At 41.7% G+C, this 72,089-nt stretch overlaps 3 protein-coding genes and 1 long non-coding RNA gene across 4 annotated transcripts; 1 reads left to right on the top strand and 3 right to left on the bottom strand.

The window, feature by feature from the left end:
* Positions 1-31,923: 31,923 nt before the first annotated feature.
* Positions 31,924-34,270, bottom strand: LOC106583538 (green-sensitive opsin-2). Its single transcript, XM_014167841.1, has 5 exons — positions 33,832-34,270; positions 33,489-33,657; positions 33,188-33,353; positions 32,848-33,087; positions 31,924-32,620 (listed from the first exon to the last, which is right to left on the bottom strand). Exons 1-5 carry the CDS (start codon positions 34,193-34,195, stop codon positions 32,519-32,521), a joined length of 1,041 nt encoding a protein of 346 aa, XP_014023316.1. The 5' UTR covers positions 34,196-34,270; the 3' UTR covers positions 31,924-32,518.
* A 19,699-nt stretch (positions 34,271-53,969) lies between these two features.
* On the bottom strand, positions 53,970-55,560 carry LOC100136942 (RH2 opsin). The gene is given in 5 exon segments (NM_001123707.1): positions 53,970-54,071; positions 54,196-54,435; positions 54,543-54,708; positions 54,844-55,012; positions 55,197-55,560. Coding segments are annotated over 5 exon segments (1,041 nt in total).
* A 4,670-nt stretch (positions 55,561-60,230) lies between these two features.
* On the top strand, positions 60,231-61,598 carry LOC106583393 (uncharacterized). The gene is made up of 2 exons (XR_001323501.3): positions 60,231-60,697; positions 61,132-61,598. It is a non-coding gene; the product is annotated as an uncharacterized LOC106583393 (long non-coding RNA).
* Positions 61,599-65,596: 3,998 nt separating this feature from the next.
* On the bottom strand, positions 65,597-71,839 carry LOC106583539 (green-sensitive opsin-3). The gene is made up of 5 exons (XM_014167842.3): positions 71,412-71,839; positions 68,644-68,812; positions 67,309-67,474; positions 66,940-67,179; positions 65,597-66,763 (listed from the first exon to the last, which is right to left on the bottom strand). The coding sequence occupies exons 1-5, from the start codon at positions 71,770-71,772 to the stop codon at positions 66,662-66,664; spliced, it is 1,038 nt and encodes a 345-aa protein (XP_014023317.1). The 5' UTR covers positions 71,773-71,839; the 3' UTR covers positions 65,597-66,661.
* Between the last annotated feature and the right edge of the window lie 250 nt (positions 71,840-72,089).

The raw sequence follows: 72,089 nt of genomic DNA, 5'->3' as shown, positions 1-72,089 counted from the left end.
CCAATAAGGTGGACGCTTAGATCTGACATTCCAAAGACATCAACACTTACTGCTCAAATGTAACTCTGTGCTCTGACTACACTTTATATCACACAGGTGAAAGGTGCTCTGATATTCTGCTAAGTCCTGTCACAGTGATCAGATCAGATCTACATGAGAGCTGTTACTATGGTGATGCAGATATGGTAGGTGAGAGCTGTTATCCTCTCCTGCTTCAGAGGGAGTTGAGGTACTGTACTAGCCCCCCTAGTCTGTAACAAGACAAATAAGATTCAGCAATGCCTCTTTTCCATGGCAGACTCATGTGGGCAATTTGGGATGGAACAGGGGAAGGAGAGAGAGAGAAAGAGAGAAATAGAAAGAGAGAGGGAGCATATGAACTGAGATAGAAGTAACAGAAAAAGGAGTGGGAGAAGATGGCAGAAAAAACATTGATAAGAAAAATTAAGTGTGTGAGTAAGTGTGAATGTCTAGTTTGTATTGAGCAGAATGCTAACTGCACCTGCCCAGGTCCCCTAGATAACATTCATGCTTAACCCATTTAGTTCTGTGGCTAGTCAAGTGTGTAGAAAGGCTGTCAGAGTAATGGCTCAAACAGGCACAGACACAAGGGCCCATGGGGCCTACCTCACTGGCTCAGGGACTCTATTCTAATCCTTTGAATGCAGGTATTTTAATGGCATCGAAGCCTGCTCACATCACAAAACATGGATCATCTTCCGTTCTGTCTCTCACTGAGGTCCATGCTAATACATGAGAGCATCTTGGCTGAGTGTTCTAGGTTTTTTCTATTCACCTACTGAAGCTAATGCGCTGCAGCTAGTGCTGCAATATCATATCTCTGTAATATCAGTGATAAAATGTTCTTCAAAAAGCCATAAAGATGATGACAAGACAAACAAATTAAAAACATTTCCAGATGAAGTGCTAATGCTGGAATTTAACACCTTCTGTAAAATGTTTTCATCAGTTCTGTCCCTATAATTTAGACCAATTGGGAAACAAGCTTTTATATTTTTTTACCTCAGCATAATTCAATTCAGCAGGCTCCATAGGAGCAAGCTAATAGAATGAGGAATACAACTAAGACAACACCATGATAAAATGCCAAACGCGGATGAATAGCTGGGGTGTAAAAGACATGAGAAGAGACAAGAACAGAAGAAAAGAGAAGAGAGTGGATGGACGGACAGACATTGCTCAAGGAAAGCCTGTTTAATAACAAGGCACAGGGGGTGTAATTAAGTTTCTGTGGGTTGCATGGCCCTCTTCTGTGTGTGATCAGCCATTAAACACAGAGTAGAGAGAGGCAGTGTTTCTCTGGATGAGTCCCAATGGCACCCTATTCCCTATATAGTGCACTACTTTTGACCACGGCCGTATAGGAAATAGAGTGCCATTTGGGATGTATCCTCTGTGTGTTTGGCCAACCCTCCACAGAGATGCTAGCTAAACGTTAGCAGCAGGAGTCCAGGACACAGAAAGACACAAGGATGGAAATTGCAGTGTAGGTACAGTATAAGAATGAAGATCAGGTTATCAGCAGGAAATCAAGGGTTACATTGAGTATGCACATGCCAAGGCTGTGTGGAGGGCAGGAGATGGGGAGGGGGTTGGAGAGATGGAGATGGAGGATCAGTCAGCGTCTTGATCACAACACATTATTTATTTTGCAACGATGTATTTCAACATGGACTTGGAATGTGCTTGTTTTTGCAGTAATTTACTAATAGTCTCATCTCACTATGCATTTAAAACACATCTCTAAGCACATCATAAATATACAAAACACCTCCAAACACAATTGTAAAAGCTTAGAACTTCATTAAATGAAGGGCTCTATTTTAACAAACTAACGCAATGGTTAATCTTAGCGCTGGCGGTAGCGCTATAGGTTGGAGGTTGTGTAAGAAATATATTTGCTATTTACACAGTGGGAATTATGAGCACAATAGCTGGCGGTGGCGTGAAAGGGCTGGTTTTTGATGAAGTTGTAGGTGTGACAAAGGCTTGACAATTCACTGGCCAATCAATGTGTTCCATGGCTACTGCGTGCAGTTGTCTCAAGTTGTCTAGGTTATTGACAGTCTTTGCATTGTCATCAACTCCAATTCAGCTGGGGGGCACGGAATACTCTCGTCCTAGTCCATTGTATAATAATACCGTTTATTAAACAGCATAGACTACAGTAACAAATAATAAGAATGATAAAATACCTCCAGTTTTTGCTAAATATGTTTGGAGTGCTGGCATTCAACATTATTGTAATTGGCTTCCACAAGCATACTGTATAAGCTTTACACATTGCACTTCTCCTGAAATAAAAACTACTAGGCTCACCTTAAAATGTATTGTCGGCCTATGTGTGAGGCTCACTCCCAATAAGCAAGATATAGGCCTATCCAGGCACGTGCACAGATAGGGGTCTACCTGTGCCCGAGCACCTGTCCCTTTGCCCGAGCACCTGTCCCTTTGCCCTACCACTCGCCAAGATAACTTTTTTGTTGTTGTTGTTCCGAACCCACTGCCCCCAAGTCGTGGTGATGTCGTCAAGTTTACCAACTCCCCCCCCCCACCACCACCCTTACCCCGTCCGTTGGTCTGCCCTGTACGGAACTCATGTGCCCCTGGTTGTGCATTTTTCCCATTCTGTCATGTATGGAGATTGCGCATGCCCGGTATTCATGCATGCATGGCTTGAAATGCGATCAACAATCGTGTGTGTGTAGCGTCAATAGCGTCAATATTTGGACTGGTTGGCCCATATCCTACGCGCAGCAGCACTTCATAATTTATTCAATCACTTTGAGCACCTTCCCCTTGCAAGGTCTGTGCACAGCCCTGGGCCTGTCCACTGTTGATAATGTAGCAACCCTAACGCAACACCTAACAACCTCTTGCCTGAACGATTAAGGTGTTGGCTTGACAGTCACTGGACCCGGGTTTGAGTCCCAGTCTGGGACACCCCCTGAATATGCTGCAATATGGCATTATAAGGCTGAATTAATTAAATACGTTTGGAGGAGCGCGTCTTTGGTAACTGGATGAATGGGGATGGATACAAGTCAAATTAAGTATGCAGGTCAGCCTATGTGAATTGTGAATCATGCATGACTAAAAAACCCTCACTAGTGGACCATTTAGAAACCTTTTACGCATAGGCTACTTGACTAATAAAAAAGACACCCAACACCAGCCTTCATTGTAAAAGGGTAAGAGTAGCCTACGGAGGGCTTGGTTTTTAATGAAATGGAACAGAAAACAAGCAATTGTTACAAAAATAACTTAATTAAATGTTTCTAAATTCAAAGGTCACCGACATCTTCTCATCTCTCCTTCCATAATGGACACATGATGTAGCCTTCATGTTCTGTTTTTTTAATGACCCCAAAATAATTACAGGAGCTAGTTAAAACAATGTACAATACATAGACAAATAGAGGATGTCCGCTCACTGAATTGCCGCTCCCAAACTTGATCTTTTAAACAAAGCTTTGGCGATTAAGATTTATTTCAAAACATTCTCTCACGCGCAAAACCCTTTATTGATTGGCTTGGAAACTTGGCGAATGGATTGGGCACTTAGCACCAGCTGAAAATAGAGCCCTAAATGTTCCAGAAAAAATGTATTGAGACAGCCCAAATCCACAGTGTTACTCCAGCCTACAGGGAGAGCCAGACACCTTAAGAAGACTTTCCATGACTATACTCCTTCAGTGGCTTTCAAGATCCCTCATCCCTGAGAACTGTTCCCTCAACCAACATACAGTAGAGGGTTCTTATTAGTGGCACATTCAGGGTTATGCTGTAGCCTGTAGATGGTACAAGCCACCTTTAAAAAACGTGTGCTGCTTTCAAGATCCCTCATCCCTCACACCTTTCCCACAACCTACAGAGACGGTTCCTATCAGTAGCCACCAGGGGGTACAAGCAGTCTTTAAAAATGTTTTGCTGCTTTAAATATCACTCATCCCTTACACCAGTGGTTCTCAATCCTGGTCCTGGGGACCCAAAAGGGTCCACATTTTTGTTTTTGCCCTAGCACTACACACCTGATTCAAATCATCAAAGCCTTTTGATGAGTTGATCATTTGAATCAGCTGTGTAGTGCTAGGGCAAAAACAAAAATGTTTCTGTTTTCAAGACCCCTCATCCCTCACACATTTCCCACAACCTACATAGATGGTTCCTATCAGTAGCCAGCAGGGAGTGCAAGCCACATTTAAAAAACAAGTGCTGCTTTCAAGAGCCATACAACATTTCAACCCACAACAGTATATAGGCAGGTTGGTTTTACCTGTAGCAGCCTGTAGGGGTATTAACCACCTCTCAGAGACATAAATACCCTTCAGAAAGTATTAATACCCCTTGACTTATTCCACATTTTTTTTGTGTTACAGCCTGAATTCAAAATTGATGAAATATATTTTTTCTCACCCATCTACACACAATACCCTATAATGACTCAGGCTCCCGAGTGGCGCAGTGGTCTAAGGCACTGCATCTCAGTGCTAGAGGTGTCACTACAGACACCCTGGTTTGAATCCAGGCTGTATCACTACTGGCTGTGATTTGGAGTCCCATTATGTGGTGCACAATTGGCCCAGCATCGTCTGGGTTTGGCTGGCGTAGGCCATCATTGTAAATAAGAATTAGTTCTTAGCTGACTTTCCTAGTTAAATAAAGATACACATTTATTGGAAATGATATACAGATATATGAAATTTACATAAGTATTCACACCCCTGGCTCAATGCATGTTAGAATTATTTTTATTATTTTTTATTTCACCTTTATTTAACCAGGTAGGCTAGTTGAAAACAAGTTCTCATTTACAACACCTTTGGCAGTGATTAAAGCTGTGAGTCTTTCTGGGTAAGTCTCTAAGAGATTTGCACACCTGGATTGTACAATATTTGCACATCATTTTTAACATTGTTACTTCAACACAGTCTGCATTTGGGTCTTACCTGAAACGTGATAGGCAACACATTCAAGTGTTGCCTATCACGTTTCAGGTAAGACCCAAATGCAGACTGTGTTGAAGTAACAATGTTTATTACAGCAACAGGGGCAGGCAAACAACAGGTCAAGGCAGGCAGAGGTCGATAATCCAGAGTAGTGGGGCAAAGGTACAGGACGGCAGGCAGGCTCAGGTTCAGGTCAGGCAGAGGTCGGTAATCCAGAGTAGGGGCAAAGGTACAGGACGTCAGGCAGGCTCAGGGTCAGGGGCAGGCAAAGTGGTCAGGCAGGCGGGCCCAGAGTCAGGACAGGCAAGGGTCAAAACCAGGAGGGCGAGAAAAAGAGAGACTGGAGAAAAGCAGGAGCTGAGACAAAACGCTGGTTGACTTGACAAACAAGACAAACTGGCAACAGACAAACAGAGAACACAGGTATAAGTACGCAGGGGATAATGGGGAAGATGGGTGACACCTGGAGGGGGGTGGAGACAAGCACAAAGACAGGTAAAACAGATCAGGGCGTGACAGTTGCCATAGATTTTCAAGACGATTTATGTAAAAACTGTAACTAGGCTACTCGGGAACATTCAATGTCATCTTGGTAAGCAACTCCAGTGTATATTTGGCCTTGTGTGTAGGGTATTGTCCTGCTGAAAGGTGAATTTGTCTTCCAGTGTCTGTTGGAAACCAGACTGAACTAGGTTTTCCTCTAGGATTTTGCCTGTGCTTAGCGCTATTCCATTTATTTCTACCCGAACAAACTCCCTAGTCTTTGCTGATGACAAGCATATACATAACATGATGCAGCCACCACCATGTTTGAAAATTTAAAGTGTGGTACTCAGTGATGTGCTGTGTTGGATATGTCCCAAACAGAACACTTTTGTATTCAGGATATGAAGTTAATTTCTTTGCCACATTTTTTGCAATTTTATTTTAGTGCCTTATTGCAAACAGAATGCATGTTTTGGAATGTTTTTCTTCTGTACAGGCTTCCTTCTTTTCACTCTGTCATTTAGGTTAGCATTGTGGAGTAACTATCCTCAGTGTTCTCCATTAAATTCTGTAACAGTTTTTTTTTTACATATCTTTGCGAGGCATTGAAAAACATATCTGGTCTTTGTGGTTGAATCTGTGGTTTAAAATCACTGCTCGACTGAAGGACCTTACAGATAATTGTGTGGGGTACAGACGTGAGGTAGTCATTCAAAAATTATATTAAACACTATTATTGCACATTGAGTGAGTCCATGCAACTAATTATGTGACTTGTTAAGCAAATTTGTATGCCTGAACTTATACTGCTCAAAAAAATAAAGGGAACACTTAAACAACACAATGTAACTCCAAGTCAATCACACTTCTGGGAAATCAAACTGTCCACTTAGGAAGCAACATTGATTGACAATAAATTTCACATGCTGTTGTGCAAATGGAATAGACAACAGGTGGAAATTATAGGCAATTAGCAAGACACCCCCAATAAAGGAGTGGTTCTGCACAGACCACTTCTCAGTTCCTATGCTTCCTGGCTGATGTTTTGGTCACTTTTGAATGCTGGCGGTGCTTTCACTCTAGTGGTAGCATGAGACGGAGTCTACAACCCACACAAGTGGCTCAGGTAGTGCAGCTCATCCAGGATGGCACATCAATGCGAGCTGTGGCAAGAAGGTTTGCTGTGTCTGTCAGCGTAGTGTCCAGAGCATGGAGGCGCTATCAGGAGACAGGCCAGTACATCAGGAGACGTGGAGGAGGCCGTAGGAGGGCAACAACCCAGCAGCAGGACCGCTACCTCCGCCTTTGTGCAAGGAGGAGCAGGAGGAGCACTGCCAGAGCCCTGCAAAATGACCTCCAGCAGGCCACAAATGTGCATGTGCCTGCTCAAACGGTCAGAAACAGACTCCATGAGGGTGGTATGAGGGCCCGACGTCCACAGGTGGGGGTTGTGCTTACAGCCCAACACCGTGCAGGACGTTTGGCATTTGCCAGAGAACACCAAGATTGGCAAATTCGCCACTGGCGCCCTGTGCTCTTCACAGATGAAAGCAGGTTCACACTGAGCACATGTGACAGATGTGACAGAGTCTGGAGACGCCGTGGAGAACATTCTGCTGCCTGCAACATCCTCCAGCATGACCGGTTTGGCAGTGGGTGAGTCATGGTGTGGGATGGCATTTCTTTGGGGGGCCGCACAGCCTTCCATGTGCTCGCCAGAGGTAGCCTGACTACCATTAGGTACCGAGATGAGATCCTCAGACCCCTTGTGAGACCATATGCTGGTGCGGTTGGCCCTGGGTTCCTCCTAATGCAAGACAATGCTAGACCTCATGTGGCTGGAGTGTGTCAGCAGTTCCTGCAAGAGGAAGGCATTGATGCTATGGACTGGCCCACCCGTGCCCCAGACCTGAATCCAATTGAGCACATCTGGGACATCATGTCTCGCTCCATCCACCAACGCCACGTTGCACCACAGACTGTCCAGGAGTTGGCGGGTGCTTTAGTCCAGGTCTGGGAGGAGATCCCTCAGGAGACCATCCGCCGCCTCATCAGGAGCATGCCCAGGCGTTGAAGGGAGGTCATACAGGCACGTGGAGGCCACACACACTACTGAGCCTCATTTTGATTTGTTTTAAAGACATTACATCAAAGTTGGATCAGCCTGTAGTGTGGTTTTCCACTTTAATTTTGAGTGTGACTCCAAATCCAGACCTCCATGGGTTGATAAATTGGATTTCCATTGATTATTTTTGTGTGATTTTGTTGTCAGCACATTCAACTATGTAAAGAAAAAAGTATTTAATAAGATTATTTCATTCATTCAGATCTAGGATGTGTTATTTTAGTGTTCCCTTTATTTTTTGAGCAGTGTATATCCTGTTGGGGCTCGGGGGCAGTATTGAGACATTTTGAAAAAAACATGTGCCCATTTTTAACTGCCTCCTACACCAACTCAGAAGCTAGGATATGCATATTATTAACACATTCGGATAGAAAACACTCTGAATTTTCTAAAACAGTTTGAATGGTGTCTGTAAGTATAACAAAACTCATATTGCAGGCAAAAACCTGTGAAAAATAGATCCAAAAAAATGTGAATTTTGTGACTGTACTATTTAGTGTCATTGTTTTATAGATACCATAGTGAGAAAGGATTCATTTCGCAACACCTACGGCTTCCACTAGATGTCAACGATCTTTATAAAGTTGTTTGAAGCGTCTATGATAAACAGAGAGCAAATTAGAATCCAAGGAAGTTGACATGTCATCACTTCATTTTTTTGCGCCTGCGCATAAATCTGAGAAACGTGAGTTTTGTCTTCATTGTTTATCTCGACATAGGATAGGTTGTGTGAAAATATTACTGATGTTTAACGTTAAAAATGGACCAAAAGATTAATGCTAAACAACATTTGACATGTTTGAACGAACATAAATAGATTATTTACTAGTTTTTTTTAGCTTTTCGGCGTGATTTTACAGTCCCCCACCACGTTTTGTGGGAGCATAATGAACGCTAAGTACTTGGTGTTATTTGGACATAAATTATGAACTTTGTCAAAAGAAACCACATTTGTTCCGGACCTGGGATGCCTTCCGGACCTGGGATGCCTGTCTTCTGATGGAGATAATCAAAGGTAAGGGGATATTTACAATGTTATTATCGATTTTAGATGATGCTAACAGTATAGCATAGCCTGTTGTTCTTAGCATAGCACCCCGTTTATTGCAAAATGTGATTTCCCAGTAAAGTTATTTTGAGATCTGGCCATTCGGTAGCAATTACGAGATGATAATATATTATTCTTTGAATGACAATATTATAATTTACCAATGTTTTCGAATAGTAATTTTGTTATGTTCACCGGAAGCATTTCAGAGAAGAAAAAAATCTGAATTTCACGCTACTGTAAAATGCTGTTTTTGGATATAAATATGAACTTGATGGAACAAAAAATGCATGTATTGTATAACATAATGTCCTAGGAGTGTCATCTGATGGAGATTGACAAAAGTTAGTGCATAATTCAAGCTGGTTTCTGCTTTTGGTGACGCCTGACCTTGAATTGAAAATGGATGTTTGTACTTTTGTGGCTATGTACTGTCCTAACATAATCTAACTTTATGCTTTTGCCGTAAAGCCTCTTTGAAAATCGAACAATGTGGTTAGATTAAGGAGATGTTTATCATTTAAATTGTGTAAAATAGTTGATTGTTTGAGAAATTGAAATTATTAGATTTTTGATGTTTTGAATTTCCAGCCTTGTTAGCAATCCCGGCTCGGGGTTCATTGCTAACCTGTAGCCCCAACAGGTTGCCATAACAAAGGGGTTGAATACTTATTGACTCAAGACATTTCAGCGTTTCATTTTGAATTACATTGAAAAAATGTCTAAAAACTTAATTCCACTTTGACATTATGGGGTATTGTATGTAGGCCTGTGACACGGAATGTATATTTAATCTATTTTAAATTCAGGCTGTAACACAACAAAATGTGGAAAAAGTCTGAAGGCACTGTACATGTTGTACATCAGCCTGGGAAGAGGTTGGCTGGCTGCCCGGTGTCGTGTCTTTGGGGTACCATTAAACTGAAGACATGTTTATCAATTAACTCCCTGTAATTATTATCACGAGATTAAACTGATTAATCGTTTAACCTGTTAGGGCTAGGGGGCAGCATTGACACGGCTGGATAAAAAACATACCCGATTTAATCTGGTTACCACTCCTACCCAGTAACTAGAATATGCATATACTTATTACATATGGATAGAAAACACCCTAAATTTTCTAAAACTGTTTGAATGGTGTCTGTGAGTATAACAGAACTCAAATGGCAGGTCAAAACCTGAGAGATTCCTTTACAGGAAGTGGCCTGTCTGACCATTTGTTGAACTTCTTTTCCATCTCAATCATTTACTAAGGATCTCTGCTCTAACGTGCCACTTCCCACGTCGTCCATAGGCGCTCAGAGCCCGGGAAAAAACAGAATGTCGTCATTCCAGCCCCAAGCTGAAACACATTATCGCCTTTCTCAAGTGGCCGATCAAGAGACACTAGCTTATGCGCGTGACCCCGACCGCCCCCGCCTTTGGGATTTTTTCCTCTGTTTGCCGAAAAGGAGATTCCCTGTCGGAATATTATCGCTTTTCTACGAGAAAAATGTCGTAAAAATTGATTTTAAACAGCGGTTGACATGCTTCGAAGTACGGTAATGGAATACTTAGAATTTTATTGTCACGAATTGCGCCATGCGCGTGACACTTCTTTACTATTTCGGATAGTGTCTGGAACGCACGAACAAAACGCCGCTATTCGGATATAACAATGGATTATTTTGGACCAAACCAACATTTGTTATTGAAGTAGCAGTCCTGGGTGTGTATTCTGACGAAGACAACAAAAGGTAATGAAACTTTTATAATAGTAAATATGATTATGGTGAGTGCTAAACTTGCCGGGTGTCTAAATAGCGAGCCCGTGATGCCTGGGCTATGTACATAGAATATTGCAAAATGTGCTTTCACCAAAAAGCTATTTTAAAATCGGACATATCGAGTGCATAGAGGAGGTCTGTATCTATAATTCTTAAAATAATTGTTATGCTTTTTGTGAACGTTTATCGTGAGTAATTTAGTAAAATGTTAGCGAATTCCCCGGAAGTTTGCGGGGGGTATGCTAGTTCTGAACGTCACATGCTAATGTAAAAAGCTGGTTTTTGATATAAATATGAACTTGATTGAACAAAACATGCATGTATTGTATAACATAATGTCCTAGGGTTGTCATCTGATGAAGATCATCAAAGGTGAGTGCTGCATTTAGCTGTCTTCTGGGTTTTGGTGACATTATATGTTGGCTTGAAAAATGGGTGTCTGATCATTTCTGGCTTGGTACTCTGCTGACATAATCTAATGTTTTGCTTTCGTTGTAAAGCCTTTTTGAAATCGGACAGTGTGGTTAGATTAACGAGAGTCTTGTCTTTAAATGGCTGTAAAATAGTCATATGTTTGAGAAATTGAAGTAATAGGATTTTTAAGGTTTTGAAAATCGCGCCACAGGATAGCAGTGGCTGTTACGTAGGTGGGACGAATTCGTCCCGCCTAGCCTAGAGAGGTTAATTGTAGTTAACTAGGAGATCGGGGCACCAAGGAAAATATTCAGATTACAAAGCTATAATTTTCCTAATATAACTTTCCTATATTATAACATTATATATTATATTCTATTATAGTATAGGCCGATTATCTTCTGGTTTAAATGGTGTATTTTACCTCGCGTCCAGTCTCATTCCAAACGTCGTATATTGTTGTATCTGCACGAACCCAGTCTTTACTAAGAGTCATCCATACATCAATTGTCTTAAAATCATTTATTTACTAAACTAATTAATTCACAGAAAGTATACAAACAGTAATTATCATCACAAAGAATTGGTAGAGTAATGTGCCCTAGTGGGCTAAAACAGGCATGGCTGGTGTCTTGTTAACAATGGGTCATAAAGGGCAGCTGAGAAGACCCTACAGTTCATTAATATTAACAATTGACATGCTAATCCTTTGCCCATGAACGCTCACTCATTTGAGAACAATTGCAATCAATATATATTTACGCTCAGTGTGTCGTCGGGATCCTTGTTGGAGCGTCGTTCGGTTGGAGAGTTCTGTCCGCGTTCTCTCTCTCTCTCTCTCTCTCTCTCTCTCTCTCTCTCTCTCTCGGTTAGAATGGATCTTTCAAAGCGACATTCATTAATGTCGTCATAGAATGGATGTTTCGATAGTCTTCGCGTTCAATGATATAATTTACTTAGCTGCAGACTAATAATTAATATCAAAGACTTGTTCTTATTCTGTCGGTATCAATAGTCTAAAAGTTAACCACGTGGTATAGTTCACTTTCAGTAGAGTACTTGGATGGTCAAACCTATTGGCCAACTCGCAATGGAGTGGAGGCCGGGTCTGAAGAAAGTAGATCAGGCTATGGTTTTATAGTAAACATGTCACATGACACCTGGTCCTGTCTGTGTCCCTGGGGGCGTGCCGATGACTGAGTTAAGCTTGGTACAGAAATATAATTCTATCACATTAACATCAGTACATAGCATCTCAATGTATTACAAATAGCTTTATCCTTATTAATACATTCTATAGAACCATGTGAATGCAAGTCTCAAGGCTGAGGCTATTATATAAACCGTTTTATGGTAATATGGCTATATTGTCTCTTCTGAGTATCACAAAATTGTACCAAGCGGACCAGTTCGTAGCTGGATTCTTCACCAATCTTTCATACCTTCTCCAGAACACAAATGTCGCTTGGCTCCCCAATTCTGTGTGTTGGAAGAATTTCCTGTGTCTCTCTATGGGCCATGTGGCAAGAGATTCTCCTCTTAGAGTTTTTACAACCCTTTCACACAGGGCCTGGGTGGGGGAAGGTAGGTTGGGGGATGGTGCAAGGGGGGAGGGGGTCAACTGTCCTCCCTGTACTCAAAGAGGCCAACGTCATGACACCGGCCACTGCCAGATTCATACGTCTCAGTATCTGACTTTGAACCAAATGGTCTGGACAGCCAGGCAGGTTTCATTTAGTTGAGGCCATTGAGTAGTTACATGATTTAACAATTTATTGTATACATTTTTGATATTGATGATAATTGCCACATTCAGTTTGTAGAAAAACTTAGACAATATTATTTTCAACTAGCTGCAAGCATTTTTTGTTTACTTATTTGATGCCTTGTAACATACCATTTTTACCAGTTTTATATCTGTAATGTTTTGTCTTTCACTTATTTTCTTTGGTGCGAATCAATAAAACCTACAACCTTGTAACTGACGCTAATCACATATAGTTTGCAGATAGAAGCTTATTATTTGTAAACAAGCACTATTTATTTTTCAATTCAAACTGGTTAAACCATTTCCTGAGTGAACAAGTTGCTAACAATGTTAAACTTCCTGGCTTCAATTCCTGCAGGGAGCTTCACGTATGCCAAAACAATGCTTGCACTCACTGTACTGTAAGTGCTTGTGGTGGCACGTACGGTAGGGTACACGTACCTTACTTGAACAGGCTTTGGTATTCCTGGTAATGGAAAATTGAATTAAGGCCCAACAGGTTTTGCAGGGGCTTGAGCAAATTAGAGACTTGTTAGAGCATTGCAGGTGCCACTCTCTATGAGAGGGATTACACGAGGTGACTTCAGCCTAACAATGTTACGGTAAGCCTTCCACAGTGGGAGACTGTGAGAAAGGTTGTGCATTCTCACCTGCCACACTTACCCCTTGTTTGCACAACATGGGCCTCGGAGGCTTTAACATCTGTTAATGTATGTAATAACACTTTTTAACGTAATAACTTCTCTAAAAGTAATAACTTTTTTATTCAATATTTAATAAAACTGGTGAAAGTAATAACATGCAGGATAATGTCATCAACATGTTGAACAGATAACGTAATATATTTGTCTGCATAAGTTCTTATGTTATTCGGTGGCCATTACATTATCAGGTGAGTAACAGCCTTTTTTAAACATTTTATTCAGTATTATTTCCCTGATTTTGATGCACCTACCGTCCTTCAACAATTACAAACACACATACCATCCTGAAACAAGGCGAGACACAGATGCAGACACAGGAGGCAGATGTTTGGAGTTGAAGATGTTTAATAATCCAAAAAGGAGTAGGCAAAAGAATGGTGATGGAAAGGCAAAAGGTCAAAACCAGTTCAGAGTCCAGGAGGTACAGAGTGGCAAACAGGCTCGAGGTGTCAAGACAGGCAGAATGGTCAGGCAGGTGGGTACAGAGTCCAGAACAGGCAAGGGTCAAAACCGGGAGGACTAGAAAAAGAAGAACATCAAAGGCAGGAGCATGGGAAAAAACACTGGTGAACTTGGAAGGTGAAACAGGTGAAACAGTTCCGGGTGTGACACACACACCTATACACATACATTGATACTCATACTCAAATACCTAGGTGTCTGGTTAGACTGTAAGCTCTCCTTCCAGACTCACATCAAACATCTCCAATCCAAAGTTAAATCTAGAAGTGGCTTCCTATTTCGCAACAAAGCATCCTTCACTCATGCTGACAAACATACCCTCGTAAAACTGACCATCCTACCGATCCTCGACTTCGGCGATGTCATTTACAAAATAGCCTCCAATAACCTACTCAATAAACTGGATGCAGTCTATCACAGTGCCATCCGTTTTGTCACCAAAGCCCCATATACTACCCACCACTGCGACCTGTACGCTCTCGTTGGCTGGCCCTTGCTTCATACTCGTCGCCAAACCCACTGGCTCCAGGTCATCTACAAGACCCTGCTAGGTAAAGTCCCCCCTTATCTCAGCTCACTGGTCACCGTAGCAGCACCCACCGGAAGCACGCGCTCCAGCAGGTATATCTCTCTAGTCACCCCCAAAGCCAATTCCTCCTTTGGCCGTCTCTCCTTCCAGTTCTCTGCTGCCAATGACTGGAACGAACTACAAAAATCTCTGAAACTGGAAACACTTATCTCCCTCACTAGCTTTAAGCACCAACTGTCAGAGCAGCTCACAGATCACTGCACCTGTACATAGCCCATCTATAATTTAGCCCAAACAACTACCTCTTCCCCTACTGTATTTATTTATTCATTTATTTTGCTCCTTTGCACCCCATTATTTCTACTTTGCACTTTCTTCCACTACAAATCTACCATTCCAGTGTTTTACTTGCTATATTGTATTTACTTTGCCACCATGTCCTTTTTTGCTTTTACCTCCCTTATCTCACCTCATTTGCTCATCTTGTATATAGACTTATTTTTCTACTGTATTATTGACTGTATGTTTGTTTTACTCCATGTGTAACTCTGTGTTGTTGCTTTGCTTTATTTTGGCCAGGTCGCAATTGTAAATGAGAACTTGTTCTCAACTTGCCAACCTGGTTAAATAAAGGTGAAATAAATAAAATAAATAAATAAATACTCAGAGACACACTCACAAGCACACATTGAAATTTACACACGTGCATGCTCATAGACAAACACACATGCACACACAGAAACACACCTACTGATATATATGTACCCACATATACAGAGACTCAAGTAGTACAAACACGCACATGCACACGCACTTACAGGCACACATTGGCACATGATAAAATTACACACACACACATAATCGGGTAACAGATTTTTTTTTTTTACAGTTCCAAACCCCATGGGAAACCAGACACACAACATGATGGGAGCAGCACAGTGTTAGCATTGCCCTTGTAGCAGTTTAGGGGCAAAGTACTTGCTCATGGACACAAAGGCAGTTGGGGATGGCACCTGAAAAATATATGTAGGTGATGAGTAACCTTGTCTGAAACCTAAAGACCTGAGCTAATGCCTACGCTTAAGCTCAGCAGGGTATCACGGTCATATGGCCTGCAGGAGACCTTTGTTAGAAACTGGTCTGTCCCATTGATGCCGTGACCTAGATAGGTCTATGTGAGGAGGAGGTGAAATGGGTGGTGGAGTATAATGAAGGTAGTTCTGTAAACCATGCTAGTGTATTGAGTAACCTTTCTTTATACCTTAACCCCCTATAGTCGATGTCCGCTCCCCGGCGGAAATCTACTGGAATTAGCATAATAAAAAAATGCCCATGAAAATGTGTCAATTTAAGAGATTAGAGTGGCAGTCCAGTAACTGCCAGGTTGCCAGTTTGAATCCAAGGGCTGAAAAAAGCTGGCGGGTCTGAACCAGACATCTGCTGGTGTAATCGACTGTGTTCAAACCTGAGCCACAAGACAGTGTTACCTTGCTGAACTAAGGGGCGTTATGAAGACTAGAGGTTAGACGGGCAGGACAGCAAACAGAGGGTTGCTCGTTGGATTGCTGGGTCTGATGGGAAAAATCAGGAGGATGTGATCCAGCAACTGAAGGGTTTCTGGTACTGTACATAATTCTAGATATCATCTGCTGTCACTGTGCCCATGAGCAAAGCACAACCACAAAAACAGTTCCAAGGTGAAACCTTGGGAGGGCAAACGGAAGTCTTAAGGTCTCAAACAAAACAAAAAAAAATATATATATATTTCACCTTTATTTAACCAGGTAGGCAAGTTGAGAACAAGTTCTCATTTACAATTGCGACCTGGCCAAGATAAAGCAAAGCAGTTCGACAACATACAAAAACACAGAGTTACACATGGAGTAAAACAACATACAATCAATGATGCAGTAGAAAAAAATAAGACTATATACAATGTGAGCAAATGATGTGAGATAAGGGAGGTAAAGGCAAAAAAGGCCATGGTGGCAAAGTAAATACAGTATAGCAAGTAAAACACTGGAATGGTAGATTTGTAGTTTGAAGAAAGTTCAAAGTTAAAATATAAATAATATGGTGCAAAGGAGCAAAATAAATAAAATAAATAAATACAGTAGGGGAAGAGGTAGTAGTTTGGGCTAAATTATAGATGGGCTATGTACAGGTGCAGTGATCTGGGAGCTGCTCTGATAGCTGGTGCAAACTACCAAACCTCCTCAGTTACACTTCACAACCCTTTTGACCGTCCCCTCCTAGCAGAAACCAATCTGGGCACAGATCGAGGTCTATCCCGGTCTCCTGTGCACTACAAAGTCTCAAGCAAGGTTACTCATTATGATACACAGCCTGCTGTGTGTATGGTATCTCAGAGGCTGTGATAGCAAAAATACACGTTTTTACTTGTGCAATGGCTAAAGTGAAGATGTGTTCAATTGGAACTTTTCAAAACTCCTTCCACTGATGTCATGACTGTAATGAATGCCTGTCTATAATCAAGTGAAATGTTACCGTAGTGAGCGTGTGCGTGTGTGTTCATGCATTTAAGTGAGCACAGTTTGCAAACATTTTGGTATACAGTGTATGCAGAACATTAGCCACTCATTCTGACCATTTCAAATAATGCATACCCCTTCATAAAAAAAATTACATGGTAACTTGTAAATAGATTAATGAGATTAGTCTCCTGTGTGGCTTAATTGGTAGAGCATGGCACTTGCTTGATAGAGCAAGTTGACTTTATTAAGTTTCCATTAGATGTAGCAGTAGAGGAAGAGTGGTCTGAGGGTAACTATGTATGTTTTTTGTTATGTGGTAGACAGATGTATATGAGTTGTGTTGGTTGAATGAAAGGTAAAAATCATGCCAAAAGACTACAACAGCCTCAATTGTCAGGGCATGGACTCTACAAGGTGTCAAAAGCGTTACATAAGAATGCTGGCCCATGTTGACTCCAATGCTTCCCCCTTCCTTTACACTAATTGAAGTGGATTTAACAAGTGACATGAACAATCAACAACACTTTCACCTGGATACAACTGGTCAGTCTATGTCATGGTAAGAGCCGGTGTCACTTAATGTTTTGTATACTCAGTGTAGATGTCATTGAATAAAACTGCATAAAACACACCAAGACAGTTGTGAAGAGGGCATGACAAAGCCTATACAGCTTTGTCGAGAGCATCCCGCCTGGTTGCATCGCCGCCTGGTATGGCAACTGCTCGGCCTCCAACCGCAAAGAACTACAGAGGGTAGTGTATACGTTCCAATACATCACTGGGATCAAGCTTTCTGGCATCCAGGACCTCTATACTGTTCTCTCTGCTACCGCACAGCAAGCGGTACCGGAGCGGCAATTATAGGTCCAAATGGCTTCTTAACAGCTTCTACCCCCAAGCCATGAGACTCCTGAACAGCTAACCAAACGGTTACCCGGACAACAGTATTTGCATTGATCCCTCCCCATTTCTACGTTGCTGCTACTCTCTGTTTATTATCTATGCTATTTATGTCCCTAATCTATTTACACGTCTGTCCTTAATCAGTATAAAGGAGAAAATGTTGCTTACTTGTTGAGCAAAATCAAAGCTGTAATGCATGCTGATGTCTTTGCTTGCTGGTTCAGTAGGGGCCCCCAGAGACAACTGCAGGTCTTGACAGGTGGTCTTGCAGTCAGCAACCATCTTCTGGTAGACAGACAACTCACTCTGAACAAGCAGGAGATGCTGCTCTTGCTTCTTCAGCTTGGTTTTGATGTCTTCACTATATTCTACAATGTAGAAAATGGTACAAATAAAGAAAAACCCTTGAATTAGTAGGTGTGTCCAAAAACTTGACTGGTACTGTATTTTTCATGCATACATTTATTTTCTAGAGCGACATCTCAAATAATATGTAAAACATATACAGCAAATTATTACATATTCAGTCAACAAAATAATTGAAAGCCTTAAATTGTCAAACCTAAATGATAACTAATGTCACGTTCTGACCAGTAAAGGGGTTATTTGTTATTGTAGTTTGGTCAGGATGTGGCAGGGGGGTATTTGTTTTATGTGGTTGCATAGCTGTGTTTAGCCTGTAATCCTGTTCGTGCGTTTTCTTGTTTTGTTTTCTTAAGTGTTCTAAATAAATATATAATGAGCACTCAACCCGCTGCGCTTTGGTCCACTTAATACGACGACCGTTGCAGAACTTCCCACCACAAACGGACCAAGCAGCGGGGAAAGAAGCAGCAGGTGGACTATCGGGAGTTTTGGACTTGGGAGGAGATATTAGCCGGAGAGGGACCATGGAGAGAGGCTGAAGAGGACCGGGAACGCTACAGGGGAACACGGCTGGCAAGGAAGCCGGAGAGGCAGCCCCAATAAAAAAAATTGGGGGGGCACACGGGTAGTTTGGCTGGGCCAAGGGTGAACCCTAAGCCAACTCCCCGTGCTTATTATGGGGAGCGTGTGGTGAAGAGAGCGCCGGTGTATGCGGAAGTGCGCACGATCTCGCCCATGCGCATGCACTGTCCGGTGCAATTGATCCCAGCCCATCACAAGTGCCGTGCTAGAGTGGGCATCCAGCCTGGAAGGAGGATGCCTGCGCAGCGCATCTGGCCACCAGTGTACCTCCTAGGCCCAGGCTATCCTACGCCTGCTCTACGCGCGGCAACCATCAGGCCTCTGCACAGGCCAGATCGCCCTGTGCCAGCACTCTGCTCGTACAGGGCTACTATGACCATCCAGCCCGGACGGGTTGTGCAGGAGGTGCGCTCCAGACCTCCAGTGCTTACCCATGGTCCAGTGTATCCTGTTCCCACTCCACGCACTAGTCCTGAGGTGCGTGTTTCCAGTCTGGCACATCCACAGCCAGCACCACGCACCAGGCTTCCAGTGTGTCAGCCCAGTCCAACTCGTCCTGTTCCCGCTCCTCGCACTAGCCTTGAGGTGCGTGTATCCAGTCTGGCATCTCCAGTACCAGCTCCACGCACCAGGCCTCCAGTGCGTCAGCCCAGTCCAACTCGTCCTGTTCCTGCTCCTCGCACTAGCCTTGGAGTGTGTGTCTCCAGTCTGGTACCTCCACTACTAGCCCCGCGCATCAGGCTTTCAGTGCGCAGTCCCCGTCCAGATCTTCTGACGACAGTACCCCGTCCAGAGCTTCCGACGACAGTACCCCGTCCAGAGCTTCCGGCAACAGTATCCCATCCAGAGTGTCCGGAAACAGTGCCTCGTCCAGAGTGTCCGGCGACTGTGCCCCGTCTAGAGATGGCCCAAAGTCCGGAACCAAGAGAGACGGCCCACAGTCCGGAACCGAGAGAGACGGCCCACAGTCCGGAACCGAGTGAGACGGCCTACAGTCCGGAACCGAGTGAGACGGAATCGGCGCAGCCAGTCGCCCTACAGTCCAGAGCTCCCAGAGTCGCCCTACAGTCCGGAGCTCCCAGAATCGTCCGTCTGCCCGAGGTCTACAGCGAAGTGCTTCAGCCCGAGGTCTACAGCGATGTGCTTCTGCCAGAGGCATTCAGCGGCGGTGGACAGGTTACGTGGGGAACTAAGGCCAGACCCTGAGCCACCTCCACAGTAGGAGAATTGGGGAGGGGGGGTGTAGCACGGGAACCGTTATTCTTTTTGTGTGAGGTGCATCCGGGGTCTGCACCTTTGGGGGGGGGGGGGTACTGTCACGTTCTGACCAGTAAAGGGGTTATTTGTTATTGTAGTTTGGTCAGGATGTGGCAGGGGGATATTTGTTTTATGTGGTTGCACAGCTGTGTTTAGCCTGTAATCCAATTTGTGCGTTTTCTTGTTTTGTTTTCTTAAGTGTTCTAAATAAATATATAATGAGCACTCAACCCGCTGCGCTTTGGTCCACTTACTACGACGACCATTACAACTAACGTCCATCCTGACAACATGAGTGGAATTCATTAGAGCTTGAATTGTAGTCATTCAATTAATTTAAATGATCTAAATGGGTAAAGATTCCACCGTGAACTTCATGTTAAGTGACACAGCTTCACTTCCGCAGAGAGTGTGACGGACCAGGTTTACCTCATACTCTGGCCTCCATCCTGATAATTGGCTTTAGAGCCTGCCTGCCGTATTGTGTGTCAGGTAAGTCCTCCTGAATTCGCTTAGCAGTGTCACTGCTGCTATCAGCCAATAAAGACATAATCCTGTGCAAAGATATGTCTGCCCCAACAAAGGAATCAAACAATAGCAGAGGAATAAGGGAGACATAGGACGAAGTCAAGCCATTTTAACAATCTCCAGGCGTTTACATTTGTTGGATGACATGAAAATAGAGCTCTTTGGCCACACACATCAGTGGTGGGTTTGATGTCGAACTAAGGATGAATATGCAGAAAATAACCCCATACCTACTGTAAGGGGTAAATATTAAATGTTATCGGGCTATTTTGCTTCCACTGGTTCTGGGGCACTTGTTAATGTCAACGGCATCATGAATTTTACCCAGTGCCAGAACCTTTTAACCAAAAATATGGTTGCCTTTGCAAGGAGGCTGAGACTTTGCCGCAAGTGGATCTTACAGCAAGACAAAAACCCAGAGCACACATCAAAATAACCTGTGGTTTGAATTGAAGAGGGCAGTCTAAGCCCTTAGATCGCAATATCTACTAAGCTGACATGTGGAATTGTTTTAAGATGGTCATAAAATATATCTTTTTGCCATTTGATTTTGAAATGTAGGACCCCTGAAGGCCAACTTTTGGTAAAAAAAAATGTTGGGGTGCTGAAAAATTGAATTTGGCCTTTACTGCAATAGCCCATAGAAACACATTAAATAACACATTCATAAATGGCAAAACACATAGAAAGTCAAAAAAATGATCATAAAAAATAAGGTTTTGAAGTGTTTTTTGGCAGATTTTACCCACTATGCACTTTTTGCAATTTTTACAGCATGGTACTTGGTTACATTCAGCCCACTCCCCTGAAGTTTTTGTTCGTCATACAGCAGAACAACTGAAACCTTTGTGAGAGTCTCCCCTTTCGGTATTGTTGACATATTAGTTTGTAGCTATAACGGTTTGGTCTGGACAGTTGAGAATTCAGATGACTGCTATAAAGCTTGTGGATGTCATAGAGCCAAACAACTGACACTCATGTTCGCGAGAGTCTCCTTTGAAATTGGTAAAATAATGTTTGTAGCTCAAAGGTTCGGGTTTCACAGAAGATTTCGTGATGATTTTCTGGTCCATTTGTAGAAAAAGGCACCTTTCACAAACACCATGTTATGGAATAGGCGAAAACTTTATATAGGCGGAAAAAGGGGAGCTATTCTATATTCAAAATGATGTCACGTGTGACGCATGGGTGCGTCAATTGACTCTAGGGGTTTTTAAACAAATCAAAATATATTTTTTATTTGAGATTCTTTAAAGTAGCCACCCTTTGCCTTTTGCCTCAAAGTAGCCACTCTTTCTCAACCAGCTTCATCTGGAATACTTTTTCAACAGTCTTGAAGGAGTACCCACATATGCTGAGCACTGCTTTCCTTCATTCTGCGGTTCACCTCATCGCAAACCATCTCAATTGGGTTGAGGTCGGGTGATTGTGGAGGCTAGGTCATCTGATGCTGCGCTCCATAACTCTCCTTCTTTGTCAAGTAGCCCTGTTAGGTCATTGTCCTGTTGAAAAACAAATGATAGTCCCACTAAGCGCAAACCAGATGGGATGGCTCATCGCTGCAGAATGCTTTGGTAGGCATGCTGGTTAAGTGTCACCAGCAATGCAACCCCACACCATCACACCTCCTCCTCCATGCTTCATCGTGGAAACCACACATGCGGAGATCATCCGTTCATCTACTCTGCATCTCACAAAAACACGGTGGTTGGAACCAAAAATCTAAAATTTGGACTCATCAGACCAAAGGACAGATTTCCACCGCTCTAATGTCCATCGTTCGTCTTTCTTGGCCCAAGCAAGTCACTTCTTGTTATTTGTGTCCTTAAGTAGTGGTTTATTTGCAGCAATTCTCGACCATGAAGGCCTAATTAACGCAGTTTGTACAGCTTGCTTGGCCCGTTGTGTCAAGTCACTCTTGTTCACACTGACCATGTGCAATGCCATAAGAATCATCAGATCTTTCCTCCTCTCTGTCACGGATGCCATGGTTGCCTTTAGTTTGAAGATGTAATCCGGAGACAGGTGCTTTATACAACAGACTTCTGTGTTCTCTTTTCCACTCCCTCTGCATTTCAATCAAATACCAGAATTCTATTAATCTCCTTATCATACTCTGCTTCTACCAGACATTCCACTGATTTCAAAACTCGGTCAACTTCTTCCGTGATAACAACACTGTTGATCGTTGTTTCTTCCCCATCACTGTCATCAGAAGACTGCAATGTCTTCTTCAATGAAAATGTTTTTACCTAAATCTGAGATTTCCTCATCGTCTGATTCATTTTCAGTCACCATGACATGATCGTCCACCAGAATGTAGTCCATTTGATAAATTCAGGGCAGCAATGTAATTGAGAGCAGTAGCAACCCATTTGCAGTTCTCCATGGCTAACGTTATATCTTTAAAAAAAACTGCAGTAGAAAGGATTATCTATGCATACCGAGCAGCTCATTTCATAGACAGAAGATGCTACATGACAGAACAATCTGAAACTCATCTCTCGGCATGTCCAGCCCACTCATTATATCAGCCAATCATGGCTAGTGGGAAGGTTCCCAACTTTTTCTGTGGTTAAACCAACTAGGCTCGTAATTTAACAACTTTATTCGTATTTACAGATGGCATACAAGTTTGTTATTAAGGCACATGAAAGTTCAAATGTTTCAGAAGGCATTTCTGCCCAAACAACGCATTTTAATAAAAAAAATAAAAAATAAACGTTCAACTGACTCTCCGGTGAAGTCGTGACTTGCAACATACACCAAGTTTCCTGAAACGGGTCAAATATGGAACGCCCTGAAGCCCAAGACTCCCCCTCCCCCACAAAAAAAAGTTGACTCTTGGAATTATCTTGTTTGAACGACTTAGTATCTCGTTCAAATGACTTAGTATCTCATTTGATTGACTTAATATATAATTTGAATGATTTACTGAAATGTTTTTTCTAAGTCGTTCAAACAAGATACTAAGTCGTTCAAACGAGATAATTGCTATTTTGTCTAATAATGCCTAATTTGTTATGCACCTTGTCAGACAATGTAATGTTTGCTGCAGCCATTCATTCACTGATTCCATCCATTGATATGACTGCCAGTTCTTTGATAGCCTAAAGCAGGGCTGCTTTTGAATGTCAGAGCATGTAAGTGGGGGAGTGTGGAGAGAGAAGCAGAGCATAATTGAGCACATTAAAAAAAAATTGTTGGCCTTCTCTCCAGCTCCAATTTCACTCTGGTACTACTCAGCCACAAGCTCTGGGCATGCTCTGCCTCAAATGTTGTTTCCTTTATCAACATTATTTTAATTAGGCCTATTCAGTTGTAATTATTTAGCCTATCACACCCACAGTAGCCTATTTCTAGTTTATATTTTAACATTAGGATATGTGGTTTCTACTTTGAAGGACTTAACATGTATTAATGGATATTTTAGGTAGGCAATACATAGGCTACTGTTCTTGGAATAGAAACACCCTAATATAAATCTATTTAATTATGCTAAAATATCAGAAATAAATCGTAAATAATAAAGGGCAGTATCAGCTCATTGTCATGAATATTGGGGAATAAATCATTTTAAAATGTTTTGGGTACATAAGGAAGCACCAACAAGCTTCATATGTGCATTTAGCGTGGGAAATCCATACGACAAACTAAATACTATTAGAATTATTAGAAAGACAAAATTACACAAATCTAAAATGGAAAAATACATTGAGATGAAGTTGCCCCCATGTGGGGATGCTAATTCTCAAAAATGTGGATATTTCTTACAGTCTATTGTGCCATTTTTTTTATTGGAGAATGCAAAAAAGTAGGCGGCCAGTATGGTGCAGTAAACTTTAGTGAACTATTTACAGAAAATATATACAAAATAATAAATATAGGAGCAAATCAGCCTGAATATCAGGACACACAACTGCAACGCGTTTCGACTACTAATATCAGGAATCAAGGTAAGACCCAGATGCAGACTGTCGAAGTAACACTGTTTATTGTAGCAACAGGGGCTGGCAAAGACAGGTCAAGACAGGCAGAAGTTGATAAACCAGGGTAAGGAAAAGGTACAGGACGGCAGGCGGACTCAGGGACATGCAGGGTTCAGTAATCCAGAGGTGGAGCAAAGGTACAGGATGGCAGGCAGGCTCAGGGTCAAGCAGAGAGGTCAGGCGGGAGGGTACAGGGTCAGGACAGGCAAAGGTCAAAACCGGGAGGACTAGCAAAGAGAGGCTGGGAAACGATAGGAGCTGACAGGAAAAAGGCTGGTAAGCTTGAACAAAAAAGAGGAACTGGCAGAAAACAGACAGAGAACACAGGTATAAATACACAGGGGATAATAGGGAAGATGGGTGACACCTGGAGGGGGGTAGAGACAAGCACAAGGACAGGTGAAACAGATCAGGGCGTGACAACTAATTCATACTCACGTTGCATCTGAAACTGTTCTTTAGAGTTTGCAACCCCTTTGTCCCCACAAAAAGTGTGTTTCAAGCTCCAGCTATGTTCATTCCACCAGGTCCTATTGATCCAGCTGTGGATACGTAATACAGACTGGTGCGTAAAGACATATCCAAGCTAAAGGCAAAAGGAAATGTCAGAAATAACTTGACCCACTCTGAGAGACAAGCCCTTAAATCTCCAGAATGACACATACAGTATATAGTCATCCGCCCAGTGGACAAGGGAGGCGCTGTTACTGTACAAGACTACGCTGTCGATAAAAAGTACTCAGGCAACTGAATGATTACACGATCTATGAGACACGCACTACAATCCCCAAAAAACACTTTTGGCTATAATCTATCAGACACTCACCAAGGGCATGCACAGTGGTGATATCGCCAAAAGATAACACAGATACCTGGTGGTAAATACAGCTCCACGTTGGTAATCTGCAGTCTCAAAAATACTGTTTAATTATTGAAATCTCCAAAGGGACTGGACGAATCTTCTTTGTGATTCAGACATGGTCCAAAAAGGCCCAAAAGCATCTTAATAAGGCTAAGTTCATTGTTAGAACCTTCGTAGGAGCGTTGTTAAATCGCTGAGCTTAATGCAAAACAATCGTTATTAACATTGCACCTTCGTAATCTAATGCCTGCCTCAGACCACTCGGAGAACCTTCCTGCAAAGCAGGACATGTAAAATTTGTAGTGTATTTGAGGTTTAAAAAGGCTTCTGAAGTTTGTATATCCAAAACAAAATGTATCAACCGAAGCAAAAATCTCCATTAACCTCTCTGCGAGTAAGGCTAGTTTCCTGAATTTCCGCCTGTCTGACGTGCCCAAAGTAAACTGCCTGTTACTCAGGCCCAGAAGCTAGGATATGCATATAATAGAATTGGATAGAAAACACTCTGAAGTTTCTAAAACTGTTAAAATAATGTCTGTGAGTATAACAGAACTGATATAGCAGGCGAAAACCCGAGGAGAATCCATTCGGAAATAAAAAAAATTGAGCTCAGAATTTCTTCCAATGCAATGCTATTATAAGATCAAATTTACGCCTCCCAGATTGCAGTTCCTATGGCTTCCAGTAGATGTCAACAGTTTTTATACAAGGTTTCAGGCTTGTTTTTTTGAAAAATTAAGAAGTATTTGTTGTCGTTCTAAGTTGAGCGCCAGGGCAAAAGTAGTATTTTTGCGCGCATGAATGTGTCACGACTCCCGCCGAAGTCGGCCCCTCTCCTTGTTCGGGCGGTGTTCGGCGGTCGACGTCACCGGCTTACTAGTTACCACCGATCGATGTTTCACTGTTCGTTTGGTTTTGTCTTTATTGTTTACACCTGTTTTTGATTTCCCTAAATATTTTCATTATTTAACCCTCTGCCTTTCCTGTTTGTCTTGTCCGTGATTGTTTCCTGTTTTGTGGTTGTTGGTGGTTTTTTAAAACCATGTTATTTTCTGTGAGAAGTTTATTGATAAATTTGAGTAAACACGTTTTGTTTACACTTATTCCTGTGTCCTGCGCTTGACTCCTCTACTTCTCAATAGAAACCATTACAGAATGTGTGCGCGCTCTTCGTTCTTTTCCTTTGCTATTGAACATAGTAATCTCCATCTGAAATATTATCATTTATGTAGCTATTAGACAATCTGAGGATTAATAAAAAACATCGTTTGACTCGTTCGGACCAACTTTGCTGGTAACTTTTTGGAATCCTTTGTATGCATGTTGAAGGACTGGATTATTGAATTCAATGGCGCCAACTAAACTGCGTTTTTGGGATATAAAGAAGGACTTTATCGAACAAAAGGACCATTCATTGTGTAGCTGGGACCCTTGGGATTGCAAACAGAGGAAGATCTTCAAAAGTAAGTGATTTATTTTATCGCTATTTGTTATTTCATGACGCCTGTGCTGGTTTGGAAAATATGCTAATGTGAGGAGCAGTCCTCAGACACTTGAATGCTATGCTTTCGACGTAAAGCCTTTTTGAAATCTGACAATGCAGTTCGATTACCAAGATTCTAAGCTAAAAAATCATGTATGACACTTGTATTTTCATGAATGTTTAATATTACGATTTTGTATTTTGAATTTAGCGCGCTCCGATTTCACCAGATGTTGTCGAATTTGATCCCGCTAGCGAGATCTCCGCTCTAAGAGGTTTTAATTATAATCCACAAAATAATTCAAATTTCCTGTTGCTGAAGGAATATTTTCCTGATGTAGCAAACTAGCTAAAATTAAGATCCTACATCTGTAAGTGAGTCATTAGATGCTTTTTCTGCACACCTGCGTCACTTTATACAGGTTACAGGCATTCAGAAAGTATTCAGACCCCTTTACTTTTTCCACATATTGTTACATTACAGCCTTATTCTAAAATGGATTAAATAAAAAATTATCCTCATCAATCTACACACAATACCCCATAATGACAAAGCAAAAACTGTTTTTTAAAGAAATGTTTGCACATTTATTAAATATAAAAAAACATACCTTATTTACATAAGTATTCAGACCCTTTGCTATGAGACTCAAAATTAACCTCAGGTGCATCCTGTTCCCATTGATCACCCTAGAGATGTTTCTACAACTTGATTGGAGTTCACCTGTGGTCAATTCTATTGATTGGACATGATTTGGAAAGGCACTCGCCTGTATATACAGTTGAAGTCGGAAGTTTACATACACTTAGGTTGGAGTCATTAAAACTCGTTTTTCAACCACTCCACAAATTTCTTGTTAACAAACTATAGTTTTGGCAAGTCGGTTAAGACATCTACTTTGTGCATGACACAAGTCATTTTCCAACAATTGTTTAGAGACAGATTATTTCACTTGTAATTTACTGTATCACAATTCCAATGGGTCAGAAGTTTACATACACTAAGTTGACTGTGCCTTTAAACAGCTTGGAAAATTCCAGAGAATTATGTCATGGCTTTAGAAGCTTCTGATAGGCTAATTTACATAATTTGAGTCAATTGGAGGTGTACCTGTGGATGTATTTCAAGGCATACCTTCAAACTCAGTGCCTCTTTGCTTGACATCATGGGAAAATCTAAAGAAATCAGCCAAGACGTCATAAATGTGTTCTGTCTCCTAGAGATTAACGTACTTTGGTGCGAAAAGTAACGGCAGCTCTTTGTTAAGTGTTGCAGTAATTTCAGTTGCTGTGGTTGCTGACATGTATAGTGTTGAGTCATCCGCATACATAGACAAACTGGCTTTACTCAAAGCCAGTTGCATGTCATTAGTAAAGATTGACAAAAGTAAGGGCTCTAAACAGCTACCCTGGAGAATTGATATTTACCTGGATTATGTTGGAGAGGGTTACATTAAAGAACACCCTCTGTGTTCTGTTAGACAAGTAACTCTTTATCCACAATATAGCAGTGGGTGTAAAGCCATAACACATATGTTTTTCCAGCAGCAGACTATGATCGATAATGTCAAAAGCCGCACTGAAGTCTAACAAAACAGCCCCCACAATCGTTTTATCATCAATTTATCTCAGCCAATCATCAGTCATTTGTGCAAGTGTTGTCCTTGTTGAATGTCTTTCCCTATAAGCGTGTTGTCAATTTATTTACTGTAAAATAGCATTGTATCTGGTCAAATCATATTTTCAATACGTTTTTTAAGGGTTGGCAACAGGCTTATTGGTTGGCTATTTGAGCCAGTAAAGGGGGCTTTACTATTCCTGGGTAGCGGAATGACTTTTGCTTCCCTCCAGGCCTGAGGGCACACACTTTCTAGTAAGGCTTAAATTGAAAATATGGCAAATAGGAGTGGCAATATCGTCTGCTATTATCCTCAGTAATTTTCCATCCAGATTGTCAGACCGAAGTGGCTTGTCATTGTTGATAGACCCCAAAAAATGTTTACCTCTTCCACGCTCACTTTACTGAAATTAAAAGTCCAGTGCTTGTCTTTCATAATTTGGTCAGATATACTTGGATATGTAGTGTCAGTGTTTGTTGCTGGCATGTCATGCCTAAGTTTGATTATCTTGCCAATGAAAAAGTAATTAAAATAGTTTGCAATATCAGTGGGTTTTGTAATGAATGAGCCATCTGATTCAATGAATGAGGAAGACGAGTTTTGTTTTTATCCCAAAATTTCATTTAAGGTGGTCCATACCATTTTTCAATTCCTCATCAATCCAAGGGAATTTAACAGTTTTTACAGTCATTATCTTAATGGGTGCATGCTTATTAGTAACTGGAATAAGCAATTCCATAAATGTGTCAAGTGCAGCGTCTGGTTGCTCATCACTGCACACCACAAATAACATCAGAATCACTACAAAACATATTGTATGACTATGTTAGGCCTAGCCTTTGGTTTTCCTAGATATGGCTACTAAATTGTGATCACTACATCCTATGAATTTGGATACCTCTTTAAAGCACATTTCTGCAGCATTAGTAAAGATGTGATCAATACATGATTATTTAATTCCTGTGATATTTGTAACTACCCTGGTAGGTTGACTGACAACCTGAACCAGGTTGTAGGCACTGTTTACAGTTTGAAGTTTTTTCTTGAGTGGGCAGCTTGATGAAAGCCAGTCAATTTTCAGGTCTCTCCAGAGAATAGAATCAATCTAGGGAGTAGTGATCTCATAAGATAATTGATTAGACCTCACATAGCGGTAGGACTAATTATCTCACATGTTCTGGCAGAGAAGCAGCCTATATGAGCACTTTAACAGTAGCCTAAACGTACAGTTGACGTATCCATCACAAATAAATGAATGAATTTGAGCGATCAGGCTGGTTTCTGCTGCAAACAACATGGTTTTATTAGCCTGCCAGAAATGCTACAAAAATAGGTTTGTGATAGACCTTCAATTAAAACGTTTCACTTGTTATATCATAATAATAATAAATAATTACTAACCTTACTTTTCTTTGCAAACTGACAGCAACCGATTAGGCTATTTCAAATACTTCAAGCTATCGGGAGTAAAATATTCTGAGGTGCGCATGGATTATTTGGTCGTTTTTATTAGCAGGAATAAATTTAACTAATGTCTAATTGTTGAGTCTTTGGTAAAAAAAAAAAAAAAAAAAAAAGGTGTCACAATTCATAGGGGTATATTTACCAATCATGCCTTCTGCCAACCCTGGGCCCAGTTTCCCGATGGTGATGGAATTTAGGTTTACCAGTGTTTTAACGATGCATCTTTTCTACAACGCCGAAGATGTAACGTGTTTCCCAAAACACCATGCAGAGAAAACGTTTGCTAAATGCGTCATTGAGGCATGCATCGATATTTTGTCCCCCCCCAATATATCACTGAAACATAACTATGTAATTTAAATAATATTAATAATACGCAATGAAAGCAATTGTGCTGATTATAGACACTTAATAGCGCGTTTTTAAGTTTCAAAACATTGCGACCCCCCCACCCTTTGCCTCACAATGGTTTGATCCACTGCCAGTTCCTTAGTTGGCAAGGTAACAGAGGGGTTGTATCCACTGTCTGAAAGGCACTCAATGAATGTAACTGACGTGAGGTTAATCCAGTCAATCGCGCACACACACTAGCTGAATATGCAGAGCTAGCGCGCAAATATGAACTATTAAGCTAGCTAGTACCTATTCCATTTATGTGGCCTCGTCAAAGATGGAATCTTTGCTATCGTCAATTTATTCCAAGATCAGCATGCAAATGATGTAAGTTAGTGCTTCAAAGTCCCTGTGATAAGGTTAGCGATAAACTGAAGTCCAAACTGAACAGAACTACACTCTCTTCTACCATTGTCTTAAATATATTTAATGGTCTCGTTGCAAAAGCTAAATTGTCGCAAGGGAACTTTTATTTATTTATTTTATTTCACCTTTATTTAACCCGGGTAACACCACTGAAACGGAATTGGTGCTCGCTAGCTTTGTAAATTCAGCTATTGTTGGAAGCCAGCCAATATGAAACAAACTATTAAAATTACAAAAGGTTGCAGCATATGTTGTGTAAATGGTGAACTCATACAGCTGTCAACTCTTGTCATTTTAATCCGTTTCACATTTGCTAGCTACCTTTTAGATCGAAGCCCAAATAGAATGATAAAAGATAAGATGATAGAAGCCCATCTCCTACTGTAAATAACCTACACACTGTGTGTGTGTGTAGCCAGCCAGCCAGCCAGCCAGCCAGGTCGAAAAATAAAAGACAGACATCAGAGTATTTTTCAGTACACCAAAATGCAAAGTAAGAACCCTAGTAGCCTAATATCTCAAAGACTAGTTGATAAAATGTTCATAAGAAAGAAATGAAATTCTAATGGAAATGTTTCACAATGATGTCATTAGGCAGAGCAGGCAACAGATGGCACACAGACAGCAGAGTTGGGGACAGATATGCAGGGACAGACTGGCAGAGACAGGGAGTCTCAGGTAAGTTTGTTGAGTCTTTGTTTGGCAACATTATGAAAGGTTCTCAATTTTTTTTACTTGTAAAATAGGAACATAATTGGAAAATGCCATGGATACCCCCTCTCTCAACTTAAACTTGTGACTGAACTAAGATTTGTTAAAGGCAATGGTATTGCGGTTGTGATTAGTTGTGTAGTTTTGGGTACCGGTAGTTAGGAGTACGGCAAACACCTTATTTCTTTGGTTCCTCAATATTACATTTACCATATTACAATGTAGGCTATGTGTTACAGCACTACTTTTGGTGTCCGCCTCAGGAATTGCTCTTGAGAAAATTTCATGTAATTGTCCCCTCCAAAGTTGATATCAGATTTTCACCCCTGATATTGATAGGATCGAAAGAAAGGGAGAGCTGCTCTCAGATGTTTTAAATGTTTTATTTAACCTTTATTTTACTAGGCAAGTCAGTTAAGAAATGTTTACATAAATCCTGATTATTTCCAGGGATACACAACGTTAGAAAATATATGTAGATATCTTTGTTAGAAAGAATACTGTGATTTTCTTAATGGAGTGATGCTGAATGTAAAAATAATGGCTCAACTCTCCCCTACTACCCACTGGACATGAATGTAGGTAGGATTGGAAATCAGTTGTCAAATGAATATCACAACAACAAAGAAGTATTTGTTATGCATGCATTTATTTATCTAGTACCACAATTTTTTGTTATTTATAAAATATTTACATTAAATGATGACACATGCCAGCAAAATAATTGCTAGCCTCACAATAACATAAAAATACAATCTCGTGATCCAATCTCAACTACATTGAGTGACACGGTGCAGAATGACGCAGTGTTAGTGAAGAGAGGTTTTGCGTCATTATCTCGTGTTCCTTATGAACTGTAGAAACTAGGTTGTGTCTTATTGTTGAGCTTGCCTTTAGATGTTACCATCGTAAATTATAGCCCTCCAGTTGGGGAGTTGTCTCTTGACTGCGGTGAGAGCAAAGAGAACAAAAAACAGGTGTTTTATTAGATGTCACAACCTGCAGTAAACTTATTACAAAAACTGTTTACGTCAGTTCATTTTAGGAATCTAAGCAGCAAAATGCAGTTCTTGAGTTTGTTTTGGAGTCCAATTGTTACAAGTAAATATAATAATCTGCACATAATGTCCAATTGGTAGAAGTCTTCAAAAACAGTCCATGAATTGTAGAGCATTAGACAAGGGTAGAAATCAGAGGGCATGAAGTGCAGGATGAGGGAAAGTCTCTATGCAGGGCCCACAGAAGAAACTTCTGTCTTGCTTGCTGATACAGACGTCTCATCTTCTTCTGCTTTCATCCCTACAGCGGCCAGCATGCAGCCACGGAACTGGAAGGGAAAATAATGAAAAGCAATGAGCATAACACATTAAACAAACAATATAATATGTTGCTGCTCGGTCAAACTCAAAGAGTAAGTAGAAAAGGTAAAACATGTATAAAGAATGAAAAGCAATGAGCATGACAAGTCAAAAATACATTTAACAAAAAATCTATTCTAATGCTGCTAGGTCATACTCAGTGTTCCAAGTAGAGAAAAAAATGGCTGTTACCAACCTGTTTGTTCATCAGCACATAGATAATGGGGTTGAACAAAGCTGAGCTCTTGGAGAAGAAGGCAGGTATAGCCATGGACTGGGCAGTGAAAGCAATTCCTTTGTTGAAGAAGATCCAGGCAGCAAGGCTGGCATAGGGGGTCCAGGCGATCATGAAACCACAAACCATCAGGACGCACATACGTGTGACTTCCTTCTCAGCTTTCTGGGTAGATGCTGAGTCCTGCTGGGAAGCTGCAGCCTGAAAATGAAGATAATCAAGACATCAGAGCGGAGAACTATCATTTTGCACACTATGTGGAACTGCTAGATAAATGTTGTTTTTGTAATAAGTCACTTACCGCTTTGACTGTGAGGACCAGGCTTCCATAAGTGAAGGCGATCAAACAGACTGGTAATATGAAGTGGCAGGTAAACATGTAGATCACATATGATTCATTGTTGAAGCCTTCGGCCAAGGTGTAGTAGTCAGGTCCACATGAGCACTGCATGCCCTCTGGGATGTACCTAAGAGGAATAGAAATGCACAATATTTACATTGTGTGTGAGTGAGTAGGATTGGTGGTGGATGGAGCATGACTTGAATAGCATGTGAATAACATTTGATGTTACTTCAAATTTTCTACACTGGTTACAGCTTACCTGGACCATCCAACCAGTGGGGGAGCAGCACAAGCCATAGCAGCTATCCAGGTGAATGCAACACCAGCACCAGCATGGGTGGAAGTGAACGTGAAGCTTCCCATTGGCTTGCAGACCACAATGTATCTCTCGACAGCCAGCACTACCAGAGACCACAGGGCAACCTCACCTGGAGAATGAAACCACAATCTGAAGTCATTTATTTCTGTTCTAAATGTTCTAAACTTTGAGTACAGTACTTTCAATTCCAAATTGATTTTCAATTACTTTGGGTACAGCGTATCATTATTTTAAATGAGTTTAAACTGAAGTAGATTCCATAGTATTTTTTAAGATTTCTTACCTCCAAGTGTAGCCATGAAGCCCTCAATAGCACAGCCCATTGGCCCAAAGACGAAATAGCCGTTAAGAGCAGATGTGATGGTGATGGTGAATCCAAAGAGGACCATGATCATTCCAGCTGCAGCCAAGTTGACCAGGATGAAGTTAAGGGGTTGCCGGAGCTTCTTGTTTGTGGCTGTGACATACAGGGTCAGACCGTTGATGGGGAATCCAAAGCAGATCAGGAAGAACATATAGAAGGCAAGACAATAGTATTGCCATGGAGGCGCCAAGTAGTACTGTTGGTATAGAAAAGGACTCCTTACAAGCCCAGTCCTGTTGGACATGGGGATGTAGAAGTTGCTTCCTTCCGTGCCGTTCTGCATCTTCGCTCAGTGGATATCCAACGAATGCAAGAGAAAGACAAGCTGAGATCTGATCTGGCTGTCAACCTTTGCCTATGCTAGGTTGTCCAGGTAGGGGGGTTTATACCATTTTGGGTCCCTATGTCATTGGGTCTAAAATTGGCTAAATTGGCTTAGGAACTAATTAGTTAATTGATCTTAACCTCAGATAAGGGAAAGGGCTTATTGTGACTAAATCATCTAATTAAACTAATTAAAGAATAAAGATTATCACACTGACCTAGTTTTATTGACACCTGCTAGCAACTACAGTGCCTTCAGAAAGCATCCATACACAATAACTTATTCCACATTATATTGTACAACAGACTGAATTCTAAATAGATTACATAGATGATTTTATCACCCATAATGACAAAGAGAAAACAAGTTTAAAAAAAATGTCTGCTAATTTATTGAAAATAAAATACAGAAATATGGAATTTACATACATTACCATTCAAAGTTTTGGGGTCACTTAGAAATGTCCTTGTTTTTGAAAGAAAATCACATTTTGTCCATTAAAATAGCATCAAATTGATCAGAAATATTGTGTAGACATTGTTAACGTTGTGAATGACTATTGTAGCTGGAAACGCCAGATTTGTTATGGAATATCAACATAGGCATACAGAGGCCCATCACTAGCAACCATCACTCCTGTGTTCCAATGGCACGTTGTGTTAGCTAATCCAAGTTTATCATTTTAAAAGGCTAATTGATCATTAGAAAACCCTTTTGGAATTATGTTAGCACAGCTGAAAAGTGTTGTCCTGATTAAAGAAGCAATAAAACTGGCCTTCTTTAGACTAGTTGAGTATCTGGAGCATTAGCATATGTGGGTTTGAACTGCAGGCTCAAAATGGCTGAGAAATGAAAGCTATTCCATGTGAGAAATTGCCAAGAAACTAAAGATCTCGTACAGCGCTGTGTACTACTCCCTTCACAGAACAGCGCAAACTGGCTCTAACCAGAATAGAAAGAGGAGTGGGAGGCCCTGGTGCACAACTGAGCAGGAGGGCTAGTACATTAGAGTGTCTAGTTTGAGAAACAGATGCCTCACAAGTCCTCAACTGTCAGCTTCATTAAATAGTACCCGCAAAACACCAGTCTCAACGTCAACAGTGAAGATGCAACTCCGGGATGCTGGCCTAGGCAGAGTTCCTCTGTCCAGTGTCTGTGTTATTTTGCCCATCTTAATATTTTATTTTTATTGGCAAGTCTTAGATATGGCTTTTTCTTTGCAACTCTGCCTACAAGGCCAGCATCCCGGAGTCGCCTCTTCACTGGGTGTCCAGGGTGTATTTCATGGCTACAAATGTGAGTACTACAGGGTGATAATCATTTAGACAGGTTACCTTGGCATTGTTGGGCACAAGAATTATGTTTGAAACATGTAGGTATTACAGACTGTGTCAGGGAGAGGTTGAAAATGTAATCTAAGACACTTGCCAGCTGGTCAGTGCATACTCTGATTAAGTGTTCTTATAATTTGTCTGGCCCTGCGGCCTTGTGAATGTTAACCTGTTTAAAAGTCTTACTCACATCGGCTACAGGGAGCGTGATCAAACAGTCGTCCCGGAACAGCTGGTGGTCTCACCCATGGTTCAGTGTTGCTTGCCTCAAATCGAGCATAGAAGGCATTAAGCTTGTCTGGTAGGCTCGTGTCACTGGGCAGCTCATGGCTGGGTTTCCATTTGTAATCCATGATAGTTCGCATGCCCTGCCATATTCAATAATGAGTGTCAGATACGCTTTAGTAGGATTCGATTTTCATCCTGTTTTGATGCTTTGCCTGTTTGATGGTTGTCGGAGGGTGAAGTGGGATTTCTTATAAGCGTAAGGGTTAGTGTCCCACTCCTTCAAAGTGGCAGCTCTAGCCTTTAGCTCAGTATGGATGTTTCCTGTAATCCATGGCTTCAGTTTGGAATATGTACATACGGTCACTGTGGGGATGACGTCGTAGATGCACTTATTAATAATGAAGCCGTGACTGATGTGGTAAACTCCTCAATGCCATCGGATGAATCCCGGAACATATTCCAGTCTGTGCTTGCAAAACAGTCCTGTAGTTTAGCATCCACAACATCTGACCACTTCCGAATTGAGTGTGTCACTGGTACTTCCTGTTTTGAGTGTTTGCTTGTAAATAACAATCAGGAGACTAGAGTTTTGGTAAGATTTACAAAATGGAGGACTAGGGAGAGCTTTGTTCATCATCTGTGTGTGGAGCAAAGGTGATCTAAAGGTTTTTTCCCCTTCTAGTTGCACAGGTGAAATGCTGGTAGAAATTTGTCAGAAGGATTTCAGTTTTCCTGCATTAAAATCACTAGGAGCACTGGCTCTGGATGAGCATTTTCTTGTTGGCTTATGACCCTATGTAGCTTGTTGAGAGTGTCTTAGTGTCAGCATCAGTTTGTGATGGTAAATAGACAGCTTCAAAAAATATAGATGAAAACTCTCTTGGTAAATGGTATGGTCTACAGCTTATCATGAGGTATTCTAACTCAGGTGAGCAGAACCTCAAGACTTCCTTAATATTAGAGATGGCGCACCAGCTGTTAGCTATAAAATAGAGTCGCACACTATAATAAACCCCCAGTAATTTATTGGGTAAAACGCCAATGTTTCGGCATCACTGCGCCTTCTTCAGGGTAATGTCATGAATGCTTGAACCAGCTTATGTAGACAAACCATGCAATTAGCTGTTGTTAACAAAGAGACACAGCCCCGCCCTTGCATTTACGAAACACTGCTGTTCTGTCCTGCCGATGTATCGAAAAACAGATAGATTTATATTAACTATGTCCTCGTTTAGCCACGACTCTGTGAATCATAGGATATTACAGTTCTTCAGGTCCCATTGAATGGAGCTTGTCTAGTTTGTTTTACAGTGATTGCAAATTCGCCAATAGAACAGAGGGTAGAGGCAGTTTACAGTGCCTTCAGAAAGTATTCACACCCCTTGACTTTTTCCACATTTTGTTGTGTTACAGCTTGAATTTAAAATGGATTAAATGTAGATGTGTTACTGGCCTACACACAATACTCCATAATGTCAAACTGGAATTATGTGTTTACACATTTTTTTTATTAATAAAAAATGAAAAGCTGAAAATGTATCAAGTCAATACGTATATTCAAATCCATTTATAGCAATGCTAAATAAGTTCAGTAATAATAATTTGCTTAACATGTTACATAATAAGTTGCATGGACTCACTCTGTGTGCAATAATAATGTTAAATGACTACCTCATCTCTGATCCCTAAGTCGAGCAGTGAATTTCAAACACAGATTCAACCACAAAGACCAGAGAGATTTTCCAATGCCTTGCAAAGAAGGGCACCTATTGGTATATGGGTAAAAAAAAGCCGACATTGAATATCCCTTTGAGCGTGGTGAAGTAATTGTTATTCCAAATGTTGTTACAGCCTGAAATCAAATTGGATTAAATCCATTTTATTTATGATTTTTTTAACAATACAAAACATCCACATACATCCCTGCCAAGACCCACCTGCTCACACCCCCATCTCTAGCGCCTGTATCACTCTCAGACACATGGCCTCAAACTGCACCATTTTGTTTCTCTCAATCATCCACACACTTTCAATATTTAGACAATAAATCAATGGACCGTTCCATTGTTTTAACGATGGAGGATTGGTTGATTTCCAGTTTTTAATTGTCACGTCTACTCCCGCTCCTCCACTCCGGCGTTCAACGTCGCCGGTTTACTAACCACCGGTCCTGGGAACCATCATTACAAGCACCTGGCTTTCATCATTACGCACACCTGCGCTTCATCATTTAGCACACCTGGACTCCATTACCTCCCCTTTATCTGGCACTCCCAGGGGGTATTGTTTCTGTTTTTCATGTCTAGACGCTTCTCCTACGTTGTATCGTTCATGTTATTTGTTATAGTAAACTTAGATTCATTGGAAGATTGTTCCATTTAATTAGATCTGCTTTCATATTGTTGAGTAATGGGATAACTTTATCTTGAAATATTTGTATTTTGTTGTCAATTATTAAGCATCCTAAGTATTTGATATTTTTTGTGGTCCACTTAAAAGGATTGCTATAGATCATGAGTTATGCATTTTATTTTTCCTATTTTTATGAATTTGTATTTAACCTTTATTTAACTAGATAAGTAAGTTAAGAACAAATTCTTATTTACAATGACAGCCTTCACCAGCCAAACCCAGGCAACGCTGGGCCAATTGTGCACCGCCCTATGGCACTCCCAATCACAGCCGGTTGTGATACAACCTGGATTCGAACCAGGGTACCTGTAGTGACACCTCTTGCACTGAGATGCAGTGCCTTAGACTGCTGCGCCACTAGGGAGCCATTTTGTGTTTTTTTTCCATGTTCATTTTAAATCCTGAGATTCTGAAAATATTGTTAACAAGTGGGGCATTGAGTATTCAATATTGGTCAGCAGTGGAGGCTGCTGAGCGGAGGACGGCTCATAATAATGGCTGGAACAGAATGGTATAAAACACATGGAAACCATGTGGTTGATTCCATTCTATTGACTCCAATCTAGCCATTATTATGCAGCTTCCACTGTTGGTCAGGTATATCAGGGGGTCATCTGCTAAGAAATGTAGTTAATATTCATGTTTACAATACAGACACTTGTTATGTTTGGGTCCAGTATAATTATTTCTGCAAGTGGTTCAATTGCCAGAGCAAACAGGTGGGGGGAGAGAAGACATCCCTGTCTTCTTCCCCTTTCTTTTTCTTTTTTTCTTTTTCTTTTTTTTGTTGTTGTTACTTTTACCCCTTTTTCTTCCCAATTTTGTGGTATCCAATTGGTAGTTACAGTCTTGTCTCATCGCTGCAACTCCCGTTCGGACTCGGCAGAGGCAAAGGTTGAGAGCCATGTGTCCTCCGAAACACAACCTTACCAAATCGCACTGCTTCTTGACACAATGCCCACTTAACCCGGAAGCCAGCTGCACCAATGTGTCGGAGGAAACACCGTGCACCTGGCGACCATGTTAGCGTGCACTGCACAGGAGTTGCTAGTGCGCGATGGGACATGGACATCCCTGCCGGCCAAAACCTCCCCTAACCCGGACGACGCTGGGCCAATTGTGGGTCTCCCGCCGCATGGGTATCCCGGTCGCGGCTGGCTGTGACAGAGCCTGGACTCTCTTCTTCCCCTTTCTGAAGCAATTTCATCAGATCGTGTACTGTTTGCGTATATTTTTGCTTTAAGATATTTATACTGAACAAAAATATAAACACAAGATACAACTATTTCAAAGATTTTACTGAGTTACGGTTCATATAAGGAAATCTGTCTTTATGACCTAATCTATGGATTTCACATTACTGGGAATACAGATATGCATCTGTTGGTCACAGATACCTTAAAGAAAAAGGTAGGGGCGTGGATCAGAAAACCAGTCGTTGGTTGCATTTCAAACTCATAAAAGACACACCCTCATCCACTTACCCTCACCCTATGCCTTTGGGGGTATCCCCGCGGCCATATTTGTCATTGGTCCAAATGATTAGCCAAGCAAGGGAAGTTTGCAACGTAAGCCCCTCAGCCCTCGTTTTTAATGGAGTTTGCGAGTGTACAATTATGTTCACTTCGTGGCCTGAAATGCCCCATAATTCAATTTGCGATAATTGTACATCCGCTAAGAAAGGTCCGCCAAAACTTAAAACCTCAACATCAATATGGAGAAGTCAATATACAAGTATAAGTAAAAACGAAAATAAATACGTTTGAAATTGTGCTACTAATGCACAAACACATCTCGTAAAAGTAATTATGTTTTTGTTTGGTTAGCTTTTGGAAAATGTAGAAATAAAAGCACCCACAAGCTACCTGTGGCTGAAAAGACAATCGTCGCGGGACGAACGAGTGACGAATTTCCGGGCAAGGGCCGTCCACTTAAAAATCATTCCTTCCTCCCTTGCCCCTTGCCCTGCTTGTGTAAACTCATCAGACTTCATGATACGCCATCAGAAGTGTCCACTTAATTTGAGGGCTGAGGGAAGAGGCTGTCTGTTAAGTGTTTGGAGTGCAGCCAGTATCTGGTGTGACCACCATTTGCCTCATGCAGTGCGACACAGTTCTTTCGCATAGAGTTGATCAGGCTGTTGATTGTGGCCTGTAAAATGTTGTCCCACTGCTCTTCAATTGTTGTGCGAAGTTTCTGGATATTGGCGGGAACTGGAACATCATACACGTCAGTCCAGATCATCCCAAACATGCTCAATGAAGGACATGTCTGGTGAGGCCATGGAAGAACTGGGACATTTTCAGCTTCCAGGAACTGTGTACAGATCCTTGCGACATGGGGCCGTGCATTGTGCAGGTGATGGTGGCGGATGAATGGCATGTTAATGGGCCTCAGGATCTCGTCACGGTATCTCTGTGCATTCAAATTGCTATCGATAAAATGTAATCGGGTTCTTTGTCCACTGCTTATCCCTGCCCATCCCATAACACTACAGCCACCATTGGGCATACTGTTCACAACATTGACATCAGCTATTCGATCCCACCCACAACGCCATGCCTGTGGTCTGCAGTTGTGAGGTCAGTTGGACGTACTGCCAAATTCTCTAAGACGACGTTAAAACAATGGAACGGTCTGCCAACAGCTCTGTTGTACATTACTGCAGTCAGGATGCCAGTTGCACGCTCCCTCAAACCTTGAGACACCTGTGGCATTGTGTTGTGTGACAAAACTGCACATTTTAGAGTGGCCTTTTATTGTCCCCAGCACAAGGTGCACCTTTGGATTTGATCATGCTTTTAAATCAACTTCTTGATATGACACCCCTGTCAGGTGGATAGATTATCTTGGCAAAGGAAAAATGCTCACTAACAGTGATGTAAACACATTTGAGCACAACATTTGAGATAAATAAGATTTTTGTGCATATGGAACATTTCTGAGATCTGTTATTTCAGCTCATGAAACATGGGACCAAAAATGTACATGTTGCGTTTATATTTTTGTTCAGTATAGTATGAAATGTTATGTTTTGTATGGTATGCATTAATTTGTGGATGTCCATCACCCATTTCTTATAATATGTTAGAAATTACAATTCGTATTATATGTTGTGAATTTGCAGAACGCACAGTAAGTAACACATTTGCAAAACATACAATATGTTACACATTTTTTAAACATATGCTGTTACAAATTCGTAACATATGCTATGTTACGGGTTAAGGTTAAGGTTACGGTTAATGGAAGGGATAGCTAAAGGGGTTAAGGTTAGGGTCAGGGGAAGGGTTAGCTAACATGCAAACTAGTTGCAAAGTAACTCAATAGTTGTAAGTAGTTGAAAAGTTGCTAATTAGCTTAAATGCTAAAGTTGTCCGTGAAGCGATTCAAACTCGCAAACCTTTGGTTTGCTAGACATTTGTGTCACCCATCTACCAGGACCAACCACCCTACCCTAATTTTTTCCTTAAATAACCATCTGTCTTATGTAACCACACCACAGTGTCATACTAATGTGAGTGTCCCAGATTTACATTTACTTTGTTAAGTCTAGACTATGAGACCAGGCTGAGGCTACAGAATGCATCCAATCTATTTAGTCAGGAAATGGAAATTCAAGTTCAGTAGCCATACTTGCGAGATCAGGTTTGAGTGTGGTCTCAATTAAATAGAGTAGGTTAAATAAAGCCTATGTATGCATGGGCAGAGAACCATGGGGCAGTTATCTTTCCAAGAAAATGTACTTCCTAAATAGGATTAGGCTATAGTTTACCTCATTGCCTACAAATAAATATTGATTGCCCTTATTTGTCTGTCTGAAAACCATCCCACTCTTAAAAGGTAGGCTATAAAACGTATCCAGAGAGGAAGAGGTGAAGTGAGAGGGATAACCAGGCACACAATCTGTTTTCCTCATCAGGTGGCATTTAGATTTTTTTTTCGCTCATCAAGCAAGGATATTTTCTATGGAGGTCAGTGAGAGAGTGTCGAAATTGGTTAACAAAAAATGTTATGGCTTATTTTCAAGGAGTAGCTTTTTTGATAGAATAGAAGTTTCGTAGTGATTAGGTTGTTACCAGTGTACTGATGTAGATAGGACATGTGACATCCCACCAACTTTGAGAAAAAACACTTTACTACCACAGCCACAAAGTCATAAAGCCCACATATTTTTTACAATTTATCTTCTTAAAATTGTATTTTAAACCTCAACCACACTGCTAACCTTGTGGCGAACCCTAACCTTAAATGTAAACCAAAAAGCACATTTTTGTTTTCAGGAATTTTACAAACCTGTCATAAAGGGAAATTGTGGCTACTTTGAAGAATCTCAATATAAAATATATTTTGATTTGTTTAACACTTTTTTGGTTACTACATGTTTCCATATGTGTTATTTCATAGTGTTGATGTCTTCACTATTATTGTACAATGTAGAAAACAGTAAAGTAAAGAAAAACCCTTGAGTGAGTAGGTGTGTCCAAATCTTTGACTGGTACTGTAGGTCAATCAAAATACTAATCCTAATACTGTGTTTGTGAATGATGTCTGAGTGTTGGAGTGTTGGAGTGTGCCCATTTGTCCATAAAAATATTGTGCCATCTAGTTTGCTTAATATACGGAATTTGATGTATAGTATTGTTTTTTACTTTTCACCTTTACTCAAGTATGACAATTAAGTACTTTTTCCACCACAATACTTGAGTAAATTTTAAATCATCTAATTTTACTCAAGTAAGATTTTAGGCTACTGGGTGACTTTTACTTTTACTTGAGTCAATTTCTATGAAGGTATATTTAAGTATGAGTTATTTCTGAACAAAGTAGCCATTTTCATTCACTATAAAAAAACATGTAAAAATGTAGATGTTGAGGATATATGTATTTTGCAAGCACCAACATCCCTCGTGAAAAAGTTGACAATCCCAAAATTCACACAAAAAAAGGAAACCATCTCCATAATAACAGGCGAATCCACTGACACACCAGACCAATTATGGTCCTCATATTTTGTAGGAAAGCTGAGTGAAGACTTTAAAGTTGTTCTGGCTGATACAGTGTATTTACAGGCAGTGAACTATCAACAGTGTCAGAATATCATCCCGAGTACCTGCGCTTTTACGCACACTTTGTGGAGGTGGAGAAGCGTATCTCTCCAAATACTGCATCTTAACAGAATTGGAGAAGCCATAGATTTTCAAGCCGATTGAAGTCAAAACTGTAACTAGGCCACTCGGGAACATTCAATGTCATCTTGGTAAGCAACTCCAGTGTATATTTGGCCTTTTGTTGGAGGGTATTGTCCTGCTGAAAGTTGAATTTGTCTCCCAGTGTCTGTTGGAAAGCAGACTGAACTAGGTTTTCCTGTAAGATTTTGCCTGTGCCTAGCTCTGTTCCGTTTCTTTTTATCCTAAAAAAAACTCCCTAGTCCTTGCTGATGCAGCCACCACCATGCTTGAAAATATGACGAGTGGTACTCAGTGATGTGCTGTGTTGGATTTGGATCAGTTTTAGTTTTGTGCCTTATTGCAAACAGGATACATGTTTTGGAATGTTTTTATTCTGTACAGGCTTCCTTCTTTTCACTCTGTCATATTGTGGAGTAAGTACAATGTTGTTGATTCATCCTTAGTTTTCTCATATCAAAACCATTAAACTCCATAACTGTTTTAAAATCACCTTTGGCCTCATAGTGAAATCCCTGAGCAGTTTCCTTCCTCTCCGGTAACTGAGTTAGGAAGGACACCTGTATCTTTGTAGTGACTGGATGTATTGATACACCATCCAAAGCCAAATGAATAACTTCACCATGCTCAAAAGAATATTCAGCGTCTGCCTTTAAAAAATATATATATATATTTTTACACCTACCAATCGATGCCCTTCTTTGCGAGGCATTGAAAAACTTCCCTGGTCTTTGTGATTGAATCTATGGTTGAAATTCACTACTCGATTGAGGGACTACGGATAATTGTATGTGTGGGGTAGAGAGATTCAAAAATCATGATAACTACTATTATCGAACAGAATGAGTCCACTTCTTATGTGATTTGTTATTAAGCACAGTTTTACTCCTGAACTTATTTAGGCTTGCCGTAAGAAGGCGGTTGAATATTTATTGACTCAACACATTCAGCTTAGAATTGTTTATTAATTCTGAAGCTGTTCTACAAACAAAATTCCACTTTGACATTATTGGTTATTGTGTGTAGATCAGTGAGTAAAAGGGGTGTGAATACTTTCTGAAGGCACTGTATGAATTTGAGGGTGGTTATGTTTCTCCAGCCCCATCCCTCAGCTTTATAGCAAATCAGTGACAGGACAGATTTTTGGCTGAAAACGAATTAAACAAGTTTAGGATTGTGGCTTTAAAACTTTCAAAAGCTTTAAATCATGTCAAACTCATGAACAGTCAATCTTTACATCCGTAGCTTTGACTTTAAGATTGGTTGCATTATTCCAGCTGCCCCTTTGCTGAGACTCAAACTTTATGTTGTGACATTGAATTGACTATTTGTTATCCTTATGTTTTTTTTTTACTATTTCAGGTGGATAGATGGACAAAGTTGTATCCACAAGAAAGGTCTTGTAGACCTTGAAAAATGAATTATGAATATATTCACATCCAATAAAAAGCATTCCATACCTTTTTCTGATTAGAATAGAACTCTCCTCATATTCAATAGCATATTCATTATTAGGCATACAGTACTTGGAAAGAACAGGGAAGAGAGAAAGACTTTGGTCAGAAATTGCTTGTCGTATTGTAATCATGGTGGGACATGAGTCAAGACCGTTGCTTAACCAACATAGTGCATTCGGAAAGTATTCAGACCCTTGGACTTTTTCCAATTTTTTTAACTTTACAGCTTTATTCTGTAATTGATTGAATAGTTTTTTGCCCTCATCAGTCTACACACAATACCCCAGATGGCACCGACAGAAAACTATGCAGTTATTTGTTTTTTTATGTATTACTTCTTACATTATTAGCCTCCACCCTGGACATGTAATCTTATCCCAGAGGCCGACCCAAAACAACGGGGTCGCCGTGGGGGAGGCAGACGGAGCGGGCTACTGGTCAGACTCAGAAGGCGAGCACACCATCCACCGCTTTCGAGCATATTACTCGCAAATGTCCAATCTCTAGATAACAAGGCGGACGAAATTTGGGCACGAGTTGCCTTCCAGAGAGACATCAGAGATTGTAATATTCTCTGTTTCACGGAAACATGGCTCACTCGGGATATGTTGTCAGAGTCGGTACAGCCACCCGGTTTCTTCACGCATTGCTCCGACAGAAACAAACATCTCTCTGGTAAGAAGAAGGGCAGGGATGTATGCCTTATGATTAACCTGTTATGGCTAGGGGGCAGTATTTTCACGGCTGGATAAAAAACGTACCCGATTTAATCTGGTTACTACTCCTGCCCAGTAACTAGAATATGCATATAATTATTGGCTTTGGATAGAAAACACCCTAAAGTTTCTAAAACTGTTTGAATGGTGTCTGTGAGTATAACAGAACTCATATGGCAGGCAAAAACCTGAGAAGATTTCATGCAGGAAGTGGCCTGTCTGACAAGGTGTCGTTCTTCTTGTCTCTGTTCATTGAAGAGTGAGGATCTTAGCTGTCCCGTGACACTTCCTACGGCTGCCATAGGCTCTCAGAAGGCGGCAAAAAGCTGAATCGTGGCTTTGCAGGCTCTGGCTGAAACAAAGTAGCGCGTTTGGGTAGTGGCTGGTTACAGTACTGTGAGACTCAGGCTCGTGCCCGCGTCGATCGAAAGCTTTGTTTTCTTTCCTCTGTTTAGCTAAATGGACATTCCCGGTCGGAATATTATCGCTTTTTTACGAGAAAAATGGCATAAAAATTGATTTTAAACAGCGGTTGACATGCTTCGAAGTACGGTAATGGAATACTTAGATTTTTTTTGTCACGAATTGCGCCATGCGCGCGACCCTGATTTACCATTTCGGATAGTGTCTGGGACGCACGAACAAAACGCCGCTATTCGGATATAACGATGGATTATTTTGGACCAAACCAACATTTGTTATTGAAGTAGCAGTCCTGGGAGTGCATTCTGACGAAGACAACAAAAGGTAATCAAACTTTTATAATAGTAAATCTGATATTGGTGAGTGCTAAACTTGCCGGGTGTCTAAATAGCTAGCCCGTGATGGCTGGGCTATGTACTTAGAATATTGCAAAATGTGTATTCACCAAAAAGCTATTTTAAAATCGGACATATCGAGTGCATAGAGGAGTTCTCTATCTATAATTCTTAAAATAATTGTTATGCTTTTTGTGAACGTTTATCGTGAGTAATTTAGTAAATTGTTAGCAAATTCCCCGGAAGTTTGTAAAAAGCTGTTTTTTGATATAAATATGAACTTGATTGAACAAAACATGCATGTATTGTATAACATAATGTCCTAGGTGTGTCATCTGATGAAGATCATCAAAGGTTAGTGCTGCATTTAGCTGTCTTCTGGGTTTTTGTGACATTATATGCTAGCTTGAAAAATGGGTGTCTGATTATTTCTGGCTTGGTACTCTGCTGACATAATCTAATGTTTTGCTTTCGCTGTAAAGCCTTTTTGAAATCGGACAGTGTGGTTAGATAAAGGAGAGTCTTGTCTTTAAACTCTTACATCTAGACGCTCCGCTAGCGGAACACCTGCTCCAATATCCAATGATAGGCGTGGCGCGAATTACAAATTCCTCAAAAATACAAAAACTTCAATTTTTCAAACATATGACTATTTCACAGCATTTTAAAGACAAGACTCTCCTTTATCTAACCACACTGTCCGATTTCAAAAAGGCTTTACAGCGAAAGCAAAACATTACATTATGTCAGCAGAGTACCAAGCCAGAAATAATCAGACACCCATTTTTCAAGCTAGCATATAATGTCACAAAAAACAAAACCACAGCTAAATGCAGCACTAACCTTTGATGATCTTCATCAGATGACAACCCTAGGACATTATGTTATACAATGCATGCATGTTTTGTTCAATCAAGTTCATATTTATATCAAAAACCAGCTTTTTACATTAGCATGTGACGTTCAGAACTAGCATACCCCCCGCAAACATCCGGTGAATTTACTAAATTACTCACGATAAACGTTCACAAAAAACATAACAATTATTTTAAGAATTATAGATACAGAACTCCTCTATGCACTCGATATGTCCGATTTTAAAATAGCTTTTTGGTGAAAGCACATTTTGCAATATTCTCAGTAGATAGCCCAGCCATCACGGCTAGCCATTTAGACACCGACAAAGTTTAGCCCTGATCAAACTCCGATTTACTATTACAAAAGTTTCATTACCTTTATTGTCTTCGTCAGAATGCACTCCCAGGACTGCTACTTCAATAACAAATGTTGGTTTGGTCCAAAATAATCCATCGTTATATCCGAATAGCGCCGTTTTGTTCGTGCGTTCCAGACACTATCCGAAATGGTAAAGAAGGGTCGCGCGCATGGTGCAATTCGTGACCAAAAAATTCTAAATATTCCATTACCGTACTTCGAAGCATGTCAACCGCTGTTTAAAATCAATTTTTACGCCATTTTTCTCGTAGAAAAGCGATAATATTCCGACCGGGAATCTCCTTTTCGGCAAACAGAGGAAAAAAATCACAAAGACGGGGGCGGCCAGGTCACGCGCCTAAGCCCACAGTCCCTTGATCGGCCACTTGAGAAAGGCGATAATGTGTTTCAGCCTGGGGCAGGGATGACGACATTCAGGTTTTTCCCGGGCTCTGAGCGCCTATGGACGACGTAGGAAGTGTCACGTTAGAGCAGAGATCCTTAGTAAAAGATAGAGATGGCAAAGAAGTTCCAGAAATGGTCAGACAGGCCACTTCCTGTAAAGGAATCTCTCAGGTTTTGACCTGCCATTTGAGTTCTGTTATACTCACAGACACCATTCAAACAGTTTTAGAAACTTTAGGGTATTTTCTATCCATATATAATAAGTATATGCATATTCTAGTTACTGGGTAGGATTAGTAACCAGATTAAATCGGGTACGTTTTTTATCCAGCCGTGAAAATACTGCCCCCTAGCCATAAGAGGTTAAACGTGTTTACCCTCGCAAGGCTGCCAGCCCAGACAGCATCCCTAGTTGTGTCCTCAGAGCATGTGCAGACCAGCTGGCTGACATATTCAGCCAATCCCTATCCCAGTCTGTTGTCCTTTCTTGCTTCAAGATGGCCACCGTTGTTCCTGTTCCCAAGAAAGCTAAGGTAACTGAACTAAATGACTATCGCCCCATTGCACTCACTTCTGTCATCATGAAGTGCTTTGAGAGACTAGTCAAGGATCATATCACCTCCACCCTACCTGATACCCTAGACCCACACCAATTTGCTTACCGCCCCAATAGGTCCACTGACAATGCAATCGCCATCACACTGCCCTATCCCATCTGGACAAGAGTAATATCTATGTAAGAATGCTGTTCGTTGACTACAGATCAGCATTTAACACCATAGTACCCTCCAAACTCATCATTATGCTCGAGACCCTGGATCTCAACCCCGCCCTGTGCAACTGGGTCCTGGACTTCCTGACAGGCCGCCCCCAGGTGGTGAAGGTAGGAGACAACATCTCCACCCCGCGGATCCTCAACACTTGGGCACCACAAGGATGCGTTCTCAGCCCTCTCCTGAACTCCCTCTTCACCCATGACTGCGTGGCCATGCACGCTTCCAACGCAATCATCAAGTTTGCAGACGACACTAAAGTGGTAGGCCTGATTACCAAAAACAACGAGAAGACACCCTACAGGGAGGAGGTGAGGGCCCTCGGAGTGTGGTGTCAGGAAAATAACCTCTCACTCAACGTCAACAAAACAAAGGAGATGATCGTGGACTTCAGGAAACAGCAGAGGGAGCACCCCCCCATACAAATCTACGAGACAGTAGTGGAGAAGGTGGAAAGTTTTAAGTTACTCGGCGTACACATCCCGGACAAACTGAAATGGTCCACCGACACAGACAACGTGGTGAGAAGGCTCAACAGCGCCTCTTCAACCTCAGGAGGCTGAAGAAATATGGCATCTAAAACACTCACAAACTTTTACAGATGCACAATCGAGAGCATCCTATCGGGCTGTATCACCGCCTGGTATGGCAATTGCACCGCCCTCAACCGCAAGGCTCTCCAGAGGGTGGTGCGGTCTGCACAACGCATCACCGGGGTCAAACTACCTGCCCTCCAGGACACCTACAGCACCCGATGTCACAGGAAGGCCAAAAAGATCATCAAGGACAACAACCACCCGAGCCACTGCCTGTTCACCCTGCTTCCATCCAGAGGGCGAAGCCAGTACAGTTGCATCAAAGCTGGGACAGAGAGACTGAAAAAGAGCTTCTATCTCAAGGCCATCAGACTTAAACAGCCATCACTAACATAGAGAGGCTGCTGCCAACATACAGACTCAAATCTCTGGCCACAATAAATGGACTTAATAAAGGTATCACTAGTCATTTTAAATAATACCACTTTAATAATGTTTACATATCCTACATTACTCATCTCATATGTATATACTGTATTCTACACCATCTGCTGCATCTTGTCTATGCCGTACGCCATCGCTCATCCATATATTTATATGTACATATTCTTATTCATCCCTTTGTATTTGTGTGTATAAGATAGTTGTGAATTTGCTAGATTAATTGTTAGATATTACTGCATAATCGGAACTAGAAGCACAAGCATTTTGCTACACTTGCATTAACATCTGCTAACCATGTGTATGTGACCAATACTATTTGATTTGATTTGATTTGAATGACAAAACCAACACAGGTTTTTAGAAATTTTTGCAAATGTATACATTTTTTAAATGTTTTTATCGAATTTACATAAGTATTCAGACCCTTTAATCAGTAATTTGTTGGCGCACCTTTGGCAGAGATTACAGCCTCGAGTCTTCTTGGGTATGATGCTACAAGCTTGGCACACCTGTATTTGGTGAGTTTCTCACATTCTTCTCTGCAGATCCTCTCAAGCTCTGTCAGGTTGGATGGGGAGCGTAGCTGCACAGCTATTTTCAGGTCTCTCCATAGATGTTCGGTCGGGTTCATGTCTGAGCTCTGGCTGGGCCCCTCAAGGACATTCAGAAACTTGTCCTGAAGCCACTCCTGCATTGTCTTGGCTGTGTGCTTAGAGTCGTTGTCCTGTTGGAGGTGAACCTTCGCTCCAGTCTGAGGTCCTGAGCGCTCTGTAGCAGGTTTTCATCAAGGTTCTCTCTGTACTTTGCTCCGTTCATCTTTGCCTCGATCCTGACTAGTCTCCTCGTCCCTACCGCTGAAAAACATCCCCACAGCATGATGCTGCCACAACCATGCTTCCCTGTAAGGATGGTGCCAGGTTTCCTCCAGACGTGATGCTTGGCATTCAGGCCAAAGAGTTCAATCTTGGTTTCATCAGACCAGATAATCTTGTTTCTCATGGTCTGTGTCCTGTAGGTTACTATTGGCAAACTACAAGCTGGCTGTCATGTGCTTTTTACTGAGGAATGGCTTCCGTCTGGCCACACTTCTATAAAGGCCTGATTTGTGGAGTGCTGCAGAGATGGTTGTCCTTCTGGAAGGTTCTCCTATCTCCACAGAGGAACACTGGAGCTGTCAGTGACCATCAGGTTCTTGGTCACCTCCCTGACCAAGGCCCTTCTCCCCTGAAGAGTCTTGGTGCTTCCAAACTTCTTCCATTTAAGAATGATGGAGGCCACTGTGTTCTTGGGGACCTTCAATGCTGCAGAAATGCTTTGGTAGCCTTCCCCATATCTGTGCCTTGACACAATCCTGTCTCGGAGCTCTATGGACAATTTCTTCGACCTCATGGCTTGGTTTTTGCTCTGACATGCACTGTCAACTGTGGGACCTTATATAGACAGGTGTGTGCCTTTCCAAAATGTACCACAGGTAAATTTACCACAGGTGGACTCGAATCAAGTTGTAAAACATCTCAAGCATGATCAAGGGAAAGAGGATGCCCCTGTGATTAATTTCGAGTCTCATATTAAAGGGTCTGAATACTTATGTAAATAAGGTATTTCTGTTTACATTTTTTTTAACGTTTAAAAACATTTATAAAAACCTGTTTTCGCTTTGTCAGTATTGTGTGAAGATTGATGAGAAAAAAATATATTTAATACAGTACAGAATACGGCTGTAACGTAAGAAAATGTGAAAAGACTCAAGGGGTCTGAATACTTTTCGAATGCTCTGTATACAGGGTGAAGATGAGTTCAGACCAGATCAACAGCGTGCCAGCATGGATCTCAGAAGGAAAGACATCAGCAGAAGAGGGCAACTGTGGGTGGAATCACAACAGTGGAAGGCGCATACACAAAGGGCAGCAGTGGGTGGTGCGTACCCAAAGGGTAACAGTGAGTGGTAGACTCCAGTGCATACTCCAGTATCAAAATCATGAAGCGTGTGTTGAATGACTTTGTTATGGAAGAGCATGGCGCCATATTCCTGCATAATTCCACTCTGAATGGATACCTTAGTCCACCTGTGAATCTACAGCCATGAAATAGGGATGAAGACATACACTAGTATTTACAAAAGTATGTGGACACCCCTTTAAATTAATGGATTCTGCTATTTCAGCCACACCTGTTGCTGACAGATGTACAAAATCGAGCGTACAGTCATGCAATCTCCATAGACAAACAATGGCAATAGATTGGCCTTATTGAAGTGCTCAGTGACTTTAAATGTGGCACCGTCAGAGGATGCCACTTTTCCAACAAGTCAGTTCGTCAAATTTCTGTCCTGCTAGAGCTGCCCTGGTCAGCTGTTATTGTGAAGTGTAAACATCTAGGAGCAACAACGGCTCAGCCGAAGTGGTAGGCCACACAAGCGCGCAGAACGGGACCACCGAGTGTTGAAGTAAGTTGCGCGTGAAAATTGTCTGTCCTCGTTTGCAACACTCACTACCGAGTTCCAAACTGCCTCTGGAAGCAACGTCAGCACAATTACTGTTTGTCGGGAGCTTCATGAAATGGGTTTGCATGACCGAGCAGCCGCAAACAAGATCGCCATGTGAAATGCCAAGCGTTGGCTGGAGTGGTGTAAAGCTCACCGCCATTGGACTTTGGAGCAGTGGAAATGCATTCTCTGGCAGTCCAACGGATGAATCTGGGTTTGGCAGATACCAGGAGAACGCTACCTGCTTGGATGCATAGTGCCAACTGTAAAGTTTGGTGGAGGAGGAATGATATTCTGGAGCTGTTTTTCATAGTTCAGTCTAGGCCCCTTAGTTCCAGTGAAGGGAATTCTTAACGTTACAACATACAATGTCATTCTAGATGATTCTGTGCTTCCAACTTTGTGGCAACATTTTGGGGGAAGGCCCTTTCCTGTTTCAGCTTGACAATGCCCACGTGCACAAAGTGACGTCCATAGAGGAATGGTTTTTCAAGATCGGTATTGAAGAACTTGACTGGCCTGCACAGAGCCCTGACCTCAACCACATCAAACACCTTTGGGATGAATTGGAACACCAACTGCAAGCCAGGCCTAATCGTCTAACATCAGTGCCCGACCTCACTAATGCTCTTGTGGTTGAATGGGAGCAAGTCCCCACAGCAATATTCCAACATCTAGAAAGCCTTCCCAGAAGAGTGGAGACTGTTATAGCAGCAAAGAGGGCACCAACTCCATATTAATACCCATGATTTTGGAATGAGATGTTCGACAAGCAGGTGTCCACATGCGTTTTGTCATGGAGTGTAAGTGAAAGGCTTTTGTAACAGTGTTTCTTTAATTTGCATTGGAATATTTGCGTTAGTGAAATGTTGGAGAGATTCAGATGTTGACTCACATGTATTGTTACATTGACAAGTCCCTCACATCTGTTCGAACGGCATTGATGCTGTAAAATGGCTTGATTTTAAATAAACTGCAGTGACAGTGTTTTCCAGTAGCAATGCACTGATATTTCATGATCTTTTTCAGCTTTAAGATCTACTGATTGGAGGTAGTGTATAGTTGTAGCTGATAAGATGTATACTACATACTTGAATTTGTGCTAATGAGATGTTATATTTGATGTGGATTGGAAATCAGTTGTCAAATGAAAATAATAACAGCAAAAAAGTAGTTTCATGCATGGATTTATTTATCTAGTACTATAATTTTTTGTTATTTATAAAATATATACAGGAAATGACAAAATAATTGCTAGCCTCACCATAAGATAAAAATACAATCTCATGATCCAACAAGACAAACATTAGAGCTGTTCTGCAAGTCTGAGTTTCATCCTTTTGTTACCACCTATGAGAGGCAAATCAGCTGTTTGTTTTGGATGAGTATAAAATGTATGTCAAGTCTATTTTCAACTACATTGAGTGACACAGTATGTGAGTGTATAGATTTGCCTTGTGAACTGGGTTGACTAGATTTTGTCTTATTGTTGAGCTCGGCTTAAGATTTCATCATTGCCAATTATAGCCCTCCAAACTATCCAACGGACTGTCTGTCGACTCAGGTGAGATCATAGAGAACAAGAGATGGGTTCAGATGAATGTCAATACACTGCCCTGCTTTTGTCACTTCTGTGTTATCTGGAGTGACAGAGCCCAATCATTACAGCTCAAAACAGTATAATGTCCATTTGGTGAAAGTAGCGTGTCTTCAAAAGCAGTCCATGTAGAGCATCAGACAAGGGTATAAATCAGAGGTTGGGAAGTGCAGGATGAGGGAAAGTCTATGCAGGGCCCACAGAAGACACTTCTGTCTTGCTTGTTGACACAGAAGTCTCATCTTCTTCTGCTTTCATCCCTACAGTGGCCAGCATGCAGCCACGGAACTGGAAGGGAAACGAATGAAAAGCATTGAGCATGACACATTAAGCAAACAATATATTACATTGCTGCTAGGTCAAACTTAAAGAGTAAGTAAAAAAGGTTAAAAAAAGGTATAATTTTAACAACCTGTTTGTTCATCAACACATAGATAATGGGGTTGAACAAGGCTGAACTCTTGGAGAAGAAGGCAGGTATAGCCATGGACTGGGCACTGAAGGCAATTCCTTTGTTGAAAAAGATGTAGGCAGCGAGGGTGGCATAGGGGGTCCAGGCGATCATGAAACCACAAACCATCAGGACGCACATACGAGTGACTTCCTTCTCAGCTTTCTGGGTAGATGCTGAGTCCTGCTGGGAAGCTGCAGCCTGAAAATGAAGATAATCAAGACATCAGAGTGGAGAACTATCATTTTGTACTATGCACACTATGTGGAACTGCATGATAAATGTTGTTTGTGTAAGAAGTCACTTACCGCCTTGACTGTGAGGACAAGACTTCCATAAGTGAAGGCGATCAAACAGACTGGGATGATGAAGTGGCAGCTGAACATGTAAATCACATATGATTCATTGTTGAAGCCTTCGGCCAAGGTGTAGTAGTCAGGTCCACATGAGCACTGCATGCCCTCTGGGATGTACCTAAGAGAAATAGAATTGCACAATATGATCATTGTGAGTGAGTGAGTAGGATTGGTGGTGGATGGAGCATGACTTGAAAAGCATGTGAATAACATTTGATGTTACTTCAAATTTCCTACACTGGTTACAGCTTACCTGGACCATCCAAGCAGTGGGGGAGCAGCACAAGCCATAGCAGCTATCCAGGTGAATGCAACACCAGCACCAGCATGGGTGGAAGTGAACGTGAAGCTTCCCATGGGCTTGCAGACCACAATGTATCTCTCGACAGCCAGCACTACCAGAGACCACAGGGCAACCTCACCTGGAAAATGAAACCACAATCCAAAGTCAGTTACTTCAGTTCTAAATGGATTTAAATAACGCTGAGTACAGTCCTTTTAGTTCCAAATTGATTAACAATTGCTTTGGATACAGCTTATCATTCATTTAAATCAGTTTAATCTAAAGTGGATTCTGTAGGTTCTGTATTTTTTAAGATTTCTTACCTCCAAGTGTAGCCATGAAGCCCTCAATAGCACAGCCCAATGGTCCCCAGATGAAGTAGCCATTGACAGCAGATGTGATGGTGATGGTGAATCCAAAGAGGACCATTATCATTCCAGCTGCAGCCAAGTTGACCAGGATGAAGTTAAGGGGTTGCCGAAGCTTCTTGTTTGTGGCTGTGACATACAAGGTCAGCCCGTTGATGGGGAATCCAAAGCAGATCAGGAAGAACATGTAGACAGCAAGACCATAGTATTGCCATGGAGGTGCCAAGTAGTACTGTTGGTATAGAAAAGGACTCCTTACAAGCCCAGTCCGGTTGGACATGGGAATGTAGAAGTTGCTTCCTTCTGTGCCGTTCTGCATCTTTACTCAGTGGATGTCCAATGAATGCAAGAGAAAGGCAAGATGAGATCTGATCTGGCTGTGAACCTTTTGCCTATGCTAGGGTGACCTGGCAGGGAGTTTTATACCCTTTTGGTGCCATATGTCATTGGCTAAAATTGGCTGAATTAGCTTAGGCAGGGTTGTTCCGAACTAATTCGTTAATTGATCTTATCCTCAGATATTAGGGAAGGGATTATAACACGTAATCACTGTGGATTTTGTCTAACTCATCAGGGAATAAAGATTATCACACTGACCTTGTTTAAACATTTGTTTTTAATGTAAAACAGGTTTTATTATTGTTTGTTTTTTATTACTATACCTCTGTAGGATGATGAAGATAAGTATGGACAGGTAGTCTATAGCTTCTGCTTGCACCCAGTTACCGTTTTTTTCAGGATGCGTATGTTCGAAAGTGTAAAAAATATTATATAATGTAATATTATTATAATTCTTTTTTGGGGCTAAATGACTAAAACCAGACATCGAGTATGTAGTAAAAATATTTTTTTAGAATATCATCTTTGAGAACTAGCAATCACCAAAATAAAAACTAGACAGTCAGAGACATGAAAATTCCCAAAACAATGAATTTAGCAGTATTGATTTTGTTGTTATGTTTGAGCAAAAGAACACAGTAGTAGCCATGACAAAATGCATAGAAATGCAGGAAATTAGCTTAAAAATGGCAACATTTTCTCAGCTCCATCCAGAAATTACAGGAAAGTGGCTTACATTTTCAAATCTTTCTACTACTACAGTGCCTATTGCCATGCCCCTTGGCACACCCACCACCTAGGCCCTTTTTCCCCTGTCAGGTGCGTCATAAACAAGTGGACCAAGGCGCAGCGGGTATCGTGCTCATTTTCCGTATTTTATTTGGATAAACGTGAACACTTAACAAAAATAACAGCCGACGAACAGTTCTATAAGGCTTACCAACTATACAGAAAATAACTACCCACAAACACCGTGACAAAAACCCCCTACTTAAATATGGCCTCCAATTAGAAGCAACAAAGAACAGCTGCTTCCAATTGAAGGCCAAACCAAAACCTGAGCATAGAAATAGACTAAATAGACATTCAAACATAGAAATAGACAACATAGAACATTACCCAAAAACCCGAGACACATAAATCAAACACACCCCTGCCACGTCCTGACCATACTACAATAACAAAATGACTCCTTACTGGTCAGGACGTGACATTTCCAGAGAAAGAGAGACATTTATGAGCATCTGGCGACCCTATTGTCTTAGGTTAGAAAGCACAACAACTGTCTGCAATTATCTGGCTGAAATGGCTCCTGGCAACTGTCAGAAGCAGAGTATGTGAGCGGAGTTGAGCTGTTGGAAATCCCACTCAATGCTCACGGAGCGGTGCTTGTGCACAGCTCCAGCGCTCCTGGTCTTTTCCAACCACTCCATTAAAAACCACTCCTCACTCACAGGAAATAAAACTGCCACTCCGAATTCGATCCATTAATTAAAATCAACAAAATCACACCCATCTATTTTTGTGTCAAACTGGACCCAGCATTTGGTTTTGAAGTATTGAAACCAAACCATACGATTTGAATGGCAATGGCTATAGCCTAAAAATAAATAAATTGTGAAGCATTTGTGAGTGCAACACACTAGGATGGCAGGAACATGAACTACCCAGCATTTAAACAACATTTTGTTATATTAAATCATTATAGTTTATAAATTGCGCATATAGGCTGTGACTTACTTAGATTTAAATATGAAACGAAAAAATGCCTTATTAGGCTCAGTCTACAGTGCCTTATAATTCACTATTAGAAACAAGAGTTTGGACGGAGTCTGTGGCTTCAGGCTCATACGATGGTGCCTGGAGATGAGGCAAGCAGCGGAGAATTCCCTTTCTGCACTTGCAGAGCCACTGGGGATGCAAAACACCCTTTGGGCCACTCTTGCCAGGCTGGTCAGTGGTTTTTAAAAGATTTGGCAATATAACCCAATCAAAACCGAAAACTCCTTGAAAGAGGTAATTTGTCAGGCCTTTTGGTCCAAAATCAATGATAACCTATTGTATAGAAAATAGAACGAAAATGAACAAAACATTTAAGAGATCTGATTTTTAGTTTATAATTACTTTGCTACAATGATACACTTAGCAAGCTAACCACCTCCTTCCTTTCTGTTAGCAAGTGCATGTAGTACACCATCATGCTTTCGGGATAAATGTATTTTCAGATTTCACAATGAGTTGTGGACATTGCAAAGGATGCAATTTTGAATCCAGTGAAAAAAAGAAATCAACTGCCAAAGGTTGCAAGTTTAAATCCAACAATAGAAAGTTGTTTTTGAGATTTTTGTTTTAAGCCTATCCCAAAACTTAACCCATACCTTAACCATTCGAAGTTAATGCCTAACCTTAAGATTTTGAGTTAATGGCTAAACCTTAAACATTTGGAGTTAATGCCTTAACTTAACCTTAAGGTTAGGTATTAACTCTGAATGGTTAAGGTTAGGGTTAAGGTTGCAAACTTTGGAATCAGTGGCAGATGCTTACGAAAGTTGTTTCAAAGTTGTTGCAAATGTTAAAATTAGAAGTGTTTAAAACTCCTTCGGGATCGGTGTTCCTTCCACGGGACGTTTAAGCTAACGTAGGCTAATGCGATTAGCATGAGGTTGTAAGTAACAAGAACATTTCCCAGGACATAGACATAACTGATATTGGCAGAAAGCTTAAATTCTTGTTAATCTAACTGCACTGTCCAATTTACAGTAGCTTTTACAGTGAAAGAATACCATGATACTTTATGAGGAGATTGCACAATTTTGAACATCAAAAGTTATTAATAAACAAATTAGGCACATTTGGGCAGTCTTGATATAACATTTTGAACAGAAATACAATGGGTCATTGGATCAGTATAAAACTTTGCACATACACTGCTGCCATCTAGTGGCCAAAATCTCAATGCCACCTGGGCTGGAATAATACATTATGGCCTTTCTCTTGCATTTCAAAGATGATGGTACAAAAAAAATACAAAAGAACGGTTTTTTTCTTTGTATTATCTTTGACCAGATCTATTGTGTTATATTCTCCTACATTCCTTTCACATTTCCACAAACTTCAAAGTGTTTCCTTTCAAATGGTACCAAGAATATGCATATCCTTGCTTCAGGGCCTGAGCTACAGGAGGTGAGGGCACTCGGAGTGTGGTGCCAGGAAAAACACCTCTCACTCAATATCAACAAAACAAAGGAGATGACTGAGGACTTGAGGGAGCACCCCCCCATCCACATCGATGGGACAGTAGTGGAGAAGTTGGAAAGTTTTAAGTTCCTTGGCATACACATAACGGACAAACTGAAATGGTCCACCGACACAGACAGCGTGGTGAAGAAGGCGCAACAGCGCCTCTTCAACCTCAGGAGGCTGAAGAAATTTGGCTTGTCACCTAAAACACTCACAAACTTTTACAGATGCACAATCGAGAGCATCCTGTCGGGCTGTATCACGGCAACTGCACCGCCCTCAACCGCAAGGCTCTCCAGAGGGTAGTGCAGTCTGCACAACGCATCACCAAGGGCAAACTACCTTCCCTCCAGGACACCTACAGCACCCGCTGTCACAGGAAGGCCAATAAGATCATCAAGGACAACAACCAACCGAGCCACTGCTTGTTCACCCCGATATCATCCAGAAGGCGAGGTCAGTACAGGTGCATCAAAGCTGGGACCGAGAGACAGAAGCTGTTTTTCAATCTCAAGGCCCTCAGACTGTTAAACAGCCATCACTAACATAAAGAGGCTGCTGCCAACTTACAGACTCAAATCTCTCGCCACTTTAATAAATTGACTTAAAATGTATCACTAGTCACTTTAAATAACGGCACATTAATAATGCTTACAAATCCTACATTACTCATCTCATATGTATATAAATATATATTTTTTTGTTGTTTTTGTTTTTACCTTTATTTAACTAGGCAAGTCAGTTAAGAACAAATTGTTATTTTCAATGACGGCCTAGAAACAGTGGGTTAACTGCCTTGTTCAGGAGCAAAACAACAGATTTTTACCTTGTCAGCTCGGGGATTCAATCTTGCAACCTTTCGGTTACAAGTCCAACGCACCAACCACTAGGCTACCTGCCACCCCAATATAATGCTCTATACCACCTACTGTATCTTGCCTATGCTGCACAGCCATCGCACATCCATATATTTATATGTACATATTCTTATTCATCCTTTACATTTGTGTGAATTTGTTAGATTACTTGTTAGATATTGCTGCATTGTCAGAACTAGAAGCACCAGCATTTCGCTGCACTCGCATTAACATCTGCTAACCATGCGTATGTGACCAATACAATTTGATTTGATACAGGCAATTTGATTTGGGTCTGTCATTTTAATCGAAGATTGAAAAAAAGGGGCGGATCCTTTAGAGGTTTTTAAACATCTGCCTCTGTTTCCAAAGATTGCAAGTTCAAATCCAGCGATATAATGTTTCGGGGGCTTTTTTTGGCACTCTTACCTTAACTATTCGTAGTTAATGCTTAACCTTAAGATTTTGGAGATAATGTATAAATTTAACCCTGACCTCAAAAAGTTAATGCCTAAACTTCACCTTAAATACTTAGACATTTGACATTTGTAACAATTTCGAAGTTTGACAGAAATGGATGAACGTCTAATTCTGACTCGAGACTACGAGCTAATTGACAAGTGCGTACTGGGCCAAGCATGCCCTGAGCTCCTGAAGTGAAGTGAGCTCTACTGGAGCGAAATTGGAGAGGGCGAGAATGCCGGCGCTGCAGCCTTTGGGAAACTCGCTCTGCGCTCCAGTCAAATTGGGCACGCTTCTCGCTCCGCTCACATACTCTGGTCGGAAGACCATGTTGACTTTGTAGAAACACAAGTCATGGAAACGTTGAGAAAGATATCACTGCACATGGATACGCGATACTACACTGGATTTTGGCGGCACAGCAGTAGTTAAGTTTATTCCGGGTCGATACTGAATAATATATATAGTCTCTGGGGCCTCGCAGATCATCTGAAAATGATGAGCATTTTTTCCCAAACACACATCCATACGGTGTGCCACAAGTGCATAAAGCTAAAGGTAGGCTATAGTATGCAATATCTAGTGCTTCTGTGATTCTAGGATATAGGCTTGTAAATAACCAATGATCTTAATACAACTGTGAAAAAATGTATTCGTAAACAAACGTATAACTACAAAATGTGGTTAAAATTATTATGATGATCTCATGGACTGTGAGTGCTCACACTCGTAACCCAACATTTCTCCAGCCTCATCCCTCATGTGTATAGCAAATTGGTGCAGGACATAATTTTGGCTGAAAAAAGTACTGAACTAATTCAGGATTGCGGCATTAAAGCGATCATCTCAAACTCATGAACTGTCTGTCATTCTTTACATCCATAGCAATGACTTTAAGATAGCATTACTCCAGCTGCCATTTTGCTGAAACTCCATATTGTGACTTTAAATTGACTATTTGTTATCCTTATGTTTTGTTTTGACTATTTCAGGTGGATAGATGGACAAAGTTGGATCCACAAAGGTTTTGCAGACCATGAAGGAACCATGAAGATATTCACATCCAAGAAAAGTCATTTTATACCTTTTATCTGATAAGAATGGAACTCTCCTGATGTTCTATTGCATACTCATTATTAGGCATGTTATTCTTATACACCCTCTTTTTCTGTTCTAAAAAGCTGTTACACTTTTAAAGCTAAACATATGTGTTTAAGGCTGACACAATGAACACTAAGTTCATTGTCTCTCTTATTTGTTTTGCTACATAAGCCCTTCCATTACTCATAAAACACCACTGCTACATTACTAGCTACTCTCTAGTCAGAAAACTGTTTTAACAGAAAATCTGGTTTAACAAAAACATTAGGACATTTACATGAGACCAATATTTGATTGTTGTACTTTACACCATTTGTTCACAAAGTCTGCTTGTGACAATAAAAATATTAGCAATGGAGTATGTTTTTGTTTTGGTCACTTTAAGGTCAATCTAGTTGAACTATCTCCTTAAGCTGTTTACAAGTCACCATATACTTCAAGGTGTAGGCCTTTATTTCATTATTTGAAATGTGTCTGAAAATATGTCTGAAAATCTCAGAGGCTAATGAGTGTATATGCTGTGATTTCTTACATGACTTTTAAGTTATTTCTAACAAAAGGTTGTCCATGCAGAAATAAACATTGTGAACTCAATTGATGAGGTTAAGCTTGCCTTGTGTAATCACATGGGATATTTTTACATCTGCTCTGCAAGCCAATGTGTCTAGATTACACTAATCTTGCATAAATAGTGGAAAAGGATAGGGATAATACTATGCCACTAAAGGCCTTTATTATGGAGTGGCACACTAGAACTATGGCAAGGTAGTAATAGAATGGTATTTAAAGTGATAGTTCAGCTCTATGAGTTATAGTGTGATAAATGTGTAGATCTCTATAACCAAGGTAGTGGGAATGTAGTTAAAGGGGCAATTCACTGCGTTTTAACCTCAAATCCATCAGACCTGGGTTCAAATGCTATTTACTGTATTTTAATATCAAATACATTTCGAAACAAGTATTTGACAAAGTTTCTTTGAACATACAAATAGTTTAGTATTGGAATGTATTTGAAAATATTTTTAATTATTGCTTAAGCAACATTAGCAAGTTCAAAATGAGTTCAGACTGGATCAACAGTGGGTCAGCATGGATCTCTGAAGGAAAGACATCAGCGACAGTGGGTGGAATTCAAATCATGAAGCGTGAGTTGATTAGTCCCATGTGGCTCTCTTAGTACAGCATGGTGCTTGCCATGCCAGGGTTGTGGTTATGATCCCCCATGGGGGAACAGTATGAAAATGTATGCACTCACTACTGTGAGATGCTCTGGATAAAAGTGTTTGCTGGAAATGTACACTGAGTAAAAAGAACACCTGCTCTTTCCATAACAGACTGAGAATATTAGGAAGGTTCCTAATGTTTGGTACACTAAGTGTATATTGACTTGATACTCTAAGGGATGCTCTAACAATGAAAATACATGTATTTTAAAAAGGAAGGCAGTTGGGAGGCAAGATCAGGTGGGATCATTCTAAACAATGAGAAAGCAGATATCAAATCAAAGTTTATTTGTCACGTGCGCCGAATATAACAGGTGTAGTAGACCTTACAGTGAAATGCTTACTTACAGGCTCTAACCAATAGTGCGAAAAAAAGGTGTGTGTGTGTATGCTTGCGTGCGTGCGTGCATGCATGTGTGTGTGTGTGTGGGTAAGTAAAGAAATAAAACAACAGTAAAAAGACATTTGAAAATACATGTACATGTAGGTATGGTACATGTAGGTATGGTTAAAGTGACTATGCATATATGATGAACAGAGAGTAGCAGTAGCGTAAAAAGAGGGGTTGGCGGGTGGTCGGACACAATGCAGATAGCCTGGTTAGCCAATGTGCGGGAGCACTGGTTGGTCGGGCCAATTGAGGTACTATGTACATGAATGTATAGTTAAAGTGACTATGCATATAAGATTAACAGAGAGTAGCAGCAGCGTAAAAGAGGGGTTGGGGGGGGGGGGCACACAATGAAAATAGTCCAGGAGTCTTATGGCTTGGGGATAAAAACTGTTGAGAAGACTTTTGTCCTAGACTTGGCACTCCGGTACCGCTTGCCATGCGGTAATAGAGAGAACAGTCTATGACTGGGGTGGCTGGGGTCTTTGACAATTTTTAGGGCCTTCCTCTGACACCGCCTGGTATAGACGTCCTGGATGGCAGGCAGCTTTGCCCCAGTGATGTACTGGGCCGTACGCACTACCCTCTGAAGTGCCTTGCGTTCGGAGGCTGAGCAATTGCCGTACCAGGCAGTGATGCAACCGGTCAGGATGCTCTCGATGTTGCAGCTGTAGAACCTTTTGAGGATCTCAGGACCCATGCCAAATCTTTTTAGTTTCCTGAGGGGGAATAGGTTTTGTCGTGCCCTCTTCACGACTGTCTTGGTGTGTTTGGACCATGTTAGTTTGTTGGTGATATGGACACCAAGGAACTTGAAGCTCTAAACCTGCTCCACTACAGCCCCGTCAATGAGAATGGGGGCGTGCTCGGTGCTCTTTTTCCTGTAGTCCACAATCATCTCCTTAGTCTTGGTTACGTTGAGGGATAGGTTGTTATTCTGGCACCACCCGGCCAGGTCTCTGACCTCCTCCCTATAGGCTGTCTCGTCGTTGTCAGTGATCAGGCCTACCACTGTTGTGTCGTCTGCAAACTTAATGATGGTGTTGGAGTCATGCCTGGCCATGCAGTCATGGGTGAACAGGGAGTACAGGAGGGGACTGAGCACGCACCCCTGGGGAGCTCCAGTGTTGAGGATCAGCGTGGCAGATGTGTTGCTACCTACCCTCACCACCTGGGGGCGGCCCATCAGGAAGTCCAGGATCTAGTTGCAGAGGGAGGTGTTAAGTCCCAGGTTCCTTAGCTTAGTGATGAGCTTTGAGGGTACTATGGTGTTGAATGCAGAGCTGTAGTCAATGAATAGCATTCTCACATAGGTGTTCTTTTTGTCCAGGTGGGAAAGGGCAGTGTGGAGTGCAATAGAGATTGCATCATCTGTGGATCTGTTTTGGCGGTATGCAAATTGGAGTGGGTCTTGGGTTTCTGGGATAATGGTGTTGATGTGAGCCATGACCAACCTTTCAAAGCACTTCATGGCTACGGACGTGAGTGCTACGGGTCTGTAGTCATTTAGGCAGGTTGCCTTTGTGTTCTTGGGCACAGATACTATGGTGGTCTGCTCAATCAGGGACATGTTGAAAATGTCAGTGAAGACACCTGCCAGTTGGTCAGCACATGCCCGGAGCACACGTCCTGGTAATCCATCTGGCCCCGCAGCCTTGTGTATGTTGACCTGTTTAAAGGTCTTACTCACGTCGGCTACGGAGAGCGTGATCACACAGTCGTCCGGAACAGCTGATGCTCTCATGCATGCCTCAGTGTTGCTTGCCGCGAAGCGAGCATAGAAGTGATTTAGCTCATGTGGTAGGCTCGTGTCATTGGGCACCTCGCAGCTGTGATTTCCTTTGTAGTCTGTAATAGTTTGCAAGCCCTGTCACATCCGACGAGCGTCGGAGCCGGTGTAGTATGATTTAATCTTAGCCCTGTATTGACGCTTTGCCAGTTTGATGGTCCGTCGCAGGGCATAGCGGGATTTCTTGTAAGCTTCCGGGTTATAGTCCCACACCTTGAAAGTGGCAGCTCTACCCTTTAGCTCAGTGCGAATGTTGCCTGTAATCTATGGCTTCTGGTTGGGGTATGTACATACAGTCACTGTGGGGACGACGTCCTCAATGCACTTATTGACAAAGCCAGTGACTGATGTGATGTATTCCTCAATGTCATCGGAAGAATCCCGGAACATGTTCCAGTCTGTGATAGCAAAACAGTCCTGTAGTTTAGCATCTGCTTCATCTGACCACTTTTTTAAAGACCGAGTCCTGCTTTTAATTTTTGCTTGTAAGCAGGAATCAGGAGGATAGAGTTGTGGTCAGATTTACCAAATGGAGGGCGAGGGAGAGCTTTGTACGCGTCTCTGTGTGTGGAGTAAAGGTGATCTAGAATTGTTTTCCCTCTGGTTGCACATTTAACATGTTGATAGAGATTTGGTAGAACTGATTTAAGTTTCCCTGCATTAAAGTCTCCGGCCACTAGGAGCGCCGCCTCTGGGTGAGCGGTTTCCTGTTTGCTTATTTCCTTATACAGCTGACTGAGTGCGGTCTTAGTGCCAGCATCTGTTTGTGGTGGTAAATAAACAGCCACGAAAAGTATAGCTGAGAACTCTCTAGGCAAGTAGTGTGACCTGCAATTTATCACAATATACTCTACTTCAGGCGAGCAAAATCTAGAGACTTCCTTAGATTTCGTGCACCAGCTGTTGTTTACAAATATGCACAGACCCCCCCCCCCCCCCCTCGTCTTACTGGAGCGTGCTGTTCTATCCTGCCGGTGCAGCGTATATCCCGCTAGCTGAATATCCATGTCGTCATTCAGCCTCGATTCCGTGAAACATAGGATATTACAGTTTTTGATGTCCCGTTGGTAGGATATTCGTGATCGTACCTCGTCTAATTTATTTTTCAATGATTGCACGTTGGCGAGTAATATTGACATAACGGCAGCTTTCCTACTCGCCTTCTGCGGGTCCGGACGAGGCATCCGGCTCTTCGTCCTCTGTACCTGCGTCGCTTCTTCTTGCGAATAACTGGGATGTCAGCCCTGCTGGGTGTTTGGAGCATATCGTGTGAGTCCTGCTTGTTGTTGAAAAAAAGGTGAGTGATCGCTGTCCTGATATCCCGAAGCTCTTTTCTGCCGTAAGATATGGTTGCAGAAACGTTATGTACAAAATCATTTTCAAATATCGCGAAAAACCCCCACATAATAACACAATTGGTTGGGCGCCCGTAAAACTGCTGCCATTCCTTCCGGCGCCATTTTCCAGCGTGTGAACTAGTTAACACAGCCACAAAGTCAAAATTGGCTAGCCTATATTAGGAATGTGTAGAATTTGCAACATTAGTGCTAATGATCTGGACTAGAAATCAATAAACAAATATAAACAAAAAGTTGTAGTTTCATGCATGCATGTATTTATCTAGTACTAGATTTCTTTATAAAATACTGTATATACAGGAAATTATGACAACAAAATAATTGCTGACCTCACCATAAGATAAAAATACAATTTCATGATCCATCAAGACAAACATTAGAGCTGTTCTGCAAGTCTGAGGCTCATCCATTTGTTAACACCTATAAGAGGCAAATCAGCTGTTTCTTTTGGAGGAGTATAAAATGTATGTCAAGTCTAATCTCAACTACATTAAGTGGCACAGTCTGTGAGCATAGAGAGAACAACAGAGCCCTATCATTACAGGTCAATACAGTTTAATGTCCATTTGGTGAAAGAAGTGTGTCTTCAAAAGCAGTCTTTGTAGAGCATCAGACAAGGGTAGAAATCATAGGGCAGGAAGTGCAGCATGAGGGAAGTCTCTATGCAGGGCCCACAGAAGACACTTCTGTCTTGCTTGTTGACACAGAAGTCTCATCCTCAGGGGCTGCTATGCCTACAGCAGCCAGCATGCAGTTACGGAACTGTAGAGAGAGAGCAAGACCACAATGTCAGAGATGGAAGAGTCAAGATGCTAGAGTACTAGCACAGACAGTAGAATTTACTTTTATGATATAAGTAGGCTTATGTTGTTGGTGGCCTGTCACCAACCTATTTGTTGAACACTAAAAAGGAAAGACCAAAATCCCATGTTACCAACCTGTTTGTTCATCAGCACATAGATGACTGGGTTGAAGATGGCTGAGCTCTTTGAGAAGAAGGCTGGGACAGCCATGAACTGGGCAGTGAAAGCAGCTCCTTTGTTGAAGAAGATCCAAGCAGCAACAGAGGCATAGGGGGTCCAGGCAATCAGAAAACCCATAACCATCAGGAGGCACATACGTGTCACTTCCTTCTCAGCTTTCTGGGTGGATGCTGAGTCCTGCTGGGAAGCTGCCGCCTGAAAATGAAGAGAAGCAAGATAAATGCTTGTGTGACTTATTAGAAGTCATATCCTTAGCACAAGAATCCAAATGCTACGACTTTGTGGGTCTGCTAGTTACATTTTCTGTGTCTAAGAACCACATACCGCCTTGACTGTGAGGACAAGGCTTCCATAAGTGAAGGCAATGATGAAGACTGGAACCATGAAGTGGCAGACAAACATGTATATGACATATGAGTCATTGTTGTAGCCTGGACTCAGAGTATAGTAGTCAGGTCCACATGAACACTGCATGCCCTCAGGGATGTATCTATGAGGGAAAGTCAGTTGATGAGACAGTTTTAGATTATACATTATAAGAAGATCATCAGTGTTAACCTTGACTAACAACCAAAATCTCCACAGAAAAGGTTTCGGTATGTCGACAAAACAAAATACACGAGACAAGGTGGGATCTTTTTGTGTCTGAAAAATTAATTACACGAAGAAATGTCAGTGGAAAAGCTTTTACAAGCAAATATTTATATAATAACGATCAAAGTAAACTTGGAGTCACGCAATTACATGTTGTGTGGTCCCCTCCACCATGACTCATCGCTAAAGCATACACTTTATTAGGTTACAGATTCAATAAATTATGATGAACTTCAGAGGGTGGTGAAAGTGAAAAGTCATGAGCATGATGCTTCTTTCCAATAAATAGCAACGGTCTTATTCTGGTGACATGATAATTGATGCTAAGGCTGCCGTTTGACAAATAATAATAATCTCATCATTTAGGCTATATGTGTGCTCTAGCCAACTGCGTGCCAATACCACTCATTATATGACACAAAACATTTTTATGAGAAAACCATCAGTAGAGTTGAAAATGCGATGAAAACCCATTTAACTTGACATTTTTTTATTCGGGAAACATGGAATTTAACCGCAAAAGTTATTTTATGTAAACTTCGTCATCCCGCAGAACCTTTTATCTGCAACAAGTCAATTTGATAGAAACACATCACTGGTGGGAAAATGTGTGTATTGTTTTAATGCAGATTTTAGAAAATTCGCATGGAAATCTGTCGCCAATTGGATGGAAACCTAGCTAATGTCACTAAAATGCAACAACACAAAAAAGTCAACACTTTTTGCTAGAGAATATCATGATTGACCAAATGCATTATATGTGTGATGCATTGTATTAAACCTAACCTATTATTGTCTACATCATTGTTTGATCTCATCTCATAGACATTACACCTGAATTTATAATGAGTGTGTAATTGATGTGATTAAAATATCACAATTATATGAATTGCAACTTGCAACATAAGGGGATGGTTTCTCTTAAGCCTTCTACTGGATTAGAACACGTAGTCAATAAAGAGTCTCTATTGAAATAGCTTTTTAGTCCAGGACTAAGCTTAATCTGTGTCAGAGAAATGTAGTATCTTTGTGTTTTACTTTTATATCATATGACATGCACTGTACCTGGACCAGCCAACCAGTGGGGGAACAGCGCAGGTGGCAGCCATCACCCAGGTGAATCCAACACCAGCACCAGCATGGGCAACACTGAACTTGAAGCTGCCCATGGGCTTGCAGACCACAATGTATCTCTCAATTGCCAGCACCACCAGAGACCACAGAGCCACCTGACCTTGAATTGAGTATAGGAAAGGAAAGAGATTTGTTTTTGCTTGTCCTGCATTTGTTATGTAAAAGAGGTTGGAGCATGGCGATGCAAACAACAGAGAAGGGGATCTAACTGCTGCATGATATGGACCGTAACTTAATGGATTTTACGATACAACGTTATTTCTAAATGACCAGACTATTATTTAATTAAATCTAAATTCTTTAATCTTGATTGAGACTATCTGTCACGCCCTGACCTGAGAGAGCCTTTTTATGTCTCCTTTTAGGTTTGGTCAGGGTGTGATTTGGGTGGGCATTCTATGTCCTTTTTAATATGTTTTTGTATTTCTTTGTTTTGGCCTGGTATGGCTCTCAATCAGGGACAGATGTACATTGTTGTCGCTGATTGGGAGCCATACTTAGGCAGCCTGTTTTCCTTTGGGGTTTTGTGGGTAGTTTTCTGTCTTGTGTGTTCACCTGGCAGAACTGTTGGCTTTCGGTGTCTTGTGTTATTTAAAGTGATTCATCAAAGTTAATATGAGCACTTACCGCGCTGCATCTTGGTCCCCTCTTTCAGACGATCGTTACAGAACTACCCACTACAACTGGATCAAGAAGCGTGCTTGGGAGGAGATGGACACCTGGTCTCATCAGGAGTGGATTGGGAGGAGAGACTGGACTTGGGGCCAGGTGATCGACAGATATCGGAGCCTACCCGGGAAGAACGAGAGGCAGCCCCAAAAAAATGTTTTGGGGGGCACACGGGTAGTTTGGCTGGACCAGGGGTGAGGCCTGAGTCAACTACCCGTGCTTTTTGTGGTAAGCATGTGCCTGCCTCTCGCACTCTCTCTCCAGTGTGCCTGCCCAGCCCAGTACGTCCTGTTCCTGCTCCTCGCACTAGCCTTGTAGTGCGCACTCCCAGTCCAGTGCCTCCGGCGACAGTTCCCCGTCCAGAGCATCCGGCGACAGTTCCCCGTCCAGAGCCTCCGGCGACAGTTCCCCGTCCAGAGCTTCCGGCGACAGTTCCCCGTCCAGAGCTTCCGGCGACAGTTCCCCGTCCAGACCTTCCGGTGACAGTTCCCCGTCCAGAGCTTCCGGCGACAGTTCCCCGTCCAGAGCTTCCGGCGACGTTTTACAGTCCGGAGCCTGCAGAGGCGGCCTACAGTCCGGAGCCTGCAGAGGCGGCCTACAGTCCCGAGGCGGCCTACAGTCCAGAGCCTCCAGCGACGCTCCTCAGCCTGGAGCCTCCAGTGCTCCCCCACAGCCCGGTCTATCCTGTGCCTCCTCCACGGACCAGACCTCCAGTAGGTCTCCCCAGCCTGTTGAGTCCTGTGCCTGCTCCCAGAGCCAGGCCTCCTGCATGTCTCCCCAGCCTGGTGAGTCCTATGCCTGCTCCCAGAGCTAGGCCTCCTGCAATGCTCCCCAGCCTGGTGCGTCCTGTGTCTGCTCCCAGAGCCAGGCCTCCTGCATGTCTCTTCAGCCTGGTGGATCCTGTGCCTGTACCCAGAGCCAGGCCTCCTGCAAGTCTCCCCAGCCTGGTGAGTCCTATGCCTGCTCCCAGAGCTAGGCCTCCTGCAATGCTCGCCAGCCTGGTGCGTCCTGTGCCTGCTCCCAGAGCCAGGCCTCCTGCATGTCTCCCCAGCCTGGTGAATCCTGTGCCTGCACCCAGAGCCAGGCCTACTGCAAGGCCCGCCTGTCCGGCGCTGCCAGAGTCGCCCGCCTGTCCGGCGCTGCCAGAGTCGCCCGCCTGTCCGGCGCTGCCAGAGTCGCCCTCCAGTCCGGGGCCCGCGGCGAGGGACCCCGCTCTAGAGGCGCCACCAAAGTGGGTTGAGCCAGTGGTGGAGCGGGGTTCACCTGGCAGAACTATTGGCTTTCGGTGTCTTGTGTTATTTAAAGTGATTCATTAAAGTTAATATGAGCACTTACCACGCTGCATCTTGGTCCCCTCTTTCAGACGATCGTTACACTATCCAAGTATATTTTACAAAAATCTGATTGCATACCCAATCCGTGAACTTTACTGAAACTACTTCTTAAAATGTTAAACATGCTGTGAACACTAATTAAATAATGTACCATATGGGGAGAAGAATGGACAGCAGGAGAGTGAACCTTTACATTCTATAAATATTTATTCCAGTTTTCTGGCAACAAAGCTTACGAAAGGCCAAATGTGCCCATGTGGTGCTAATTCAAAACTTGTAAACATTTAGTCCCAAATTGAATTTATAGAACAAAAATAAGTTGATACTGGATAGTAGTAGAGTACATGAGAAGGCCTTAATTACTTCTGGAAGTTTGTTTGCACAAAGGCTTGACTGGCATTGTTTACTATCCAGCATCAACTTTTTGTTCTAATGTTTTTTATCCCATCATCAAAGAGCACCTAATGGATTAACTATAAACCTAATAAGCGTTCCTCTCCTGTGTCTCCAAGTTGAATTTAATTGAGTTTGAGCTTTAATAAATGACTTTTCCAGACAAATGATAATTCTAGCCTGGTTCCAGATGTGTTTATGCTCTCGCCAACTTCATTGCTGTCATTGTAATGCCAATTCAATAAGAAACAGACTGGCACCCATGCTAGCCAAAGTCAACAACCTGCACAAAAGATTTCTCACCTCCAAGTGTAGCCATGAATCCCTCAATAGCACAGCCCAATGGTCCCCAGATGAAGTAGCCATTGACAGCAGATGTAATGGTGATGGTGAATCCAAAGAGGACCATGATCAATCCAGCCAGAGCCAAGTTGACCAGAATGAAGTTCAGAGGTTGCTGGAGCTTCTTGTTTGTGGCTGTGACGTACAGGGTCAGACCATTGATGGGGAATCCAAAGCAGATCAGGAAGAACATGTAGACAGCAAGCAGATAGAATTGCCATGGATCTGCCAAGTAGTACTGAGGGTATAGAAAAGGACTCCTTACAAGCCCAGTCTTGTTGGACATGGGGATGTAGAAGTTGTTGCCCTCAGTGCCGTTCATTTTGAGTAAATGGAAGGGTGGTAAAGTGAAGAAAAAGTTGAGTAATTTGGTCAACCCTGTCACTTTGGATGCAGCAGCTCTCTAATGCAAATGTTGTCTTGAGATTGATTTTATAGAGTTTTGTGGAGGCTGCTTTCAGGGGATTTATTTAAATCCGTTAATTAGATTAGTCTGGGATTATGCGATTCAAAGACTTATAGTTTACTAACCTCTGATTCCAGGGGATTTGGATATTTATTCATAGGCCTTTGAAGTGTCTATGATAGTACAAGTTGTAGAGACATTTCACAGGTTGGTATAAAAAGAACAGAAAGGCT

Source organism: Salmo salar, chromosome 22 (genome assembly GCF_965601325.2).
Source record: "Salmo salar chromosome 22, fSalSal1, whole genome shotgun sequence".
Taxonomy (NCBI): Eukaryota; Metazoa; Chordata; class Actinopteri; order Salmoniformes; family Salmonidae; genus Salmo; species Salmo salar.
The sequence above is the reverse complement of the archived record's forward strand: the minus strand, read 5'-3'. Positions and strand labels throughout refer to the sequence as shown.

What these genes read in the sequence shown, in the direction of transcription:
- LOC106583538 (XM_014167841.1), bottom strand. Translation starts at nt 34,195, where the DNA reads ATGCAGAACGGCACGGAAGGAAGCAACTTCTACATCCCCATGTCCAAC. An exon ending in CTTCATGGCTACACTTGGAG is followed by an intron (nt 33,658 to 33,831) that starts GTAAGAAATCTT and finishes TTCATTCTCCAG; the next exon opens with GTGAGGTTGCCCTGTGGTCT. An exon ending in CCACTGGTTGGATGGTCCAG is followed by an intron (nt 33,354 to 33,488) that starts GTAAGCTGTAAC and finishes TATTCCTCTTAG; the next exon opens with GTACATCCCAGAGGGCATGC.
- LOC106583539 (XM_014167842.3), bottom strand. Translation starts at nt 71,772, where the DNA reads ATGAACGGCACTGAGGGCAACAACTTCTACATCCCCATGTCCAACAAG. An exon ending in ATTCATGGCTACACTTGGAG is followed by an intron (nt 68,813 to 71,411) that starts GTGAGAAATCTT and finishes ACTCAATTCAAG; the next exon opens with GTCAGGTGGCTCTGTGGTCT. An exon ending in ATGTGCTGATGAACAAACAG is followed by an intron (nt 66,764 to 66,939) that starts GTTGGTAACATG and finishes CTCTCTCTACAG; the next exon opens with TTCCGTAACTGCATGCTGGC.